This window comes from Enhydra lutris, unplaced genomic scaffold (genome assembly GCF_002288905.1).
Source record: "Enhydra lutris kenyoni isolate GAN:26980312 unplaced genomic scaffold, ASM228890v2 scaffoldscaffold3, whole genome shotgun sequence".
In the NCBI taxonomy this organism is placed as follows: domain Eukaryota; kingdom Metazoa; phylum Chordata; class Mammalia; order Carnivora; family Mustelidae; genus Enhydra; species Enhydra lutris.
Genome location: NW_019154087.1, coordinates 14525386 through 14597474, shown reverse-complemented (window position 1 = coordinate 14597474; position 72089 = coordinate 14525386).

The following is a 72089-nucleotide window of genomic DNA, read 5'->3' as shown; positions in this document are numbered from 1 at the left end:
ATCAAACCCTCAAAGTGATTTTAATACATGATGAAATTTGAGTATCACAGGTCTGCAAGCTACAAACTACTAAATTATTTAATGTAATTAAATATTTAATTTAATGGAATTAAATAATATTTAATTTAATGGAATTAAATTATTTAAAGGAAAGAGTGCTTTAAACCAAACAAACAAACAAAAAAAAAATTATTGACCTGTCTGTCCATCCTTTCAACTTAAAAGACAGCCAGGAAACCCAAAAGTTGCTTATATTTCCGTTGTGCTAAAACCATAACTAAATCTTCAATTGCAGTCAATAAGTCCACTTTGCTGCCTGGGCTGGGAAGAATGCTTAGAAGTGACAGCATTTTAATACCAATTGTGGAACCTTGGTTTGTGTAATAATTCAAGTAGAAATACAGTGTAGAGTAGGGTCTTTGTTTTATGAACCCCTCAAGGTCCTTGGTAATTAGTGTATATGTTGGTATATGATGCTTTCAAAAACCCTTTCAAAGGTTTGTATCACAAAGAGGAGAAACAAAGAAAGAAGACACACACTGTATAGGTCCTATGACTCCCTATGACTCCCACTATAGGACTTGTAAGATGCCTGGGTTTTTTACCATGTTAAGATGTAGAGTGCATTGGAGGTGAAGAGAAAACTCAAGTATGGAGTGATCATATCTCAAAATACTAATCTGCTGTTAAATTTATGTTTTGTGCATTCAGTTCCCATTCAGGCATCCTGATGGCAACTGTAGGTAGTAACAATGCAAAAATAAGTATATCGAAAAACATTTGTATTTCCCATAAGAAAGATATCATCTGAAGCTGCTTAAGAACCACTGTTATCTGCCCAAAGAAGAGCTAATGCTGGATATGGAGGAGGGGCAGGAGGACATGGAAGAGCATCTGAAATGAGAGGGGAGGATGTACAGGGAAGTAGTCTTCAAAGCGGGGGGAAAGGCCGACAATGACAGTAACAAGATGTTCTTAATGGTGAAAGTATCTTTCAGCCTATCACTAGACAGCATACTTCTAGAAGATTGTAAACCGCTACAGAGAGAGGACTTGGAGTCCTTATTAGGGTTTGGAGTCAAAATAAGAAAACCTGAGCTTCTGAACATGATGACACTTAACAGGCATTTTCAGTCCAGGATCTACAATCAGATATCATTGTTAACTATGTAATTGTACCAAATTAACATCGGCTATCTTATGTTTAAGATCTCTGAAAACAGACTTCTGTGTGTTAATGTTTACACCTAAAGGAATGTAAAAAATACATTTAACGTGTAATTAAGTGTAATTGGCAATATGTAAATTTGTAATTTGTTAACCTTTTTGTATATATATGCGTTACAATCTAAAATCTGAAAGTAACATATTAATAAACATTTTATGTATGCACCTATGCAACAGCCAAAGTTATCAAGATATAAAACATTTTTACCATGTCAGAGGCTTTCTTCATGTACCTATGTTTGTCTCCTCTGTTCTGACTTCTATCACCTTATATATTAGGGACTTATTGTCAAAATTTATTTAAACTTGAATAATACAAGATAGACTCATTTTATATAATTCCTTTTGCTCAGCATACTGTTTCTGAGATTCAGCAGGTTATTGTGTATGTAAGTACATTTTTTTTATAAGATAGCATTTTATGCATATATCAGACTTTACTGATGCATTCTTCTTTTCACAGGCATTTAGATTGTTCCAATTTCCATTTTCCTTTTGACAGCAATTATTTGTTTTCAGTTTGGTGATATTAGGAGGACAAAAGCTGCAGTGAACTGTATTTTATGTGTCTTTGATAGCCAAATGCTAGAATTTCTTTTTGGACATACAGATAGAGGAGTGAAATTCCTGCTCATGGAATAGAAAAATGCTTAGTTTTAATAAGTATCATTTAAGAGATTTCCAAAGTTGTTTTTTCTTTTTAAGTCAATTTGCACTTCCAGAAATTAGAAGATTGCAAGTGGCTTTACATCTTTACAACTTAAAACTGTCAACGTTTAAAGTTTTATCCATTCTGACATTTGTAGTACTATCTCACTGTGGTTGTCATTTTCATTTCCCCAATAATTAATGGTATCCATCATGATTTTTTAGGCTTATTGGCTATTTGGATATTGTCTTCAGCTAAGTGTGTTTTCCAGACTTGTGCCCCGTATATAAATTAGATATTTTCTTCCCTGTTTGTGTGGGTTACTTATACATTCTAAATATTAATCTTTTCTTATATATAAATTTGAAATATCTTCTTTCAGTCTGTGACTTGCCTCTTGCTTCTGAGAACTGTATTTTGATGAATTGAAATTCTTAAATTCAATGAAGTCCTGTTTATCAGTTTTTGTCTAGTACTCTTTGTGACTTATATAACATGTTTTGGACTATGCAATATCATAAAGATATCTCCTATGTTTACTTCTATAATCTTTATAATCTTAAACTCCTATATCTATAATCTATATTCTTTATTGTTTTAGCCTTCATGTCTGTGTCTTTGATCCATATAAAATTAATATTTCATTTTATATGATGTAGGAGTCAATATTACTCCTGCCAAATTTACTGAACTGATTCGTTCTCCAAATGAACTGCAATGTCTCTTTTGCCATAAATTAAGTGAACATATTTGAGTATCTCTTTTATTTGTTCCATTTGTCAATTTGTCTTACCTTGCACTAATAATGCACTGTCTTACCAGAGCTTAAAAAGCATAATATAATTTTTCCAATATTGTCTTGCTTTTCTAATTTGCATTACCTGTTCTAAATCTGTTGCTTTCTATATAAGTTCTAAACTTTCACATTCCTTTTTTATTGAAATACCAATGAGATTATTGGGCCTTAAAAATTTTACTTTTGGTGAGGGAGGATAATTACATGATTAATATCTTAATACATAGAGGAATATCCAATTTTCTGTCTTCTCAAATTAGAATGGTAATTTTATGTGTTAATTTCCATTTAAATAATGCTTAAAATATTTGTTGGATTATATTCAATCTATATATTAATTTGAGGATAATATTAGCAACGTAGAATATGGATCTTGATAATATGGAATCAGTCAATTAACAAAGTATATGTTTCCAATTTTAGGATTACTTTTTCTCAGAAATATTTTATAGTTTAAGTTTTAGAGATCTCTGGTGCTTTTCTCGATATATGTTTTTGTATTCAATAGTTTTGGACTATTATATGCACCTATAAATGGAATTTTTATATTTTATTTCATGCTTTTGTTGATGTAATATAATTTTATATATTTAAACTTTTTAAGATTTTCCTATATAATTTTATATTTTTGCTGATGCAGTCTAATTGATTTTGTTGTTGTCATTGAGTCTGAGAATCTTATAAAACTTATACTTAAAATCTGATATATTTTAATATAGAAACAACAAATAATTTGTGTGTAAAAACAGGTCTTACCATTCCTTTCCCTTGTTTATGCCACTTCTCTCTTGTGTTATTTCATTAGCAGTGATTTCCAGTATATTTTTAAAATTTAAATTCAATTTAGGTAACATATATTGAATTATTAGTTTCAGAGGTAGGATTTAGTGATTCATCAATTGAATATAACACCCAGTGCTCATTACATCAAGTGACTTCCTTAATCCCCATGACCAAATTATCCCATTCCCCACCCACCTCTGCTCCTGCAACCCACAGTATTTCCTTCCACCATCTAAAGATACACATTAGAATTTTGCCATTGACTTTAATATTGTCTGTAGTTTTTTTTTTCTTTCTTTTTTTTTTTTTGATTTTTTATTTATTTGACAGAGTGAGAGATCACAAGCAGGCAGAAAGGCAGACAGAGAGAGAGGGGGAAGCAGGTTTTCCACTGAGCAGAGCGCCCGACATGGGGCTCGATCCCAGGACCCCGAGACCATGACCCAAGCAGAAGGCAGAGGCCCAACCCACTGAGCCACCCAGGTACCCCTGTTGTCTGTAGTTTTAAAAAGATTGATAGGTAGCAAGATGTAGGAATAGATGATAAGTAAATATAGATGTAGTTACCTTTTGTCTGATTAGTCTATTACAAGTTAATTGAGAATAGTAATCATATATGGACGCTGAAATATACTTCCAGCATCTATAAGACAATTATGTTTCTCTCCCTTTATCCTACAAATGCAGTGCATTATACTGATTGATCTTCCAGTGGTAAAGCCCACTCACACTCCTAGAAATATCCTGGACATAATTAATCATCCTTCTTATATATTGTTAAATCCTATTTGTTCTATTTAAGGTTTTTACATCTATGTCTATAAGAGTTAGCTTGTGCTTCATATATCATTTCCTATAACATATCTTTGAGTTTCGGTCGGTCTCATGAAATAAATTTGTAAACTAACTTTTTCTGTTCTCAGAAAGAATTTGTATAAGATCAGTAATATTTCTTCCTTGAATGTTTGAAAAGATTTATCAGTGAAGTTGGCCATCTTGACTTTGATGTGTTTGTTTTGTTTGTTTTATTTTGGGGTGAGGGAGTAATTCTCCAGTACAGAGTCAATGTCCTTACGAAATATAAAGATGCTACACATTTTTACTTCTTATAGTAGGTTTAGTAAATTGTGTAGAAAAGTATCCATTGGCTATATATGCATATTTATTGCCATAAACATTTTTGCAATATAATACTATTAACTTTAATATTTTATAATGTTACAGCCCTGCACAATTTTTCTTGTTTTTCAGGAAAGAATGGAGATATAATAGGAGCATGTCCTGAAACATTCATATAATTCATCGTTCAAATCTAAGTAAACAAAATGCCTTTTTAAACTTACAGGACACCCAAATGAGAAGTGGTTCTTCTTAGTTTACAAAAATTGTTTATGTTTATGTGTTTAATGCTGGAAGAACCTCAGATAGCATCTCATATTCTGCCCTGTTTTCAGGAAGAACCAGTTATAGCACGTTTCAGAAAAAATATATATATCTGCTATTACTTATGCAAACAGTTTGCAGTTACTTATATCACAATATACTCATATGTTTTTTAAAAAATATGTTTAAATATCTACGATTTTTGAATTTCTGTTTTTAAACTAATAGTAAACACACACACTGTAGAAAAAATCCAGGGCAGAGTTAAAGTCCAGGAAATTATTGCATCATAATACTTTAACAGCTTAGATTCAAAAGATTTTTATTAAATTCGGGTATAGGGACACCTGGGTGGCTCAGTTGGTTAAGCATCTGCCTTTGGCTCACGGAATGATCTCAGGGTCCAGGGACTGAGTCCTGCATTGGGCTCCTTGCTCAGCAGGGAGCCTACTTTTCCCTATGCCTGTGGCCCCCTCACCCCTGTGAGTGCTTGCTTGCTCATGCACCTGTGCTCTCTGACAAATAAATAAATAAAATCTTAAATTAAAAAAAAAAAAAAACAGGGTGTATCCCGGAGGGTTCTTTGGAGGAGAATCCTTGGAACTTGATATAAAAATAACAAAATATAGCCAATAATAAACCAACAATATTATCTAGCACTTATTAAACACTTTCAATGTGCCAAATATTTGTTAAACATTTTACATAAATCATCACATTTAATAATTTCAGACTAGTTAAGGGTAAATGATATTAATATTTAATTTCTGCACGTGAGGAAACATGTATAGTCAAGTTCCTTAGCTTATTTAAAGTCTCAAAGCTATAAGTGCTGGACTTGTTTAACAAAACAAACATCATTCCCTAGTATCTCCCAACAATGGTGATAAACCCTTATAAACAAAGAACAGTAGAACTGGACAGGCATGCTTTCTAGACTGATATATTGTTTAGTCAATTAATTCTTCATGGTGAAAAAATTTATGCACTTGCTAGAGCAGTTCCTTAGGAAACAGAGAGACTAAGTGAAAAATCATTTAGCTGTAAAAGAATAGTAATATTCTCTAACTGATGAGAGTGGAAAAGGACCATTAATTTAAAAATATCCGCTAAACAGAATTTAACAAAAGCATTATTTTAAGAATAAGAGAGCATTAAGTTTGTTAATTGAATTAGATAGGCATAATTCCCAATAGAAAAGGCACCCAACTGACAGTTTGGAAGAAAGGGAAATTAATTCAGAATCTCAAATATTTTTTTTTTTAATATCCTAGGATGTTCAAGTTGATGCTAGAGCCAAAGATGGCTTGTAATTTGATTTTAGAAATAGCCTTTTTTTTTTTTTTTAAGAAATGAACCTGATGATTAAGGCAAGGATCAGAAACAGTGATACTATTTCCAGTCATAAGCATAGAAGATGGAATTAAAGACAGTAGAATTAAGGCAAATTAACAGTGTCTTAATAGGCAGCTCCACTTTTAAGCTAAATCCGTGGTCTTCCAACTTAACTGTGCTGAAAGATAAAACCCACTCTTCTATATATACCTTTTTATATTACTAATAAAATCAGTTCTATATGATCATAGTAATATCTAAATTTTCATGTATTTCATTTCTATTGTGTGATTATTTTTGGAAATGTCACTTGCCATACACAAATCTCCAAAAGCTCAAAAGAAAATCAATAGTATCAATGGTTGCACTGTATTAGTAACAACAACAACAACAACAAAAAAAAAAAAAAAAAAAAAAAGCCTGTTCTCTTACAGGCCACAATGTGCTGGGCATGTTACTCACCTAACAGACACGATGATACCAACTCATCCTGTTCTTTAAAAGAATGAATCTAGAAAATTTCCAACTCTGCCAAGGGATGTCAGGTAGGTTGGATTGTTAACAAAGGTGAAGGAAAAATATATCTATATGTCATATGTCATTGGCATTTTCATAAAGAAATCTGCCAATTACCTATCTGCCCTTCAGATGGAAATTCTAGGCAAGTACTCAGAAATCTAGGATCAGCCTCTTAGTTTCTTCCATTTCACTCTTCAAGAGAAATAACAGCATAAGCTTATAAAATAGAGGAGAAGAATGTTAGAAACACAACCACTTTTTCAAAATTTGGTTGGTATTCTGCTTTAACCCAATCTGTCAAAAGAGAGATATTGGGCTTAATATGGGATCCAATACAAACTCATGAAAGGAGCATTTGGCTTTGAATTTAAACAGGCTTGAGTTTGAATTCCAACTTAACTTTTGAATTACAAGAATTGGGACCAATTACATGCTTTCAACAATGATTTTTATCCCCTGCAAAACCAATATTAAAAACATTACTATAGATTCACTTTGTAAGATTAAGAAGTAACTATGTTAAGGGGTGCCTGGGTGGCTCAGTTGGTTAAAGGGCTGCCTTCAGCTCAGGTCATGGTCCTGGAGTCCCAGGATGGAGTCTCTCAGCAGGGAGTCTGCCTCTTCCTCTGACCCTCCCCAATCTCATGCTCTCTCTCTCTCTTCCAAATAAGTAAATAAAATCTTAAAAAAAAAAAAAAAGTAACTATGTTAAGTAACTCTTAAACAAAGATGACCTTAAAAATTGTAATTATCATTATTATACTTAAAAGTTATTTCACTGATTCTTAAAAATAATTGATTCTTTGAAAATAATTCTCCTAAATTAAGATAATTGAGATCAGTAAGGTTATTTCCTAGACAGTAAATTCTTCTGGAGATGTTTTCCAAGATGTAAAAAAAGGCAATCTTCATTCTTATTTTAGGTTACTTTTAAAGCAAGCAAATGAGGAAAATAAAATAAATTTGTGTTCCTGACATTCAAAAATCATAAGAAACTCAAAAACTGGCAAAGCCAAAAGCTCCAAATACAAAGTCTTCCTAGGTCTCTCCTTTGAACAATAAAAAAGTTTTGAGAAAGTATGTAATGGACAATAATAAGCACTGCATTTCCACAACCACTTGTTGGCACCCTATAAAGCTTGGATCAAAAATATCTGCTTTGAAATTAGACAAAATCACATCCTGTTCTTGTGAGAAAAACTCTTAGGTAATGAGTTTCAACTTCAAAATTACATTTGAATGAGAAGGTGAACTTTTAATAGAACTTTTATAACTTGCTTGCATATATTGTGTTTATCTGTATCTTGTGTGAAAATTTAATCAGAGATGTCTGAATAAAAGAACAGATGGGAGCTTTATTTAAATTTAGAGAGAATGAATACCACATGCTGAGCTCAATAAAGCAATTTAAATAAGTTTTCCATCTTATATAAATTTTATTTAATGATGTATTCAACTTAGGAATTCTAAAATAGCAAAAACACTAACTATAAAACAACTAAACCTAACTATGTCTCTCACATGTGATAAGCATAAAAATACATTCTGAGAATATGGGAAATGTCATGGTGTTATCCAAAGAATATTAAACTTCCATTATTGATTGATTAGGTCTGCCATTTTTTTTTTTTTTTAAATTCCACCCGGTCCCATGAAAGAAAAAATAAAAAGAAAATTTTCCAGATAGATAAACAAAGTTTATGGTTGAATGCAAAGATGGCAATGCATTTTAAACAGATTCCCAGTGGAGTTGTCATAGGCTCTAGCAGGCTCAGAAGATTAAATGCCAGATTTTCTCCAATAACCATCCTTCTTTGCATTTTTGGTTACTGTTGTTATGTAGCCCCCACTCTGGTTCAATTTCATGATTTAAATAAAAATCATTTTTGCTTTGTCTCTCTTTTCTTTAAAGATAAATGATATAAAAATTACTTTTTCTCTTTTAACTACTTTTCTTTATTATAATGCATACCCCCATGAATCATAACAGAGATGGAAGAATATAAAATATTTACAGAACTAAATAAATATAAAATGGTAGTATTAGTCACCATCATTATTAATGTTAATTGTTTGACAGTTGATAAATAACATAGAAATTAGTCAAGTCAGAAAACAATAGGTAAGGAAAAGGATTTTGATAATACTAGAAGGTTAGTATTAGACCAACCGTTGCAGAGGAAAACATTACTTACTCTGCACAATATTTAAAAGAAATATTAACAGCACTAGAAAGTGACAAAAAAACAGGCAAAAACCTGAGGATATTTGACCCTTGGCAAAGGGAACTACACTGAGTGAGACTTACTAATATATAACATTCCTGAGAGCATGTCCAGTTGCTCTCACAATCCAAGTTGCTCAGTGCACCTTAGAACCTAAGCAGAAAGCCTCAGAATTTGACTTTAGGTATAAAAGAAAGACCTAGGAGGTGACCAGAATGGCAGGGAGTTGAGAGGGCCATTCATAAAGGAATGATTTGTAGCAGAAAGTGCCCCAAATATATATATATATATATATCTCCTGTCCAAGTCCTTAGACTGCACCTAAACTCTGCATGCATAAGGAAACTTCAAGGTGCTCAGTGGGAAGCCACAGCACAAAACTAAAAGAACATAACAATTATAGCTTATATCCATTATGACTCTTTTTGGATTTGAGTTCAATAAGTTATTTGACTACTAGAACAAAGATCAACACAATTAAGGGAAAGAGAAGAAAGCTAAACAATAAACATTTCCAGATGTGCAAAGGAACAGGGAAAAATCACTAATGGTCAAAAGCAAAGCAGCTGAGGGACTATAAACTTGAGGTGATCTATACACACACACACACACACACACACACACACACACACACACAGGGACCAAAGGGAAATATCATAATAATTGACTCAATGGGAATCTATACAAATAGCAAAACAAAACCAAATAAAAATCAAAACTCTAGAACCAAAATGTAAAATAATCAAAATGAAAAATTACCTTATAGGCTTATCAGAAATCAGAGAGAGCAAAAGAAACTGAAATTAGAGAGAGATCTATTGAAATGGTCCAACCTGAGGGATATAAAGAAAATAAAATAGTTTATGAAAAATGCAGAACACTGACTTTTGCATAATACCAAGCCTTCTAACTTAAATATAATTGGATTCTTCATAAATGAAAAGTGAAAGAGAGAGAGAAAGAATAGTGCAGGAAAACTGAGTGAAGAATGGATGGCAAAATTTTTCCCCAATTTTAGTTTTCAAGTATTTTTTATAGCCATATACCAGACAGTCTGACTCTGAGAAGCAAGCATAGACAATTTTGCTGCTTGTCTTTTTTTTTTTTTTTTTTTAAATTCATTTGACAGACAGAGATCACAAGTAGGCAGAGAAGCAGGCAGAGAGAGAGAGAGAGAGGGAAGCAGGCTCCCTGCTGAATAGAGAGCCTGATGCAGGGCTTCATCCCAGGACCTTGAGATCATGACCTGAGCTGAAGGCAGAGGCTTTAACCCACTGAGCCACTCAGGAACCCCAAAGCTTATCCTTTCTTAATTGTTCCCCATGTATCCAGGATTTTCATACTGATTTTTGGCTATCCGAAGCTTCTTAGTATGGTTTATTTCAGTATGTATCAAGCACAGTTAAAATTTGCTTTTAAGGGGCACCTGGGTGGCTCAGTTGTTAAGCCTCTGCCTTTGGCTCAGGTCTTGATCCCAGGGTGCTGGGATCGAGCCCTGCATCGGGCTCCTGCTCAGTGGGAGGCCTGCTTTTCCCTCTCCTACTGCCTCTGCTTGTGTTCCCTCTCCTACCGTCTCCCTCTCTGTCAAATAAATAAATAAAATCTTTAAAAAAATTTTGCTTTTAATATACCGATAAAGTTCATTTCCCTCAACTTATCTACTTCTTAAGAAAATAGCAACCTGTTAATCAGTGCTAAGGTGTGAGTAACTGAAATGTCCCCAAGGTATCAGAATTATAATTGATAAATGATAAATTTATTTGCTCATAAGAATTAGTATGGAACGGGAAGATTTTACATATTTGAAGAAAGATGGTCCTTCCTAGTCAGATGGTCAATTAGTAGCCACAATTCTTCTAGGATCGGTTCTGGATGTGTAAGTGTGAGCATACAAATTATTTTCTTTAATAGATTCTAGTTGCGTGGATGCATTTCTTTTTCCAGAGTAGTTTCAGAAGTGTCTCTATTAACATTCTTGAGGTAATTCATTTGAGAAGCAGCATACTCCATTTATCAATGGAAATAGGGCTGGATAGGGACAAAGTGAGAAAAAAAAATCAGTGGGGGAAGCATGTTAAAATTTATGTGACCTAGTGCTTCTTTAAATTAATGTACCCAGTCCTACCTTATCTGTTTCTTAATCTAGAATCATGATGCTTCAGGGTTGGAAAAGCTTCCCTCTGGAACTAACATGTCTGAATATTATTCAGTCTTCACATCTTTTCTAACACTCCATCTTCATCCAGACAACCTGCACTTATTATCCAAATAAATGCATTCAGATTTTTACAACAATTTTTTTCGCCTATGCATATGTAAATTCTATTTCAGCTTTAAGAATTTCTACACACTTTGATCTAGACTGCACACCCCACAGCAATACACATGCTAAGATACTATTCGAAACAAATAGTTAAAAAAAATCACTGAAAACAGAGCAATGCAATTAGAGATACTCAAGAATGTATAGTTGCATTCCAAGGCATGTGCAATCATCAACCTTTTCAGAAATATATTTGCCTATTTTCTGCTTCTCTGTTAATGAATATATCAACATTTTTAAACCTAAATATAAAGGTAAGGACCTTGAACAACAGAACAGGCCATGTGAGTATTTTTTTTTTTCTTTGCCATGCCAGAGTCGAATCTACAGAGAAGAAAGGAGGCTTGTAATGAGACATAAGTAGTTGTGAGGAAAGACATCACAGGCAGTTTCCTGACTGGAAGACTGAGATTTAATCATGGGAAGCTGCTTTGCAGCCGCTGCCGATGCTCACGGGCTTCACGCGCCTAGAGCAGGACGCCTGCAAAGCCTGGACGAAAGCAAACCAAACTGCTGCTGACGCGTCGCCTCCGGGCAATAGATAATCTTCATCGACCATTTATTTTACTTCTGCACATTTTGATCTTGTGTTTTGTTATCTATAAAAGAAATACTGCACCTTTATATCACTGGAAAAGGACATCTAGGGAGAAAAGACTGCTATTATTAAATCTATGAAAAGGAGGAAGGTGCTTCTTCAGGGTTTAAGCTACTAGTCAGAATCTTGCTATGAGTAAAGCAAAGACCTGTATTGCGCGTATATCCAAAACCTTTAAGCTTTAGAGGGACCCAATTAAAACATATTCATTTGAAAAGAGTGGCAATAATAAGAATTATATAGTCCATGTAATATTTAATACTTCCAAATATAAGCAAGCCCCTTAAACTAGTTAAGTCACACCGGTTGTGTGACCTTGAATGAGTCACTTAACCTCTTAGCTGGTTTCCTGATCTAGGAAGTGGGAATACTACTTACCTCTCACTGCTTAATAGAGAAGTGAGTTAGATAATCTATGTAAAAGTCCTAGCTGTAGAACTAGAGTAAAATCCTAGATATCTCTTCTTATACAAGGCATCGATATCTGTTTATTATCATTTTCATAGATGTTCACTAAATATTTAGAGAATTAACATATGAACAATACATATTCTGATGCTCACTTCTGCTGGGAAAATGTTTACTCCTGAGTCAGGACAAAAGAGGACAGCAGCAGGAGACTGTCCACAGCACTGGAAAGAAGACCAGGTAGATTTGGGGTTTCACTATTATCTCAATTCATCTTTTCTTTTTTCTTTAAAATGTTATTTATTGGGCGCCTGGGTGGCTCAGTGGGTTAAGCCTCTGCCTTCGGCTCAGGTCGTGATCTCAGGGTCCTGGGATCAAGTCCCGCATCGGGCTCTCTGCTTGGCAGGGAGCCTGCTTTCTCTCCTCTCTCTCTCTGCCTGCCTATCTACCTACTTGTGCTCTCTCTCTGTCAAATAAATAAAATCTTAAAAAAAAAAAAATGTTATTTATTTGTCAGAGGGAGAGAGAGAGAGAGAGAGCACCAGCAGGGGGAGCTGCAGGCAGAGGGGGAAGCAGGCTCCCCTCTTAGCAGGGAGCCTGAAGCAGGACTCAATCCCAGCATCCTGGGATCATAACCTGAGTCCAAGGCAGCTGCTTAACTGACTGAGCCACCCAGGCACCGCTATCTCAATTCATCTTAATAGATACGGTATGAGCTGTTAGAAGTGAATTTATGTGGAATTTTGAGTTTCGAGAATCACCAAAAATGTTCTATTTTAAGCTTTATAAACTCATAAAATTAAATAATACTCATATTATCTATCAGGTATAAGAATTAAAATGTGCTCACTATAATGAATACCTTAAAATAATATACTTTAGTATACTATCTCCCTTATTTTTCATAATAGGTACAACTCTCTGAATATGTGTATGTGTGCAAGTGTGTGTGTGTGTGTGTGTGTACACATGTATGCATTCTAGCTCACTTGTGAGCTGTGTTACTGAGCCAAGAATTAAACTCAAGTATGTTTCTCTTAAATGCCCACGCTATTTTTTTTTACACTGTAGTGGAAACAACATTATAAATGTGAATGGGGTTGGTGATTAAAAGCAGCATAAGTGCATTAGGGATGTCTGTGCAGAATTTGATGTAATAAAAATTAATTGAACCCTTATCCTAGTTTAGTGTGAAAATTGTCACTATATAATCATATGTCCTAGCATATTTACAAGCACAAGAAAAAATCTTTTATTTTTTCTAACCACTCTGATCCCTAAAAAAAGATATTCATTTTCATTTAAACATACAAAATAGGGCCATAAAAAACACAAGCTCAAGATAGGTAGATGTGATACCTACAGAAATATTCTGTAACTTTCCCAAGAAAGTGAAAAGATAATTGTAATACAGAAAAAAGAAAACTTTCGTACCCTTAGTTCACTGATTTAGACTTTATGTGGCCTGGGGAAAAAAAGAAAGTAGAAAGAGACAAAGGTTTTCCATAGATTTTAACTGTTTCTCTACTAAACACACCATGAACAGGAACTATAAATACGTATCATTTACCGAATTTTTCCATTTCGCTGAAGGATATTTCCAGATTTACAACTCATTATATTCTAACCTGCTGGCTCAAAACTATCATAGGTAAGAAAGTGCACTCAGAGGCGCAATACTTTGCATATGGTGAAACTTCTGCAGTGCAGTAGCTCTACAATTACCAAAAGCCAGCCTCAAGCAAGTAGCAATGCTTAAGTACTAACTGAAAACATCTGTAACTCCCTTCCTAATGCTCCCTATGACAGAATCCAAGAAAGTCCCAGCTTCAAGTAGAGGGTCTACAGAAATGAAAGCTGGCATTCATAAGTCAAGGATGGGCAAGTTTCAGTTTAATTAAAATGACACAAGTTAGGAGTGCTTCTGTATCTATCAAGAAGAATTAACTGCAGAGAATTCCTTCCCATGGAAAAAAAAAAAAAGAACTAGAAAAACTAGCAAATATATGAAAAGGAGATTTTATATTTTGTCAACAGGCAAGGGAGGACTATAGGATAACTGAGAGAAGAAAAGCAAAGAATCAAGGCTGCCTTTCCCCAAGCTTAGAGCCCCAAGGAAGTTTCTGAGCTTTGGGGTAGGAAGCAGAAGCTAAACCCAGTGCAGTGTTCTCACTCTGTTAAGGAGACAAGGACTGGAGTTTCAGAAGCCCTTTTCTTCCTCATGTTTATGCCCCTATAAAACATAACTGCTCTTCTGGTTCTGAACAAGGTGGGAGTCTACACATTTGACCTTACCCTTTCTACCATTTACAGCAAAACCCCTGCACAGGATTTATGAAGCAACTGACAGAAGACTCCAAAAAGTAGAGAAAAAAAGACAACTGGCTGAAGAACTTGGGGTGTGAGACACAACAGTCATGAGGACCCTGCTTTGTTTTGTTTTGTTTCTCTTTGCCTCCAGTGGAAATAGAATTTCAATAGCCCATAACTTCAGCTTTTAGCTTTATCCATCGACCATATTATTTCTCTGTGATTTTTGCACAAAGAATCATTCCTCCCTAAATAAGGGAGAGAAGGGAGATCTCTTGTGCAGGATGTCAAACTAGAAATTTATTTCAAAGGACCCAAGTCAGTGAACACAGAATGCCCTGTAGGATTCAAAGTTCATCCCTTCCATTTATACGAAACATGTTTTCCAATTCAACAAAATGGAACAGTCTTTTTCCCCCCTACTCCCAGACTTTTACTCTAATACCACCCACCCTTGAAATAGCCATTTCCTATACTTGATACTGTTGCATACCTTATTTAACTCAAAACCAAGATGCATGACCAAGGAAGATATAAAGCTTGTTAAATCCCATGACTCAAATGGGCAGTTAACTTGGCAGTTCACTGCGGATGGGAGACACGGGCCAGGGGACAAAACTCTCTCGCTGAAGAAGTAACAATGATGAAGATGTGGACTTGGACTCTTGGCGATAACACACTGTCTAAAGAAGATGGCTGGCTTTTCTGGCAGCCTAAATAAATCACGAGGGCATTTTGCACATGATATCTCCTGGAGCTTTTATTTTGGGTTTCTGAACTGATTCCACATATGGTCTAATCTCAGTTGTATACTTTAGCCATAACGTGTAGTATTATGAGGGAAATCAAAAAAAAGAAACTAAAGGACCAGGAAGTTATGAAGGCAGAAAACACTTACTAAGACCATGGCACTCAGAGACAAAACTGATCTTAGTAACAAGATAAACACTTACTTACCTGCTGTGGGACACCTGAGTCCTGAGCTAAGTAACTTATTTATTGCACAGCCTAGGGAAATATCCAGCTGTAAACTGGACATCCAGAGAAGGGATTAAAGGAAGGCATAATATCACAAAAATCAACTGAACATAGAAAAATCAATTTGTATTTGTAATGGGGTTGCATATTAGGATTTTGGTGAAAAAAATACTTCTTTTTGTAATATTAAATATAAATGGTAAGAGTATGTGTTTATTTTTTCTTTAGGACTATGATTTAAGACATTTTCAAAGTGGCTATTTTATATTAGAATAGTTAGAAAATAATTTAGTATTTGATTCTACTTCCTTACTTTCACTGGTTTAAATAAGAAATATCTACCTCCAGTGTAAGATCATATCATATCTGAAATCTAACTATCTTTCCAAAAAACAAAGTACGAGACTTCCTGGGAGCTATTAAACACTACTCTGAGCACAGGATGATGTGGAGTTGAGAAAAAGTTTCACTGACTTAGAAGTTTCATTTTTGCTGGAGTCTGTCCATCTTTCTGTTCAGACAGAAGAAAATGATACCCTACTCAGTCCCAAAATGAAAAAAACAAATTGTGTTTGCTGTGAAAAAGTGACAGCAAAATTTTATTTTAATTTTCCCTAAATTTATAATTACTTCCAGTTCCAACAAAACAAAATTTGGATACCAAGGAAATTGAACCAAGTGGAACAGAGTATATGTGTAAGAACATCGATTGAGTCCCACATGACTTAATTGCATATCAGATTGTGACATATCTCACACTTAGACCTACCTTTCTTTCTTTCTTCCTTCCTTCCTTCCTTTCTTAATTTGTTTTTTAATTTTTTTAAAGAAAGGGAGAGAACATGAGGAGAGGCAGAGGGATAGGGAGAGAGAAAATCTCATTCAGGATCCATTCCCAGTGTTGAGCCCAGCCCAGGGCTCTATCATGCAGGTCTTGATCTCACAATGCTGAGGATCATGACCTGAGCCAAAAATCAAGATTCTGATGCTTAACCAACTTAAACACCCATGCACCCAGAGCTCACTTCTGATAAAGCAAACTAAATTGTGAAAGTCAGAAATTGCCAAAGTTAGCTTGTGACATTGCTCAAAATAAGAGGAAGCAATCTTGGTGCACTTCGGATGAGATATTAGAAAACAAAACCTACTCTTCTTGCTTGACATTTATCTTAGAAGATTGAAATAATTGGGGTGGCTGAAGTCATAGTTACTATTGGAAGTATAAACACTCTCATAAAACTAAAGTAATTTTATTGCATTGGAAAGGTATTAGACAAAATATTTTCTAAAATATATATGTTCTAAATGTCAGAGAAGAAATGGGGGAAAGTAGGAACCACTGGACAAAAGTTATACAAAAATAAATTAAATCAATATTAATTGTGTGTTTTCTGGGGGTCCCTCAATTGGTTGAGCTTCTGACTCTTAATTGCAACTTAGGTCATTACTTTGGGATCCTGGGATCAAGTCACTCATTGGACTTGGTGCTCAGCATGGAGTCTACTTGAGATTCTCTCTTTCTCGTCCTCTGCCCCTCCTGCACCAAGGTAAATAAATAAAATCTTTAAAAAGTATATTAATTATGTGCTTTCTAGATGTAAGACATGATATGAATATTGGAAGCAGCTAGGAGATATAAAATATACTCCCTGCTTTAAAAGCAGCTTATATTTTAGCCAAGGCTTAACAAGGTAGAAATTACAAATAATTTGTGTAAAAAAGGAGGTAAGATGGGCAGTTCATGATAAATTATAAATGAAAAAGACAATCAATACAGAAGAAAAGGAAAGATTCAAAATGGGGATTTCAGAAAAACAATTTTACAACAATGTGGAATTTAAAGTCTTAGAAGATGGGTGATTTAGGGATATACCTTAGTTTATACCAAGATATGTAAAAATGTATAAAAATGTATAATTAGTTTGTAAAAGTCAAATATGATCTATTGACTAAAGGTGACTACTTCTTCTATGTCAAGTTTGCATACAAGAATCTTTGCTCTTTAGAGGAACCCTGTACTTCAGGTTTCTCTACTTTGAGGGTCCCAGAAATCAAGTCAGTACCCACTGTTGCATGGCCTCCTGTTCTGGGTCGTCCTAGGGAATAAGCAGTATTTTCTTATGCTCTTGTTACCTGCTAATAGACTTCTCGTCTCACTTAAGGGTTTCCTTTATATATTCTTTTCTCTCCCTATAAACTGTGTCTTCTCTGCACTCTCCTTAAAGATTCCTCAAGATGTTTGGCCTTATGGGAAAAACAAAACAAAATCCCCACAAAGCTAGGGAAACATGTTCTATGACAAGTTTATTCTTGCCCTCTGGAAAAGTAAATTTGCTTTTACTCAAGAATCTGTATGCTGGGAAACCGATTTGGAATAGTGAGGCAAAAGTAAACACATAGCAAAATGTAAGTTAATGTCCTAACAAATTATTCTGCCATATGTGAAAAAGGGTATGTTGGGAAGTCCAGGTTGGAGAACAAATAGCCAAAGGAGTAGGTTAGGCATGTGGTTGAAGAGATAATGAATAAACTAGTATAATATCTGGAGAGAATTCTAATTCTCCAAAAGGGAATCCAAATAGGAAAATAGTATTCTAGATATTCTAAATTAACTTTAAAGTTGCACTTGGGCAATATTTAAGGAACTCTGAATATAACTTACAGATTCACTCTAATGAGGATTATTGACATATTTTTTGGCAGAATAATGACTTAATCAAACAATGACTTAAAAATTCCTGGAAGATTAAAAACTTAATAAATAAAAACCCAACAAAAAGAGACTGAGAAAAGAAAAGGCTAAAAGCAGGAAGAGTGAGTAGATAATCCAGCTGAGGCAAATTAAGGATTTACCTTGTTAGCATACTTTGTTTATGGTAGTTGTGTCATTAATGGAATTTTGACAAATTAAAGTACCATTGAGTTGACTGGGAAAATTAAGGGCAGTAAGTTAATAAGAAAAGGGAGTAAGTAATTTAAAAAAAGGATGACATTGAAAAGGGATTTAGAATGTTAGTGAAGTTTTAGGGTTGGAATAGAGAATGTAACCAATTCTCCATAAGAAAATTTTCACTATAAATGATATTGCAAATCACTTTTTATTCTGGGAATGGCAAGAGACACAGAGGTCAGCATTTTGAAATCCCACTGCTTGGAGGAGACATTTGAAAAATGAGCAATAAATGAGTAGAATAAAAAGCTTTACTTAAATCAATGTTTCAAATGCCAATGCCATTGGGGTGTTGAATGATGGCAAAGTTTCTACATTTGCATGCAAAATGCAAATCAAGTAGGCAAAATTAATTTCCATTTTAATTAATTTTAATTTTAAAAAACAGTCATTGCTTTAATGTTGGCAGAATGCCTCACACTTTTTTTTGTCATTGTTGAATTTTTAAAGGGAACTGGGGTTTAGGAGGTTGCATTAAAAGTTTTAGAAGCCTAGTAGTAGAATTTACAGTTACTCAGAGCAATCTCTATATTCTATATGTCTAAATGCTAATCCATCTTAAAAGATTTACTTTAATTCTAATATAAATATAGAAATTAAAACTTCATTTGCTTTTTAAACTTGGCATGATAAAGAATTTTTAATTAGACAAATATATTGTGTGGAAATGACAATCCTGGATTCTTGGGTACCAAGGCTGCTCTGTGACCAATTAATTAAATCTGTGATCTCAGCTCTTAGGTCTTAGCTTCTTAGATCTTAGCCTCACTTCATAAGTTTTATACATTAATTTCCAAAATAAAAGACTTTGAGCTAGAACCAGAGCTCACAAACTACATAGGATGAAGTCTTAATCCACTCAGGCTTCTGTAACGAAATAACAGACTGGGTACCTTATAAACAACAGATACCTATTTCTTACAGTTCTGAAAGCTGAAGGTCCTAAGGCAGGGTGACGGCATGGTCAGGTGACTAACCTCTCCTGGACTGCAGACATCTTTTGTTCACATGTGGTGGGAGGGATGAGAGATCTCTGTGGGGTCTTTTTTATAAGAACATTAATCCCATTCATAAGGGTTTCATTCTCATGACCTAATCACCTTCCAAATCCTACACTTCCTTATGCCATTACCTTTGGAGGGTTAAGTTTCAACATATGAATTTGGAGGGGGGAACATTTTTATCACACGAGATAGCAAAAGTTATTTGCTTGACCCATGGCATTAATTTTTTTTAAACATTCCAATGTCAAACAAAGAAAATTTTATATCAAAATCTACATGTAGTTATCCAAAAGCACATGTGCACCTGAATGTTTATAGCAGCAATGTCCACAATAGCCAAACTATGGAAAGAACCTAGATGCCCAACAGGTAAATGGATAAAGAAGATGTAGTACACACACACACACACACACACACACACACACACACACACACACACAATGGAATACTATGCAGCCATCAAAAACCCCACAAAATCTTGCCATTTGCAATGACATGGTTGCAACTACATAGCGGGTATAATGCTAAGCGAAATAAGTCAGTCAGAGAATGACAATCATTATATGATCTCTCCGATAAAAAGAATTTGAGAGGCAATTTGAGAGGCAGGGCAGGGGTCGTGGGGGGAAGAAAGGGAAAAATGAAACAAGATGGGACCGGGGAGGGAAACAAAACATAGAAGACTCTTATTCTCAGGAAACAAACTGAGGGTTACTGGAAGGGAGGAAGGTAGGAGGAGTAGGGTGGCTGGGTAATGGACATTGGGGAGGATATATGCTATGGTGAGTGCTGTGAGTTGTATAAGTCTGATGATTCACAGACCTGCACCCCTGGGACAAATAATACATTATATGTTAATAAAAAAATTTAAAAAGTCTACATGTATAACTTCTTTTGTGTGCTGGGTCTATTTTCTCACTCAGTTGCTGTTTTCCTAGTTGGACTGGTCACAATTATCATCAGCTTCCTCTATGTTATTGGCCTCGTCCTTGTATATACTGAAGTTAAAAAAATCCCTTATCTAGATGATGATTAAGTTCCCCTAAGTATCTAAGGCTGTTGGGCTGTGTCAAAGAATAGAATGTGTATAGAGATATATATCTAGGTGTCTGTCTTTAACTTAGTTTTATAAACAATTTATTTTATTATTTTCATTGTCCGCATTATCCTTCCTCAAACAATATACTATTACTCTATGAAGTAATTTTTTAAGATTTTAAGTAACTTTATTATTGTGTATATTATTCCTTGGTAGGAGCACAGATATTTTTGGAAATATGAATGAATTTTATCTCTATCACTACCAAAGACATACCTACATAAATACACCCTAAACACATGTAATATCAATATACATATACATTAAATACATATATGTGGGGGATATATAGAGAGAGATAGAAAGAGTATATATGTACATGCTTTTGTGTGTGTGTGTGTGTGTGTGTGTGTGTGTGTGTGTGTGTGTGTGGATAGCCAGAAAAAGAAAGAGAAAACCAGAGAGAATGTATTTCATCATCTAACTTTGTGATATGACAGATTATACATATCTATAGTGTAGATTCACAAAAACTATCCATCCTGCAAATGCTATATACAGCATTGAATGGTGCTGTAGCATTATAACAGCAAATATGAAGTTAGCGAGAAATAAAAATGTGAGCAGGGGTGCCTGGGTGGCTCAGTGGTTAAAGCCTCTGCCTTCGACTCAGGTCATGATTTCAGGGTCCTGGGATCAAGCCCCGCATCGGGCTCTCTGCTCTGCAGGGAGTCTGCTTCCTCCCTCTCTCTCTGCCTGCCTCTCTGCCTACTTGTGATCTCAGTCTGTCAAATAAATAAATAAAATCTTTAAAAAAAAAAACAAACAGTGAGCAACCTAAAGGAATTACTTTTTTCTAAAATATTTTAATAATCAGTAAACAAAACTAACCATTTAATCACTAAAATGTAATATAAGCATTAAGACACTAACATTTTTTAAAAGAAAACTTTATTTCATTTTTTCTTCTAGGATATATTCATATTGTACTTGGTCTTGTAAATACTTGAGAACATAGTCTACATCAAGCTTCAGTTTCCATGTTTTTACTATCTAACATTACAGGGTACAGCTTTCAATGTTGAAATCATATTTCTAATTATTTTAATGGCAGCATAAGATGATTTCAAATAGAAGTATTTTAGTTTAACTGTTTCAATATATTTATACAATTATATGTATAATTGTTCTTTGTTATACTCATCGCTGCCATATGCCTCTCTGCACTTGGCTTTTTTCTTCTTTTTCTTCTTTTTGTCTTTCTCCTCTTCTTCCTCTTTCCCTTACTTCCTCATCTAATCTTTTTCTTTTTCTTTTGAAGTGTTTCCATAAACTACTTTCTCAAGAGTGAAATTATTGTATCAAAGGTCAAAGATTTTTTTATAGTCTATAATATGCATTGTCAGATTATTTTCTAAATGGAACTATGAATTTGTACTACCACAACAAACGAACCAATTTTGTTCAAAACTTTTTAACACTTGGCTATTATTATTTTAATGTCATGCTCATTAAAATACCTCATATTTATTTAAAATTTTTCATGTTAATAATGAATATTTTAATATGAAACTTGTGATTATGCAAAAAATTGAATATCTAGGGTGCTAAACATTCAAGACATCACCTTGAATAGGCATTTATTTTTTAAGAGATTTTTCTTTCCACTTTTATTCCACTTTTCTTTCCTTTTTTTTTTTTTTAGATTTATTTATTTATTTAAGAGGAGAGGGGTAAAGGGAGAGGAGGAGAGACAATCCCAAGAAGACTCTCTGCTGAGTGTGGAGCCCAATGTGGGGCTTGATCCCAGGACCCTGAGATCATGACCTAAGTCAAAATCAAGAGTTGGACACTTAACTAACCAAGCCACCCAGGGGACCCTCTACTTTTATATTTTCAACAAGATTGAGACAGCATATAGCAGGAACTTAAGTTTCTATTTGAAGTATATGCTGTTAAGAAATGAGACTGCAGATGCTATGGGGTACCTGCGTAGCTCAGTTAAATGACCCACTCTTGGTTTGGGCTCAGGTCATGATCTTGGGGCTCATCGGTTCCTGTTGGTGTAGGGCTTTGTGCTCAGTGGGGAGTTTGCTGAAGATTTTCTCTCCCTCCCCCCTCTGTTTCCTCACACTCTCTCTCAAATAAATAAATGTTAAAAAAAAAAGAAAGAAAGAAAGAAAGAAATAAAGAAAAAGAAATAAGACTACAGATGCTAAATGACATGAATTGGTTAATTTTTTTTCAAGAAAATTTGTGTGTTCTCTCAGAAGTTAAATCTCAAAACCAAAATTCATTTTTATAGTTTTGACAAAATTAGGAATTCTTCCTACTTTTGAAATTGTGACAGTCATGGATGATTTTCAAGTGACGTCATTCTTATAAATATATTTTTATCTAGTAGTTTCATTCAACCAGAGCCCAAGTGTTTATAATGTAAGAAGTCCAGCTGAGTGATGATGATAATCTTTTCATTCATGAGCTAATTATACAAATGAGACAAACTACAGGGTTAATGGTACTTTTTTGTATCTAACTGAGTCACAGGCCATGGTTTAGAAGAATGCCATGTTCCTTCAAAACCCTGATATGTCCCATCTCTTCAATTTCATGCCCTCAAGTCTGTGGGGAATTCAAGCACCTGGATCTGAATGCCAGAAGAGAACTGTAGATCTGAATGCCAGAAGAGAACTGTAACAGCATTTCTGAGTTTTTGGCTTACTAGGAAATGAATTGCTTGGATCATGCCTTTTTATTTTGGTGACTTTGCTCAGTCTCCTGCTTTTCCAGTATTGCCTTCTTCTGGTTGTGGTTGTTACCTAACACCCATGATGACTGTTGGTCTTTTCTCTTCTTAACACAATGGTCTATTCACAATCTCAACTCCCTGTGTGTCAAACCTTCTTGACTGCCCTCTGACCTTGTGGGTCTTTATGATTGTTATGTCTGAGTTTTCATGTCTGAGAGATCGTCAAGGAGCCAACACCGATGTAATCACATGAGGGTTTATTTGACAAGCTTAAGCTTGGGCCCAAGTATACCCGACACAGTGGAGTAGGGACTTGAACCCCGAACCAGATTACAGTCAGAGTTTTTAAAGGCAGACTAGGGGTGGACTCAGCGGTGGGTGAGGACAAAGGGGATATTCGGAAGAGCTATCAGGGTAAAGAAGACTGTCAGGATACTGGAGGCCTAGTTATTATCAAGCCAAGGCCATTTTTCCCTCTAATGAGGCTCTAACATGAAGACAGTTGGGAGTTTCCTGGTGGAATGTCACATTCCTCCTATCAAGCATCCTTGTTAGTGAGATTTAGCACTGGGACATTTGTAAACCGAGGGAGACTCCTGTCTTGCAGGATTGTGCATTTGTTCACATATACTACCGAGGGGGAGGGAAGCAGGTAGAGAGGGGATGCACAGTGCCAGCTTTTACTTTGTCAAGATGGCTGTACTTATGTCAGGGCTAGACTCGAGGTGGGTACAGCCTTGTTTTTCTTGGCCTCCACAGTGATGATGAAAGCTTTCTGTCTTCTGGTGATTGTTACCTTCTGGCTTTATGGCCAAGTCATTATCTTCATGAATGTCAATGAATCCAGCTCTGTGAACATCTCTCCTGCTATTAACTTATGTCCACAGAGGAGAATCTCCACTAAGCATCTTAGCAATGCCAGTTCCCCCTCACCAGTACATTCCTGATGACCTTCTTTGAGCAGTGTTTCCTCTGGCCCTCCAGTGAAATACAATCCACTAGTGGGTATTTTGGCCTCAAATAATATATTATTTCTTCCTTCAGCCTTTAGGCCCTTCCCTGCTGTCTGCCATAGCAACTAACACTTATCTGACATAGGCTTAGCCATCACTTTTTCACAGCCACACTAGAAGTGAGTTCACCTATTCCCTTTGGCTCCTCTCTAGGGTAGTCGATCTCATGTCCCATGAATTAGTCCCAAATAAATGAGTTCTTGCTTATTCAGTGTTAAAGGTTTTGGTCACCTTGATTAAGCACCTGCAAAACGTCATCCCAAGAGTACTCACCTGGCTCCTGACTATAGATCCCAATTCTTCTAACTCCTCTTTTCACTCATGTCAACCTCAGCATATCCCCAGTCAGGTCATGTTGGGATTTATCCCTAGAGAAGAGACAACCAAAACAGTAGGTGGGTAAAACTTTCGAAGGGGTCCATGTCCACTCGTGGAGGAGAAATCTCTGTAGCAGCACAGGAAAAGCACTATCTCTTATTTTGGATGTTGGGTGGGGTGGAGGGGGCACATACACCTTTGCAAGGGGTGAGGATCCAGGTGGTTTTACAAAGCCAATATCCTCAGAAGCATCCATCTACATATCAGCATTTTGGCATCTCATTTTTCTTTCCTTACAGGGGGTCTAACCTTAGCATAACAGACCTGCAGTGGTTGAGCATTTAAAAATCTCTGAAGCTAGGTGACACTAATTTGCAAGATCACAGAGTTCCAGAACTATGTCTTTTTGTCTCTGATTGGCCTGTTTTGGAGCACAGTACATATTTCTGAAGTAATCCCTGTTACCAGGGGAATAAGTAACTTAAACTAAGCAGGTTAGGGTTATGTGCCCTGAATCAGGGCAGCAGTTAGCATCACTGGAAATGAATGGACTGAAAATAAGGAATGAGTCAATATTTATATGCAAAATTCAGGTACTGTTTCCACAAAAGGGAGGGAATGTCAGGCAACAAATCTGCATATCTGTTTAATCTTTTAAAAGATTTTATTTATTTATTTATTTATTTATTTATTTATCAGAGAGAGAGAGAGAGAGAGAGAACACAAGTAGGGGGAGTAGCAGGCAGAGGGAGAAGCAGGCTCCCTGTCCAAAAAGGAGCCTGATGTGGGACTCAATCCCAGGATCCTGGGACTATTACCTGAGCCAAAATCAGAAGCTTAACAGACTGAGCCACCCAGGCAACCCTGCAAATATCTGAGATCTTTTTGTTTGTTTGTTTTGTTTTGTTTTTTAAAAGTACTCTGGGGACCCTGGGTGGCTTCAATAGTTAAGCTTCTGCCTGCCTTAGGCTCTGGTCATGATGTCCAAGTCCTGGAATAGAGCCCAGCCTAGGGCTCCTGGCTCAACACAGAGTCTACTTCTCCCTCTCCCTTTGCCTTTCCCCCCTACTTGTGCTCTCTCTGTCTCTCTCCCTCTCTCAAAAGAATAAATAAAATCTTTTTTAAAACATTCCAAAGATTGATTCCTATTTAATATATACATTATATAAATTATTTATATGTTCCGAGCTACTTTTAACCAAAATGGGAATTCATAATAAATAAATAAATAAATAAATAAATAAATAAATAAATAAAACCTCTAATAAAAGACCAATTTTAGACCGTAAAACCTCACATCTCAGATCCAAAACCATTCACCACACATCTGTTCGTTTATTTTTTCATTCAAGGAAACCATCGGCTTTAAGCCTACGATGTGATAGGGACGTGGAGCTGAATCTGTAGATCAAGATTCAAAATCTCAATTCTAGTGTCAGCAGAGTTCTAGATCTGTCCAGTGGGTGTGGATCAGAAAAATAAAAGAAACTCTGGAAGGACAGTGAAAGTGGGTGGGAAGCAGCAATTATGAATAACTCACGCTGAGGCCAAATGGCAGAGTAGCTATGCTCTGCTAATAATTATTACATTATATGAAGTGTAGTAACAACTGCCTCTTCCCATACACTGTCCTAGGAGTGGAAAGTGAATGTCTTTGAGTAGGACTTCGACTTTGCGGTGCTCCGGACACCCATCTCGCGCCAACTCAGAGACACACACTCTCTTAGGAAGCGCAACTAGTCTCATCCTTGGCGGCCCCCACCCTCTGCCAGCAGAGGCCACGGGATCGCGCCGGCCAGAGCGAGACACCCGAGGTCACCACGTCAAGCCCCCGGCTGGTGGATCCTCAGGGTAGACCCCGACGCTAGGCCCTTCAGTCACCTGCTCCCGCCCCCGTCCCCACTCCTGCCCCGCAAGGGCTGGCGCCCCGGCCGTGAGATAGGAAGCGGACGGGCGGGTCCCGGGGACGCGGTGCGAATCGGAGTGAGCGCACCAGTGTCCGGCGCGCCCGCCGCGCTCGCCCCGCAGCTGCTTCCAGCCCCGCGCCAGCCGCGCTGCGGATCAACCCAAGCCGCTCACCCGCTGCGTCCGAGAGGTCCCCGGGCGGGCGAGGGGAAGGCCGTCCGCCTCGTCCCCGCTCATCTCCTGGCACGGAGTCCCTTCCATACGCCACCCGGACCGCGGGGCTGTCCCCGGGAGTAGCTGAGGCCGAGCACCCCGGGAAGGAGGATCCCACGGACGCCTGCAGCCCGAGGTAATCGCCGTGGAAGATGGACGGGGCCGGTCCTCGCCCAGGAACCCGACCTGTGGGACTCGGAATGAGGACTCCAGAGGTGACTCTCCTGATCAGGACAAGTTTCTCGAGGCTTTGAAATGATGTGGTTGAAACTGACACTCATTTTAATAGCCAGCTTTTCTCTCCTGTTTTAAATAACTTTATTTAGTTAGGAGGTGATACTTCCCCTGGAGTATTTTGGGTCGAAAACATTATTCTAAAAGTTTTTGTATGTGGTTATTTGCATATCTATATTTGTTAACTTTCTAGCTAATTAGAAACTCGAAAATTAAAATATTCTTTAAGCCACATTACAGGATTGTTGTGGCTCTTAAGCATCATCTTTTATCAATTTAGAATTAGCATCTATCTTCTAGGAATGGTACCATAGCCAGTCCCGTGGTGATGGGTTTTGCTTCTTACACGCTGTGGCACTCTGAGTCTTACCAGGTTCATAGACATTGTATGGCTAATTTTAGTTACGTATTACATAACACAAAGTTTTGGGGCCACTACCAATTCGGCTGTTTCTTGTGAAGTCTCTTTCCAAAGAGCCTAAACAGATGGGAGTGGATATTGCAGTTTTCTGCTTTTTCATGCCTGTCTTAAAATTTTCTGAAGTGTTGACTTGAGCACAAATTTAACTTTAGGTAAGTGTGTACCATTATTTGGCCTATCCAATAATAATAACAACCCACTTGTAAATATATTAACTTTTAAAGAAATTAAGCAGCTTTCTGTTAAATTTAATTACTGAGATAATTTCCGACTTAACCAAGAGACTTAATTTTGATCTCTTGAAATCATTTCAATTTAATTACATCGAGAAAAACAGAACTTACACAAAAAGAAATAATTTCTAACTTATTTGTAATTTTCTCTTTTGAAACCTTCCAACATTGAAAAGAATCACCACCCTCCCCCTTGCTAATTGTCTAAGATCTCTGTAAAAAATTTGTGATTGTCTATTTGACAAGTGTGTTAAACAAACTAGGGCCCTCTGTTGGTCCACACTGGAATTGTGTAACAGGTATTAGGGAGTCCTACTTGACACAATGCGTGCTATTTTCTTCAATTAGTTGCTCTGAGAATCATTTGAATTTCCAATTTAGTTAGGACTGAAGTTTTACTTCTCTTTTTATGAACAATTATAATACAGCAACAATGTAAACAATGTAACGAGAAAGGATTGTGAGAACAAAACTTTAAAACAGCAGAAATGCCTTAATTAAATTCTAGTACTTAAGTATTGAGACACAAGTAAAACCAATCTCAAACTATTAGGCATTCACACTTTGTCCTTAAAAAGACATAGACCTGAGGGTTGCTAGAGGGGAGGGGGGTGGGAGAGAGAGGGTGGCTGAGTGGTGGACAATGGGGAGGGTATGTGCTATGGTGAGTGTTGTGAATTAAGATTGATGATTCACAGATCTGTACCCCTGAAAAATATAATACATTATATGTTAATTAAAAAAACTGTAAAAAGTTAAAAAAAAAAAAGGACATAGAACCAAAATGTAGTTTAAGAAAATTTTTCAAAAGTTGACATAGAACGCACATTTTTTTTTTCTTTCCTGGATTTCACTAATAAAATAGACACTAGTAAAAACAGGACAATAAATATCACAAGGCTTCATCTAATAGAGCTTTTCTCTTTTTTTCTCCCCTCCTCCCAGTACCTTACCTATGATATGCTAATTGTTTTTATTTAAATTCATTTAATGGGAAAAATAGAAGATTATCTTCTCAAGTATGTAAAATATTTATTCTAAATGGTTCTCACCATTAAAATTTTTCTTTAACATCTTTAAAATGAATGGATTTCAAAATATCAAAATATCTCAGAAGAACACTTGCATTTTTGTGATATTGGTTACTAATTTGTTGATTTATAATATGGTCAATTTTGGGGGGAGTCTATTTCTGAAAATAATAGCCAAATATTTAAGTAATTTTGGTAAGATTCAAAATTAGTTTTAATGATAGTAGGGATACTATTTTAATTTTTTCCCTAGACCATATGTCATGCAGATAAAGTACATTATGAGCAAAAATTGACATATGCAATTGTTGATGTCAGATTGGAGAAATTATAACTATATATATATGTACATATATATATACACATATATAAAATATACACACACGCACACACACATAGTAAAGGGAATGTTTGGCTATGTAACTTTCTTGCAGTCCAGCTGTGCTTAAGCTGCTGCTGCTCTTTAGTGCTCAAGGCCAACTCATAATAACTCACAGCTACAACTCTTCTGACACCCACTCCATGAGTAAACCTCAGGTTTTTTATCAAGGTAAAGTGCCATATTTACCGTAATATTCATGTATTTTTCAATTATTTAGCATGTGCAGGACTGTGTTGACACATTAATTAGGTTCCTAGTTTTATTTTTTTATGTGTAACTAACAAAGTTTCTGAGTTTTATATACCTAACACTGTTTTGCATAGGCTTATGGTTTATATAGCAAGATTTTGCATAATTTGGTGCTGTTTCTAGTACTGCTTATGTGAGATTATAGCAAAACTGACTATATATATATGTATATTTAGGTACTTTATTCTGTATATATATACTGAATAGTGTGAAATATATACTTTATAGGATAAATAATGTAATTATACTTGCTATAATGTAAAGATAGAATATCTGTTTCAGTTATATGTTGCTATATAACAAATGATCCTGGAACTTAATATCTTAAATTAAAAGTAAAAGTTTAAGGGGTGTGAGTATGGCTCAGTCAGTTAAGTGCCTGCCTTTGGTTCAGGTCATGATCCTGGAATCCTAGGATCAAGCCCCACATCAGGCTCCTTGCTCAACAGGGAGACTGTTTCCTCCCTCTCCCTCTGCCTGCCACTCCTCCTGCTTGTGCTCTCTCCCTCACTCTCTGCATCAAAGAAGTAAATAAAATCTTTTTAAAAAATAAATTGAACAAGATGGGATTGGGAGGGAGACAAACCATAAGTGACTCTTAATCTCACAAAACAAACTGAGGGTTGCTGGGGGGAGGGGGTTTGGGAGAAGGGGGGTGGGGTTATGGACATGGGGGAGGGTATGTGCTATGGTGAGTGCTGTGAAGTGTGTAAACCTGGCGATTCACAGACCTGTACCCCTGAGGATAAAATTATATTACATGTTTATAAAAAAAAAAAAAACTTGTAAAAAAAAATAAATTAAATCAAAAGCTTAAAAGCTATTAGCTTTTGATATCTCTCATTGTTCTGTGGCTTGAATGAGCTCAGTTGGTCAGTTCTCCTGATCTCATTTGGGTTCTTACAGCATTATAATCAGAAGGCAGTGGGGCAGGAAACATCTGAGGATAACTGGCAGGTTATGATGGCCCTGCTTCCCTCTCTCTCTTAGTAACCCAAAGCCTCTTCTCTCCACTCAGTCTCTTTATGTGCCATTCTTTTTTTTTTTTTTAATAATTTTTATTAACATATAATGTATTATTTGGCCCAGGAGTACAGGTCTGTGAATCGTCAGGCTTACACACTTCACAGCACTCACCATAGCACATACCCTCCCCAATGTCAGTAACCCAACCACCCTCTCCATACCCCCCACCGCCCAGCAACCCTCAGTTTATGTTCCATTCTTAACAGGGTAGCCATATTTCATACATGGAAACTTAGAGTAACCACAAGCACAAAAGTAGAAACTGCCAGGAGATTTTAAGCCTTAGACTGGAACTGTCACAGGTTCCCTTACCCAACTCCAATAGGCTAAGCAGTTACAGGGCCAACCCTGACTCAAGGAGAGGGGAAATCAACACTACATCTTTATGGGGGAAGTAAAGTAGTAAAGAATCTGTGGCTGCCTTTAATCCACTGCAGTATTCTTCACTAATAATTTTGTGTGACAAACACAAGATTTTGGACCTAGAATGTTCTTAGAAATCATTTAATTTAAGATCATTAGTTTACTTGAAAAGAATACTGGAACATAATATCACACTAATGGGAAGACCTGGAGCTATGACTCCCTCCCCCTTTTTTAAATTTCTCATAACACATGGAAAAGTGCCTGGGATATGGTAGGCAGTTAATATGTACTATTGACATGGGACTTTATTAATAAGTAAAACCTAAGATTCTAATAGTCCACTCTAAAAAGCACCTACATTTCTAACTTGTTAGAAATATGCCTGAATTTTTCAGAGGGCCTAAAGATTTAAAAGAGATTTTAAATGATAGCAGAACAAGATATTTCAAAAACTTTTAACTATTTTCACATAATTATTATTCTTCCCTTAAACACACATAAACACAGGGAAATTAAATGTTATGAGAGAGTGACCTTAAGATAAATCATAAGGCATATATGACACCATCATGGTCTACTACCAAATTTATTGTGCTTTAGGAAATGTTTGACTCCTCACATTTGTCATAAGAGAAATCTGTATAAATATGCATTTCTCAAATAATAAATCAGGATGGGGAACTATATTTTTATTACCAAAAGTTTACCTCCTAATAAAAAACAATAAAAATGATTTTGATTTGAGCCTAAACTTAAAAATACACACACCTACAAAATTCATTGTATATACAACATAATGGTGAAAAGTTTGTTCTTTCTTTTTTGACGTATAATTGACATACAGTATCGTTTTAGTTTCAAGTATATATCATAGTGATTTGATATTTTTATCAATTATGAAATGACCCCCCGTGCTAAGTCTAGGTACCATCTATCACCATACAAAGTTATTCAAATGTTATTGACTCTATTTCTTGTGCTGTACATTATATTCCCATGATTCATTTTTTAAAAAATACTTTATTTACTTATTTATTTGAGAGAGAGAGAGCACAAGAGGTGAGAGTGTCAGAGGGAGAAGCAGACTCCCTACTGAGCAGGGAGCCCAATGCAGAACGCGATCCTGGGACTCTGAGATCATGACCTGAGCCTAAGGCAGTCGCTCAACCAACTCAACCAACTGAGCCACCCATGTATCCATGATTTGTTTTATTATGGGAAGTTTGTACCTCTTAATGCCTCTCACCTAATTCACTTACCCCTCAACCTCCTCCCTCTTCTGGTAACCCACAGTTTATTTCCTGTATCTATGAGGCTGTCTCTATTTTCCTTTGTTTTATTTATTTTTTTAATTCTATATATTAATAAAATAATACAGTATTGGTCTTTCTGACTTATTTCACTTAGCATAATATGTTCTAGGTCTATCCATGTTGTCAAAATTATAAGATTTCATTCGTTTTATAGCTAAGCAATATTCTATTGTGTATATAGGTGTGGGTGTGTGTATTATATTATATATCATTCTTTATCCATTCATCTGTTGATGGGCACTTATGTTGCTTCCATATCTTGCTATTGTAAGTAATGTTGTGATGACATAATGGTGCATATATGTTTTTGAATTAATGCTTTTGTTTTCTTTGCATCAATCAGTAATCAGAAATGGAATCACTGGATCATAGGAAAGTTCTATTTTTAATTTTTTAAGGAACCTCCATACTGTTTTCCATAGAGGCAGCCCCAATTTATATTCCCACCAACAGTGTATGAGAATTCCTTTTTCTCTACATTCTCTCCAACACTTCTTATTTTTTGTCTTTTGATAATATCTAATTTGGCCAGTACAAGGCAGTATTTAATTAGGTTTTGGTTTGCATTTTGTTGATTTCTGAAGATGAACATCTTTCATGGGTCTGTTGGCTATCTGTCATTTCAGGAAATAAATCCATCCAAATCTTATGCCCTGTTTTTAATTGGGTTATTCAGTTTTTTGGTGTTGACTTTTACGAGTTCAGTACATAGTTTGGCTATTAATCCCTTATTGGATATATCATTTGCAAGTATCATCTCTCATTCTGTAGGTTGCCTTTTCATTTTGTTGATGGTTTCTTTTGCTGTGCAAAAGCTTTTTTGTTTCATGTAATCCCATTTATTTTAACTTTTGTTGCCCTTACTTAAGGAGACTGGTTCAAAGGTTCAGAAAAAAATATTGCTATGACCAGTGTCAGAGAACATACGGCCTATGTTTGTTTCTAGGAATTGTGTGATTTTAGGTATTACATTCATGTATTTAAATCATTTTGAATTTATTTTTGTTTATGTTATAAGATAGGGGTCCAGTTGATTCTTTTGCATGTAGCTGTCCAGGTTCCCCAATACCATTTATTTAAGAAGCTGTTTTTTCCCCATTGTATATTCTTGCCTCCTTTGTAATAGTTTAATTGACCACGTATGCTTTGGTTTAATTCTGGAGTCTCTATTTTGTTTCATTGATCCATGTGTCTGCTTTTGTTCCACTGCCATACTCTTTTGATTACCATAGCTTTGTAGTATAATTTAAAATCAGGACATGTGATACCTCCAGGTTTGTTCTTCTTTCTCAAGATTTCTTTGACTATTTGGGGTCTTATATGGTTCCATATAAATTTTAGAATTCTTTAGAATTCTGGTTCTGTGGAAAATGCCATTGGTATCTTGATAAGGATTACTTTGAATCAATAGATTGCTTTAGGAAGTATGAACATTTTAACTATATTAATCTATACAATTCATGAACATAATATATCTTTCCATTTATTTGTGTCATTTTCAGTTGCTTCTATCAGTGTCTTATCATATTCAGAGTACAGGTCTTTCACCTTCTGGGTTAAATTTATTCTTAGGTAGTTTAGTCTTTTTGATGAAAATGTAAATGTGATTATTGTCTTAATTTCTCTTCCTGATAGTTTGTTATTACTGTACAGAAACACAACTGATTTCTTTATGTAAATTTTGTATCCTGTGACTTTACTATCTCCATTTACTAGTTCTAATAGCTCTTTGGTGGCATTCTTAGGGTTTTCCATATATAATATCTTGTCACCAGCAATTAGTGACAATTTACTTCTTCCTTTTTAATTCAGATGATTATTTAAATTTCTTGTCTGATTGTTGTAAGATTTCCTATACTATGTTAAATAAAAATAGCAACAGTGGACCTCTTTGTCTTGTTCTTGATATTTAGAGGAGACACTTTCAGATTTTCACCATTGAGTATGATGTTTGCTCTGGGTTTGTTGTATATGACCTTTATTATGCTGAGCTTTGTTTTATTAATGTGGCCTGCCCTGTCCATTGATTTGCTGATGTTGCACCATGCTTCCATCCGTGGAATAGTTCCCCCTTGATCACAGTATGATATTTTTAAGGTATTGTTGAATTTGACTTGCTGTTTTGTTGAGGATGTTTGTATCTATGCTCATTAGGGATAATGATTTGTTTTTGTTTTTTTTTCTGGTGTCTTTGTCTGGTTTTTGTATGAAGATAATGCCAGCCTTCTAAAATGAGTTTCAAAACATTCCTTCCTCTTCAATTTTTTGAAATAATTTGAGAAGGATGGATACCAACTCTTTAAATATTCAGTAGAATTTACCAGTGAGGCTATCAGGTCCTGTATTTTGGTATATTGGGAATTTTTAAATTACTGATTCATTTTTTTTTAACTTGTAATTTGTCTATTACATTTTCTATTCTTCATGATTCAATCCTGGATAGTGTGTGTTCCTAAGAATTTATCTATTTCTTCTTGTTTTTCCAATTTGTTGGTGTATTATTGTTTGTAGTAATCTCTTATGATCCTTTGTATTTCTGTGATGTCAGTTGCAACTTCTTTGTCATTGCTGATTTTATTTATTTGGGCCCTCTTTTTTTTTTTTTTTTTTTTTAAATGAGACTGGCTACAGATTTCTATGAACCAGCTCTTAGTACCTTTGATCTTTTCTTTTCTTTCTTTTTATTTTTTTGTTTCAATTTCATTTATTTCTACTCTGATATTATTTTCTTTCTTCTACTAACTTTGTGCTTTGTTTGCTCTTCTTTCATGGGGGTTGGGGGTCCTTCAGGTGAAAAGTTACACTGTTTACTTGAGATTTTTCTTGTTTCTTGAGATAGGCTATATTGATATGAACTCCCCTCTTAGAACTGGTTTTACTGTGTCCCATTGATTTTGGAAAATTTTGTTTTCATTTTCCTGTGTCTCAAGGTATTTAGGCATTTTTAAAATTTCCTCCCATTGATGGTTTAGTAGCATGTTGTTTAATCTCCACATATTTGTGTTTTTCTCATTTTTCTTCTTATAATTAATTTCTAGTCAAAACAACATTGAGATACTACCTTACACCAGTTAGAATGGCAAAAATTGACAAGGCAAGAAACAACAAATGTTGGAGGGGCTGTGGAGAAAAGGGAACCCTCTTACACTGTTGGTGGGAATATAAGTTTGTACAGCCACTTTGGAAAACAGTGTGAATGTTCCTCAAAAAATTAAAAATGGAGCTCCCCTATGACCCAGCAATTACACTACTGAGTATTTACCCCAAAGATACTGATGTAGTGAAAAGGAGGGCCATATGCATCCCAAAGTTCATAGCAGCAATGTTGACAAGAACCAAACTGTGGGAAGAGCCGAGAAGCACTTCAACAGATGAATGGATAGAAAAAGATGTGGTCCATATATGTGATGGAATATTACTTAGCCATCAAAAAGGATGAATAGCCAGCTTTTGCATCAGCAGGGATGGGACTGGAGATTATGCTAAATGGAATAAGTCAAGCAGAGAAAGTAAATTATTATATGGTTTCACTTATTTGTGAATCATAAGAAATAACATTGAAGACATTAGGAGACGGAAAGGAAAAATGAAGGGGGGGAATCAGAGGTGGGGATGAACCCTGAGAAACTATGGACTCCAGAAACCAACTGAGGGTTTTAGAGGGGAGGGGGCTGAGGGGATGGGTGAGCCTGGTGATGGGTATTAAGGAGGGCACATATTGCATGGATCTCTGGGTGGTATACACAAACAATGAATCATGGAACACTACATCAAAAACAAATGATGTACTGTATGGTGACTAACATAATTAAAAAAAAAACAGTTTGCAGAGAGAGAAAGCAGTGAGTGTTCATTCTTCACAGTGATTGGTTATATATTAGAATTTCTTAAATGATAGGGTTGGTCAATGGTTATGTCATATCAACCTTAGGAAATGATTCAAGTTTTGACTGTGATTTGCAGAGGCATAAACAAGAAATGACCCAGGTTAAATTTAGACTTGCCAAATATGGTAAATAAGTTTTCTTCAGAGAATTTTTAAGATTGGTCCCTGTTTCTTTTTGATTTAACACTTTTACATGTTTCTGACGTTTTAGGATGTCTGTCCATTTCAGTTTAGCTCTCTCTTGTCCTATCTTTTTAAATTTTTTTTTCTTTTTAGTGGGTGTTTTCATCTTGTAATCTCTACTGTCAGTTATTCCAATTTGAAAACACCTGTGAAATTCTACTCCTCATTAGCAATCTTCTTTCACTCCTAAGTGTTTTAATTCTAACAGTTGTTCTTTCCTCTCTACTTAAGCTGATCTTCCTTATTTATAAATCTGTTTGTGTCCCATTTCTATCTGAAGTTAACTTTATATTGTCTTATTTTAGTTTTAGAATTGCTAATTTCTATTTTTCTGTTGGGCTTTTTCTTATTTACTTAATAACATTGCTTCACAAAGAAAAAAGTACGTATAAATTGGGAACAATAGTGTTTGCTAGTTTTTCCTAGAATTTTTTTTTCATTCTTATAAATAAAGGAAGGAATTAATTTTCTTATAAATTCATGTCTCTGTTGCCAGTATTTCTTTTATTTGTATACCATAAATAGAATGGTATGTTTCCTAGTTAGTAAATGAAGCTCTAATATCTATGCTTCCAGAGAAATATATAAAGCTTCTTACACATTAGATTTAAGAAAATCTCACTGACACTACAAAGACTTACATAAGCTCTTTAAGAAATAGCTAGCCTCAGCATTTCATGTTTCTCCTCTGTTTTTCTTCCTGTACTGCATGAGTCCTGTTGATAGTTGATAGCAGGTTAGCGTTCATGTGACTTTTCCTCTTCCAGTCACCATCCTAGGCCTAAATCTCTGTAAAAATGGGAATGAAAATAGTTATGCCTCTTATTTCAAATGACTATTAATATAATGTAATAAGCACATGGACATGAACACCCTTTACACATTATAAATTTTTATTTATCTGTTGGAAGATAGAAGATTTGAAAATTAGATTAGGTCATTTCTGAAATCTCCACTTGTTCTAACTATGTGAGATTCTCTAAAATTTCAAATCTAGCACCTACTGATTTGAACATAGTAATTATGTGGCAAGATTGAGTAAGCAAAATGCCCTTTCTTGAGAGTTAAACTCCCTGTCATATATCCACATGGTAAGCTTTGTCCAGCAGCTCTGCCAAAGGGCTTATATGTGAAGGTGTGGTTGGCCTCCCTGACTTAGTCTCTTCACGTAAGGGATATAATTTTAAGACATCCTAGTTTCCTTAAATAATTTATTATCTATCTATAATATAACTTATTTAAAATATTTGAAGATATTTATATAATTATGCTCTACCATCTGTTACTCTGAGATTTCCAAGAGCTTACTTTTTTATGAAATTAATTTACCAGCCCCTCACTTTAACCAAATAACTCATTATTCTGCTCCTACAATTATAGAACTGAACCATTTCGCTCTTGTTTTTTTACATTTGTATTTTAGAATTTTTTACCAGTTTTTTTAAACTTATCATTTATTTACCCTTATTAGATACTTAACTGGATACATTTGAAAGAGCTTGACATTTAGAGTGAGGTAAACCTTTATTTAAATCCCAGCCTTGTCAATTTATGTGGTTCTGGGCAAGTTCTTTAACTTTTTTTTTTGTTGTTGTTGTTAACCTCAGTTTCCTTTCTGTGAAATGAAAACATGGACCTCATAGGTTATATGCATTATCCATGAGAATTGAAAGACATATAAACTGTTTAGCACAGTAAATCCTTAATAAGTGTATACTATTTATTGTAATAATTAGACAATGAGTAAGGATAGTATAATTGAAAAACATGTAGGTGAAATTTTAAAATGAGTAAAATGGTTTCCTTAAAAATAGTAGAGGTGGGGCGCCTGGGTGGCTCAGTGGGTTAAGCCTCTGCCTTTGGCTCAGGTCAAGATCCCAGGGTCCTGGGATCGAGCCCCACATCGGGCTCTCTGCTCTGCAGGGAGCCTGCTTCCTCCTCTCTCTCTCTGCCTGCCTCTCTGCCTACTTGTGATCTCTGTCTGTCAAATAAATAAATAAAATCTTTAAAAAAAAAAGTAGAGGTATAAACTCAGAGAATAGGATCATTTTTGGCATTCATTTATTCAAAAAGTATCTGAATGCTTAGTGTGTCCCAAGCACACTTCCAGGAGTTGACTGTGAAATGATGGACAAAGCAGGCAAGTCTGGCCCTCAAGTAGCCATCCTTCTAGTTAGGAAAGACTGAAAATTAATTCACAAATAAATGTATGTGGTGATTTCAAGTGTGATAGGAACTATGCAAAAACAAAACAGGTTATGAGATAAAGCATGCCAAGTGTGCCCAAGAGTGAGTTGGTGATGGTGACCAAGGCAAGACCTTGCTGTAACAGGGGCTAGGACCTGTAAGACTGACAGAGCCTACAATCTAGATATCCAGGCTAAGAGGCGCTCAAATGAAGTGAGCCTTGTGTCATCCAGGGAGAGAAGGAAAATCAGTGTGACTAGAACATAGCAGATGCAAGGGAGCCTGGAGTGAGATTCTGTGGGAGATGGTTGGCCCTGGAGAGGAGTTTGGATTTTATTCGATTCCAGGAGCTCTGTAGTGACATGGCCTTATTTGGTTTTAAAATGACCACACTGGCTGATATAAAGAGGGTGGACTTTAGGAAATATGGAATGTGCTATTGATGTACTTCAGGAACTTGAAAATGCTGGAATGTAGGAGGATAATCAAAGTGAAGATGGACAGAAATAGTCAGGTGATTATACATATACATATACATATTATACATATTATACAATATACATATGTGTATTATACATATACATATACACAGTGAAGGTAGTGATGAAAGGATGTGCTTAATAATTGCATGTTGGGAATAATTGAAGTAATAAAAGTGTAGAAGTCAGGGATAAGACCCAGGAATTTGGCCTGCCTGTCACATGGTTAGAAGTGCATTCCTGTAGCAGGGCAGACTAGGAAAAGGGGAAGTGTGTAGTGCAGTGATTGTGAAAATGTGGATGCTGTAGATAAATGCTTCCATCTTCATCACTTATCAGCCATTGGCAAGTTTTTAAAATTCTCTGTGCCTTATTTTGCCCATTTATAAAGTCAAAATTTTAATACCTGTCTCATTACTTGCTCTAGAAGGAGATTTGAAGAAGATCATGCATTAAAATTATTTATAACAGTGTTTGACATATGGTAAGTTTTAACATTGAAAGAAGATCAAGAGAGAAAATTAGTATGTAGGGTTTGAATATCTTTTGGACATCTGAGTTAGCAGTACCCAGCATTGGGCAATAGCTTGAAGATGCAGAAAAATGATCCTTTTTTTTTTAATATTTTATTTCTTGATTTGACAGAGAGAGACACAGCCTGAGAGGGAACATAAGCAGAGGGAGTGGGAGAGGGAGAAGCAGGCTTCCTGCCGAGCAGGGAGCCCAATGCAGGACTTGATCCCAGGATCATGGGATCATGACCTGAGTTGAAGGCAACTGGTCAATGACTGAGCCACCCAGGTGCCCCAAAAGTGATCTAGTTTGAGATTGTTGCTGAGGTAGATCTGAAGAGATTTGGTGATAGTGTCATGGTTGATTGGATGGACTCTGGAACAAGTTGAGTTTGCAAACCATCTTCACCACTTTCTAGTTATGGGTGTTTTATAGCCTGAGTGCCTCAGCTTCCTCAGCTTGAAATGAGAAGCCTAATAGAAACTATCTCATAGTTTTTTCGAAGGATTAATCATCTAATTTATGGTGTGTGCCAGTTAGTAAGGGAGGATGATCACAAGTCCTATTTGGACAAGGTAAAATCTCATGGGTTTATTCTAAGGATTATAAAGCTAATACAGGGGCGCCTGGGTGGCTCAGTGGGTTAGAGCCTCTGCCTTCGGCTTGGGTCGTGGTCCCAGGGTCCTGGGATGGAGCACCACATCGGGCTCTCTGCTCCATGGAGAGCCTGCTTCCTCCTCTCTCTCTGCCTGCCTCTCTGCCTACTTGTGATCTCTCTCTGTCAAATAAATAAATAAAATGTACAAAAAAAAAAAAGCTAATACATATTTTTTCCTGTTTTGTCAAAGATTATTTGACCATAGAGTTGAGGGTCCATATCTGGGCTCTCTACTCTATTCCACTGGTCTATGTGTCTGTTTTTATACCAGTACCATGCTGTCTTGGTGATCACAGCTTTGTAGTAAAGCTTGAAATCAGGTAACGTGATGTCACCAGTTTCATTTTTGTTTTTCAACATTTCCTTAGCAATTCAGGGTCTGTTCTGATTCCATACAAATTTTAGAATTATTTGCTCCAGCTCTTTGAAAAATACTGGTGGAATTTTGATCAGAATGGCATTAAAAGTATAGATTGCTCTAGGCAGTAAAAAGACAGTCTCTTCAATAAATGGTGCTGGGAAAACTGGACAGCTATATGTAGAAGAATGAAACTTGACCATTCTCTTACACCGTACACAAAGATAAACTCAGAATGGATAAAAGACCTCAACGTGAGACAGGAATCCATGAGAATCCTAGAGGAGAACATAGGCAGTAACCTCTTCGATATCAGCAACAGCAACTTCTTTCAAGATATGTCTCCAAAGGCAAAGGAAACAAAAGTGAAAATGAACTTTTGGGGCTTCATCAAGATCAAAAGCTTCTGCACAGCAAAGGAAACAGTCAATAAAACAAAGAGGCAACCCACGGAATGGGAGAAGATATTTGCAAATGACAGTACAGACAACAGGTTGATATCCAGGATCTATAAAGAACTCATCAAACTCAACACACACAAAATATATAATCATATCAAAAAATGGGCAGAAGATATGAATAGACACTTCTCCAATGAAGACATACAAATGGCTATCAGACACATGAAAAAATGTTCATCATCACCAACCATTAGGGAGATTCAAATTAAAACCACATTGAGATACCACCTTACACCAGTTAGAATGGCCAAAATTAGCAAGACAGGAAACAACATGTGTTGGAGAGGATGTGGAGAAAGGGGAACCCTCTCACACTATTGGTGGGAATGCAAGTTGGTGCAGCCACTTTGGAGAATAGCACGGAGATTCCTCAAGAAATTAAAAATAGAGCTTCCCTATGACCCTGCAATTGCACTATTGCGTATTTATCCCAAAGATACAGATGTAGTGAAAAGAAGGGCCATCTGTACCCCAATGTTTATAGCAGCAATGGCCACGGCCTTGGAAAGACCAAGATGCCCTTCAACGGACGAATGGATAAGGAAGATGTGGTCCATATACACTATGGAGTATTATGCCTCCATCAGAAAGGATGAATACCCAACTTTTGTAGCAACATGGATGGGACTGGAAGAGATTATGCTGAGTGAAATAAGTCAAGCAAAGAGAGTCAATTATCATATGGTTTCACTTATTTTTGGAGCATAACAAATACCATGGAGGACATGGGGAGATGGAGAGGAGAAGGAAGTTGAGGGAAATTGGAAGGGGAGGTGAACCATGAGATACTATGGACTCTGAAAAACAACCTGAGGGTTTTGAAGGTGCGGGGGGTGGGAGGTTGGGGGAACCAGGTGGTGGGTATTAGGGAGGGCACGTATTGCATGGAGCACTGGGTGTGGTGCAAAAACAATGAATACTGTTATGCTGAAAAGAAATTAAAAAAAAAAAAAGCTAATACATGTTACCTCCTAGATATTGTCAGGGGGGAAATGAACAAATGAAGTAGAAAGGAGGACAAGGTGGGGGCACCTGGGTGGCTCAATGGGTTAAGCCTCTGCCTTCAGCTCAGTTCATGGTCTCAGAGTCCTGGGATCAAGCCCCCGCATCGGGCTCTCTGCTAAGTAGGGAGCCTGCTTCCTGCTCTCCCTCTGCTTGCCTCTTTGCTTACTTGTGATGTCTGTCTCCGTCAAATAAATAAATAAAATCTTAAAAAAAAAAAAGAAAGAAAGAAAGAAAGAAAAGAGGACAATGTTGGGAGCATTTCACAATTAAAATCATAGCTCAGGTATACTCAGGATAGAAGTAGCAGGGAGTCAGAAATAATCCGATGCCTCACTAACTTTTAGGGAAAGTCTTATTCCTAAATTAACTCATGAAATAGTCTCATTTGAAGTTCTAGATCATAAACTCTCCTCCATTTAACATTTCACTTAATGCCTTCAAATTGGAATGTAGGCTTCTGGCGGATCACATTATGTGGTGTATTTCTTTTGGTTTGTTCCTGCCCCATCATGGTGTAATGCAAATAATGCTCATTTTAAATAATTTAGTGTGGTGACTGAATATTTTTTTCCTTAGAACCACGTGGTAGACTAGCTGCAGGGGCCCTGAATCATTTTATTCTAAGGAAGACATTTAAGTGAATAGTTCATTTTATTGCTACACCCCACCTCTCCACCCCCAATGACTTATGTTGGAAAACTAAATGAAACGAATGGTTACGGCTCAAAACACATCTTAATTTATACAAGTTGAATCCGGGAATTGTCTTTCTCCTACTATAAAAGCCTATATGGAAAGCAAAAAGTTAATGTGTTTTGGACCTGAGCAAGACAATGTAGAAATTTCAGGTACACACTAGGGCGAGACCTTGCCAATTTATTAATCTTCTGAACCATAGCCATCTCATATATAAAATGAAAATAATACCTGTCTCATAAAGTTTGAAGTGACTGAACAAGAGTGTGTCCTCCAATAATTATCTATCTATACTACAAAGCATGCATAATCTCAGGAAATGTTTTGAGTGCTCAGAAAGTACCATTTTACTGTGCACATCAACTACAAATACACTATCAATTCATTGTATGCTTAAAAAACTCAACCTATTTTGGAAAGGTTGTATATAGCCTAAGTAGTAAGTATTTGTGTATATAAATTTGTGGTTTTAAAATTACAGAGTTGTGGAGATCTAATAGGAGAGCTTTCTTACAGTTGTAGTAGTTTTGTTTATTTTTGTTTGCTTGTTTTTAAACAGATTTAGCAGCCTTCACAGTCAAGAACTCTCATGGTCTCATTAGTTCCTGGCCCCTAGAGGAGAGCTGTGCTAATTAAGTACATTTAGTGAGGAAAATTAATGCTTCTTTGCCTGTACTCTCCTTGAGCAACTATTTCTTACTTACTTGTGCTTGTTACAATTTACTAACCATGAAGTATACATCCAAGTAAATGAAGCCTGCCTTCTTCTCTGCTCCCTGCCTCCCCATACTGAATTTACCAGGTAGAAAATTTGCATAAAGTTACAAACCAGTCAGCTTCTTGAGAAAAGTTGTTACTGAACAATTTCTTGTAGTGTTAAACCTGAGAAAAATTCAACAGCTTTTGTAGCTCCACCGATGGTTTTCATTTTCAAGCCTGGAGCTAAATATATAAATCATGTTTAACACAGTGTACCTGTCTTTAGAAAGCTGTTTATAGTCATGTTTTATATATTTAGTTTTCTCAGTTGAGAGCTGCATGTTTTCTTTGCCATCCTGTTCTTTTTCTCAAGTGAACACCACACACACACACACACACACACACACATACACACATACACACACACTTCCCTATGACAAGTATGGTGCATTTATGACATTTTATTGCATGATTCGTTTCTCTACCTGCATCTTCATACCACTGTACCATTGGTACTTTAAATAAACTGGACTGTTTGTGATTTGTGGCTCCTTTACAAGTTTTCATTTTGTCACTAAAGTTTTTTTTTCTTTTAATATATTGTCTAACAAATTAATACTGTTATCAATACATGTGTTTTGAAATCTGCTTTGATTTATTCTATGTATATATAATCTTTACATCACATATTTCTATTCTAAAGAGATACCGCTTAATTCCTTGGATTTTTTGGTTTGTTTTTTTGGTGAGTTAGTTTCTTAAGGCTTGCCCAATCTACTTAACCTCTGTGTACCTTGAATTTCTCATCAATTAAATGCATTGTATGAGTGAATTGAAGGAGATAATCTGTGTGTAGTACTTGGTCCAGGACTTCGTTTACCACTTATAACTGGCTGTGTCAGTTATCTCATGAAAAGATGAGATTGTTGTCCTGTCTCTTTCAATCTTGAGAGGCTTTGAAATGGTTTTTGCTAATAGAAATGACTCTGTAGCATTTTCCCAGCCCAGGCAATTTTCACCTGTTATCTCTTGACACATTACATTTGAGAGTTCTGAGTTGTCATGCAGATTTTCTGATTGCTCTTGAGATTGCCATGTTGGAGAAGCTATATGTAGGATATCTAGTCCATAGTTTTAGCCGAGCCTAGGATTATAGCCATTTCCATCAAGACTTCAGACGTGTGAATAAATTGGTCTTGAATGTTCCAGATTAGCCCATCTACTAGCAGAACACCACAGAGACCTTTGTTGATGCTCTATACAATAGGATAATTTTCCAGCCAACCTGAATAACTGACCCACAGACTCTTGAGATTGAAGAAAAGAGTTATTTGCCATATAAGCCAGTAAGTTTTGGGTGGCAATAAACAACTGGAACACTGATATATGGAAATAAAATGTCTTTTGTATCTTATGATATTAGTAATAGCACTTATTAGTTTCTAATATTTATCTGTATATATTTCTTATATATATCCCATATCTATATTTGTACATTCATAATAAACATATTTTTAAAATATATAATCATTTGGTTGAGAATCATTACTTTCATTCCTAAGTTCCAGTGTTAATTCGTATATTGTTTTAACTTCTTCCAATTACTAGGGTCTTTGGTACATTGTGGAATAAAAGTGATGAGAGCACAGGAGCAGTACTCTGCTTTACTTCAGGGGTAAATCTATTAAGGATACTTCATTCAGTATGATGTTTGCTTTAGGTTTTCTGTAGATCCTTCTATCGGATTTAGAAAGCTCCTGGTCATTTCTCTTTTCTTGAGAGTTGTTATTTTTTTAAGCAAGAAAGTTTCTTGAAACTATTTTCTTAAAGTATTTGTCCTTTTTTTCCTCCTCTCTTTAATATGAAAGCTCCAAGAGGTTATTCATGTTATGTGTGTTTCTTACTACAACTTCAGCAACTAGAATAGTCACCGTTGAATAAATCTTACTGAGTACACAAATAAATAACAGAAAAGATATTTGATCATGTGAAAGTTGAACCTACAGAAAAACTACTCAATTAAATTTGAAGATGTGATAAACTATAGAGGGAAAGCTATTGTAAAATCTCTTTTATTTTAAAGAGTTAATATTATCAAACATTAGAAGTCTGAGGATGACACAATTTCATAATTGAGTTGATTAACATATATTATTTCCCCTCCAGTTTTGTTGAGATATAATTGACATACAATACTGTATAAATTTAAGGTCTACAAGCCTAATGACTTGACATATGTATTGCAGATATATTCATATATGTGTGTATATGATAACTTATCATGCAAGCATACAATGGGCTAATGGATAATTGTCAAAAATACAGAGACACTAATACATACTTGATAAGAAATAAGCTCCAACAGCTTGAAAAAGAAAAACAAAACAAGGTACAGTACATAGAATTAGAACATAATGTAATTTATATAGAAAAAGAATGTTTACCTAATTCAAGATTCTTCCACCTATTTTGTAGCTTAGGAAAATGAGTTAGGGGCTGATTATATAACTTGTCCATGGTCACATAGCTAGGTAAGTCTGTTTCTTTGAAAATATTCATAATAAATTAGTGAGACTAAATACCTCTGGAGAAGGAATATGGGAAGTGGAAGGTGAAGGACAGTAATGAAAGAGACTTCTTATTCTATTGTTTCTTATACTTTCAAATTTATATTGTATACATGTATTATCTATATATGTATGTTACATTATCTTTTCTATTAAATAAACACAAAAGCAATTTTTAAAACTGCTGCTGTATCTACATAGGTATTGTGATAGTTTTCTACAATTGTACATACTTTTAAATTTTTTTATTTCTAATATTATCAAGTTATTCTGTTTGTATTTTTTGAGACTCCTCAAGAGTTTAATAAGCATAAAAATTAACTGCTGTTTATATACTAATAAGTTGTTAAAACTTCCATGTGCTAATGAAAAATGCAAATATGTTTTTAGAAGAAGTGAGGTCACATTTATTCTCACGAAATTCAGTGAAACATAGGCCTTGATTCTAATACAGTTGACATTACATTTTAATGAGAGTTTGTGTTCTCAATTTGAGATTTTTGAAGGTTGTAATTGTAATTTTAAGAGGTCCTAAAGCTCATCTGTCTTCAGCTTAGGTCATGATCCCAGGGTCCTGGGATAGAGCCCCTGCATTAGACTCCCTGCTCAAGGGAAGCCTGCTTCTCTCTCTCCCACTCCTCATCCTTCTGTTCCTGCTCTTACTATCTCTCTCTCTCTGTCAAATAAATAAATAAAATCTTTAAAACAAAAGAGATCCTAAAGGCCTTATTCATGTAAGTAACTTAAAGTGAATAAAATAATATCCAGAAGCATCACACAAAATTATGTCATGATTCAGTGTGTCCTTTACCTCCTAATAATGAAAATAACAATGAATATACAATTCACAGAATGATGAGTGATTTTTTTTAAAGAATACCTCATGCGACATTTTGATAGGAGTCAAATGTCCTATCAAACATTTGACTCTTATCAAATGTTTGGAGGAGTCAACTCCTCCAAAATTTTAAAAATTTGATTGCTATACTTGAATATGCTTTCCCAACAAGAATGTTCCTTTGCTTATAAAAATATTTTCCTCAAAAGTAGTTAAATTTGGAAACATATTTACCCCCTCCTGCCTACACATATGGTTACCTGCTCAGAAGAGATAAATACCTGCTGTACTCCAAAATTACAAACATATTTTGAAAAGTACTGAAAAGTTCTTGCATGCATTAATAAGGAGAGGAATTACTTGTAGGTAAATTATAATCAACTACGTAAGATTTTATATTACTTTGGATATAATTGGTATTCAAGAAAAATATTGTTCTGACACTAGTTAAAATGATAAGACTTTATTCAGGACTATTATAATAGGTGTCAAGACTATCATAACAGAGGAGAGAGAGATCAGGCCCAACTCTGAATATAGTAAACACAGTTGGGGATTTATAGCCTAAGAGTAGAGTGGGTGGTAGTTGGAAGTTGGTGGATGGAAATATCAAGGTTGGTGGAGAAGATTTCAAGGGTGAGGGCATTCTTGCTAAACCAACACAACAAGATTTGTGCTGAAGGAGATCTGGGTGATCAGATATTGAGAGAGAAGAATAAGGAATTTGATCAGATATTAAGGGTGGTGAGATATCAAGGGTGAGGGGACTCATTTAACTGACTTAGTAGGATTCTTGCTACAACTAACTGAGGCCAAAGAATGAGGCCTAGACAGAAGAAGCTTCAGAGGAACCTTTTTGGAGTTTGGCCATTGAAAGAGTATTTGTCACCAGTCAGAATATGGCAGATGCAGCTACAAGTCAAGAGAGTCTGAGGCATATGCACAGCACCATTACCACAGAGAACTGTCTGGCTTGCCAGACACGAGGAGCATTAACATTGACTTCCTGCATCTTTCTTGAGCATGTTGAGCTGCTTTTGGTATGCCACATGCTGACCATGAAGGGACACCTGACCTTCCAGAAAACAGAAGAGAGATCTGTCAGAAGAGATCACAAGGCATGCTGGCCAAGAGTAAGCAGTGTCCAGGGCAATGAGAGAGACTGGTCATTTCCTATATGGGAAGCACACATCATCTACTCCATCGCTTCCTCCTTGCTCACAGTTGCTATTTAGATCATTGAAGCAAATAAATAAGTGGAAGATCTTTAAGCCAGATCATGTTGTTGTGCAATTCTCTCGATATTATCTGCTCATCTTCTCCACCTTGGTCCTTGTTTTGACTTTGAAGCATAGCTATTCAGAATAAAAGAAACATGATCCCTTAATTGTCTTTCTTAAAATTCCTTGGTTTAGGATTGTTTTGCCATCTTTGCAGATATTCATGGGGTAAGAGCTTTCCATTTGTGCATAATAGTTTTTTAATGGCCCTAACAAATTATAAACATTGTACTACTGAAGTCATAGTATAAGGAACACCATGCCATTAAAGGCTAGAGGATTGTCGACAACACTTTAGCCCTGGCCTAATTATAGGATATTTCTATTGGATGCCTTGGCATTCTTTGTACGTGTGGAGTGGGGAAGAGGTAATGGATGATTTACTAAACATGTAAGGGTCCTGGAGTGCTTGAGGAATGACCCAAACATGTGTTCTGGACACTTGGATCTTGTTGGAAATGTGTGGCAGTGACAAAGAAGGAAAATTATAAGAAGAACCATATAAACAAACCCTTGACTATCTAAGTGCATTCAGGAAACATTATATAGTAACTGAAGTTTTCTGTTCAATTCTAAGTCTTAAAAAATAAAGCCCTCTTCATTTCTTGTTTTCTCATCACAAACTTTAGTCTCTCTTTTTCCTTCTTGTCTTCCAAGATATCCTTTTCTGTCTTTCCCTGGGAGACTCCCAGAGCTCACACAGTAATATTCTTGAACTGTACAGGGGAACAAGGAGCACTGGGGCATGCTGCAACCAAGGCTAGGAGTGTCTTGCCTTAACAGTTATCTATATAAGACATGTGGCTGCCTCAGTACCACAGGCAGCATAGTCTAGGAAGAGAAAAAGAATAGTGCTGTGAGAATTGTTAATAAATTGTAATAGTGACTCTGAAATCTTTAAAACTGGGAAATTGCCAACTTTGGAAGTAAAAGAAAGACTTTCCTTTTCCTTTTGAAAATGTCATCCATTTAACCAGCTTAGAGTGGAGGGAGAAAGATAGCTTTGTCAAGCAGTGCATTTGACTTTATTTTTTGAGTTTGGAGTGTGCTACATTTTTACTTTTTTTCTATTGAATTATGAAAGGTTTGTGTATTTTGTGAGAAAAATAAAGATGAAATGAAAAATAATGCTTGCCCTTTGTTAGGTACTCACCATGTTCCTGGCATGGTCCTAAGTGATTTCCTTGCAGGGTTTCATTGAATTCTAGGAGGCAGAGGCAATGTCTAGAGACCCTGTGTTTAGATAACTAGCTTAAAGATGCTCAAGGTTATACTGTTGAAGAACAGTTTTTACTCCTATTTCATTTTGAGCCTGACTGGTGAGTTAGGAAATTGATTTTTTTTTTTTTTTAATTTTTGTTACAGTTTGAAAGGCAGTCTATGGCTAAAGAAGCTGAAATACAAGAGGTTGATACCCCCTTTGTTTATGTGTTTGTCTGTCTAAGGGTAGCATTGGCTGGGGCATTCACTTGGGTCCCTCTGACTTGAGGTGAGCTCCCCTGGGTATTTATCCCTTTCAGAGCCATTATTGTGACCAGACTGGCCCTTGTGGTTCTTATGATTGCAAGATGCACCTCAGCAACAACCAGCAAGGCACATTGAGAAAGCAAGGTTTGTTACTCACAAGTCCTAGAGGGCATACCTGACACATCAGGGGCCCCATAGAGAGGTTGCTTGTAGAGAAAGAGGGAAGAGAGAGATGGAAGGAGGGAACCTGGAATTCTGCTTTTATTGGGGCTAAGAGGGGGCTACCTAGAGTGTCATGAGTTTACTCTTTACTGGGGAAAACATAACAGCAAGAATTAGGGTCCAGGAATGGAATAGATCACCCAGGGCTTTCTACAAGTGTAAGTGGAATGGATGGAATGACCTGGTTTCTTATCTAGTTTAGTTGTTTTACTACTTACTTAGCTCTGTCATGTGGTTGGCAATGTTTACTCCAGACGGATGTCTTTGAAGTGGATGTGTGGCACCCTTACCTATTGTTTCTTTTATTTGTATGAACTTCCGAGTCACTAAGTTCAATAACATTTGCAAATTCCAAATTGAGTCAGAGAATTAATTGCAAATTTTAGTAAAATTATAATTAATTATAAAAAGCAAACATATTTCCAAACTGTATGTCATATAAAGCACACAAGTTTAGAGTTGTTCAAATTAGATTTTAATTCAGATACTTCCCCATAAACTCTGTTGACCTGCAGCAAATTACCTCTGTTTTCTGAGTTTCATTAGTCTCATTTGTAAAATAGGGCTAAAAGTGATTTCGGCCTGGGGTTATTTATGAGAATCGAATGAGATAATCTTATAAAGCCTTTAGCAAGATATTTTGACATTCATAAATTCACAATCAGGGGTAGTTTTATATATGTATAGGAAATTCTGTGGGGTGAATACTGGAGAGTTTTAAACCATAAAAATAGTTATATACAATTAATAAGTGATAATTTACAATAACACAAAGAACATAACAATATAATCTTGTAATAACTCTAGGTGAGAGCACTTAAATTGAGGAATTTAAGTTCTAGCCCTTCTTTCTGTACTTCTGACAAACATGGGAAAATTGGGAAATTGAAGGGACCAGAAAAGACCAAGGTATTTCATTCATGAACAACTAAACTCCAGCTTCTTTTTTTTTCTTTATTTATGGATGAAGTAATAAGCAACAAACACTTATAGATAATAGAATCAATTCTAATGTAAACAAAAATTCTAATGTAAAAGTATTCTAACGTTAAAAAAAAAAAAAATCCCTAACTTGAGATTTAAGGAAATCAAATAAGGCAGATCCATGGAGAATAAAGGAGGGCAGACATCATTTGTTTAACTCCTACATGATTCAAATGAATGAATATTTTACCTCAGATTTAACTGTGATATTTAGGACCGGGCAACACGTGCTTGGGTCATTTTTTTTTTTTTTTTCTAAAAACAAACACACACAATCTGTTTCTCTGCCTTAATAAATGAAGTTTGGGCCGAAGACAACTAGAAAAATGAGTGAAGGAGAGATGGAGGAAAGATGTAGGAAAAGATGGGAGTTGTGTACACAGAACCTAGAACATTAGGGTGGGTGACTGTTCACCAATCTCAGCTCTCATTAATCACACTGTTATTGGAGGGAGGGGCAGAATCACAAAGAAGTGATTAGACTGTCTGTTTACTGCTTAAACTCCAGCCCAAGACTTCTTCCAGTTCTTAGTTTGGGAAGGAAAAAGAGCAGGAAGTAACTCAAGTAGATAATCAATTATGAGAAGAATAAGCACCACTCTCATGTGGCCCTGTCTCTAAACCATTAACCACATCTACAAAACACATATTTACAAGGCCCTCTTCCTTTTACCCTGCAAAGGTTACAAAGTCCAAAGCATGCCTGGATTGAGTTTTCTAAATATATTGCAATCCTACTTTTGCATCTTCCTTTTCCTTGGCATTCCTTACTGTGTGGCTTTCCTGAGCTGTAAAATAAACACTCCAAAGTCCCAGGAATGTGAGAATGGGTTACTCATTCATCAAGGTATTGGAGTCACCATGATGGTTTGGTCAGTCAGTGACCCCATTGTCTCCTCTGCCACACAACACTCAGATGATAGCCTCTCACCCCAGTGGTGTAGGGTGTAGTGACAAAAACCTAGGAAGGAGCCACTGGGTGGCTGAGTCCGATAAGCTTGGGTCATGATCTCACGGTTGTGAGATTGAGCCCACATCCTGCTTAGAGTTCTGCATTGAATGTGGAGTCTGCTTAAGATTCTCTCTCCCTCTCCCTCTTCATTCTCCCCCCACCCACCTCCCCACAACTCACATATGTGCTTTCTCTCTCTTTAAGGAAAAAGCAAACCTAAACAGGGAGATTTGGAACATGAGGAAAACAAAGAGTGGTGGAACCCACATGGCATTAGGAACACTTTAGTTCCTTTTTGAATAAGTGTAAGTTCTAAAAAATAAGTGATGGGGTCCGTGATCAAAGGAGCGAGACTGATACAAAGTGAAGGTCAAGGAAAGCTTTATTTCGTGCCAGCAGAGACAATCAAACCGACTGGCTGGGGCTGTCTCTTACAGAGAGAGCGACCCCCACCCCCAGTATCACAGGCTAGCCTTTTATAGATCAAAGGCCATGTGGTTGAGCCTGGCCAATGAAATTGTAACACACAGAGAAAGTTGCATGTCATGCTAGGTCACACACGGGTGGCCAATTGAATTACAATTTATCCTATAGTAGCTGTTTGAACTAGCCTATCACTTTGGCCAGAATTGGCACCCAAATTTGGTGCCCAAAATGTGGGGTTTACATTCTTTGGTGGTTAGGGAGATAGCTTTACTGATTGGATGTCTCCACCTGGCCTGACTCATCCTTGCATTCTGGGTTCTGTTATCTCCACTTGACCTGACCCATCCTTGTATTTGGGCTCTGTTATCAGGGACTGGTCGGCCATATTTTACTGGTTTCCCAGATTTGCTTCTAAGTAAGTTCCTCTGGGAGGGCAAGGTCAATTTGAGTTTACTGCACAAACAACAAAATGGCTGTTTTACAGAGATGGAGTTGCTCTGGCTAAGTAAGCCCTTACAATAAGTATTACTCTTTGTTAAAGAAAAAGTGGCAGAACTACATTTGAGCTACAATTTTCCAATTCCAATAGCTGTACATTTCTGCTACATTGTACATTATGGTATATAATGTACATTATGGTATATCATATGGTAGATGATGAAGTGGAAAAACATCAGATTTGAAGATGCCCCTTATTATGTTTCTTATTTTTTTTAAGTCTTTTTTTTTTAAAGATTTTATTTATTTGACAAAGAGAGAGCACAAGTAGGCAGAGAGGCAGGCAGAGAGAGAGAGGAGGAAGCAGGCTCCCTGCCTAGCAGAAAGCCTGATGTGAGACCCGATCCTAGGACCCTGAGATCATGACCTGAGCTGAAGGCAGAGGCTTAACCCACTGAGCCACCCAGACGACCAATGTTTCTTACTTTGTAGTTTTTTCATTTATTGAGACATAAGTAACATACACATTAAATTAATTTCAGGTGTACCTCATTTAGCCCATGGCTACCTGGCTGCCTCACCAATGTTTTGGGTTTTGTTCGTTGTTTTTGGCTAATTGGAGTTTTAAAGGGTAGTGATGCTCACTTAAGTGTAATCGCATTCTGCCTGAAACTGCCGGATCTGGCCTGTTTGGGCAGTTGACCCGCATGGTCCCTTACTCAAAATTATAATAAACATAGTTTGAATTTATAAAGGCTATTTTTTTCTTGTAGAAACAGAAAACTGTTACTTTATGGGTAGCATCAAGAGACGCAGCTTCACTTTATATTCAAGTATAGAGATAAAGTTTCATGTGCACCTTTGCCAAACATTGGCAAATCCTCTGAGACCAAGGATAACTTTTTTTTAAAATAATAAGTTTAATCTATAAATATCAGTTATCTAGATTGTAAATTTGGACAGCATTGACAGAGATTGCAATATGGAGCATTAAAAGACCTTCCTACATCCAGAAAGTTTTCATACTCCTCCTTTTGAAGTTTCAGATTGGTGCTGTGGGCTCTGGCAACTATCTAGGGTGCAGAGAAAATGATTTTGTGTTTTATTCTCAAATCTGTGAAAGAAAGAAAGAATTTCTGAGAGAGGAAACTATGTAAATAAATGTAGTAGAAGTCAAAATGAGAAGGGAGGAATTAATGCTACTGATTTGGGTTTTTTATCCACTAACAGTATATTGTATAAAGGCTGATAGGATGAAATAAATGATTTTTATTGCTCTGCTCCCACAGAGTAGAAGGGGGTTTGCAAAAGAGTAGGCTTTCTGTGTGCTACTTACTTGTCAAATAAATTAATAATGAATGAGAAAAAAAGGAATAAAGAGCCCTTTTTATATTTAGAAAAATGATTATTTCAAAACACATACTGAAAAGAACTTAATGTTCAGCTATAACAATTTGGAAAAAATATATAACCTGTTTTATGACTTTAAATGAGGGAGAATATCACTAGGAAAACAAAATAACATTAGAGTTAAACATCAATCAGTATCATCTGTAAAATACTCAATTGAAAAAATGTGCTTACATTTTGGCAAAAGAAATTTGAGTTTTTTTAAATTATGAAATAACTTTTCAAATATCAACTGATAAACTTTAGCAACAACACTATTACATTATTAGTAGAAATAAAACTATGTTTCTCAAAATATTAAATCTTACTAAAGGCCACTCTCTTTGCTTTGTCATCATTCTTTTAAATATCGTAATGCACTTTTTTGTTCTTTTCCATGTTTGGCAGAACATGGTAATATACATTAGCTGGAATGTCCATTCTCAGTTTCCAATTTTTTAGATACAGAACATAGTTAATTTTTAATATTAAAAAAGATTTTAGTATTGAAATGTGACTTGAATACATTGTGGACATAAGGAATGTCTGATAATGTTTTAATTAGTTTAGTTGCCTGCTATATTTTTAGCTAAATGAATCCTATCATTCTCAATTAAGTAAAGCTCTTTTCATAAAAGCATGCTAGATTTACTTGCAATTAATAACCAAGCTATTCAGGACACAATGAAAATTGGGCATGCTCTTCCCTAAACAAATTTTCCTTGGAGGTTATAAGTTAAAATAACAGCTAAAAGATAGTATCTGAGAGTCTTTAATAGTTTGTAGATGTTCTGTAATATTTCCAAATAAGAATTAAAGGAGTGTTCCATGAAATATATTACTGTATATATATTATTGTAGTTAAATACATAGCCAAATAAGTACATAAATATATAAAAATATAATTAACCTAGTGACTTTAAAATTTTATGACTTTTAAAAAGATAGTATTACATGCCTTAGATTCAACCATTAAGCAAAGAGAAGAATATATTTTTCAATTTGTGGCCATACCGAGACCTCAGTCACTCAGTTCTTTCTACCCTACCCAGTCTTCTGGTTTTGCATTTCATGACCCAGTCTAAACTTCACACTCAACCACTCAGTGCTTTTTTCATTGTTGTTGTTTTTTGTTTTTGTTTTGTTTTGTTTTGTTTTGTTTTTTATCAGCCTAGATTTCCATCCCTTTTCCACCCCCATGTGTCCCTACTGTTCTTCATCTCTACACCAGTCCCAAGAGGAAGACATGCAGTAATAACTGGAGAAGCAAACAGAGGTCTCATCTCTTTTTAAGGCACTTGGTCCAGACAACTGAGGCCACTTGGCTGCATATTAAGTCTCTGCCATCTCGGGCTTTTGGGGCAGGCTGTGCTAAAGGAAACTTAATTCCCTATGTGTAAAGCCCAGAATCAGGTCAGTCTTGCTTTGTGACCCATTTGGACTTTATACTCTACATCTAGTATTTAAGTTCCAGTATGGTTCTCTTTTTCCTGAACTGTTTAGGCACCCATTAGAGGTTCAGTCCCCAAGTTTCTGCAGTGTTCTTTATGTCTTACCTGGCTTTGTCCTATGCCATACTGCAGTCCTGCCTGGTGTCTTGCTACATGCTGAAACAATTATATACTATTTCCTCTCTCAATCTTAGAGTACTCCCATATTTCTTAGCACCACCCATACAAAAAAATCACAGAGAGAAATTTAGTTTAAGATCAATCTATATAGGGGCGCCTGGGTGGCTCAGTGGGTTAAAGCCTCTGGCTTCAGCTCAGGTCATGATCTCAGGGTCCTGGGATTGAGCCCCGCATCAGGCTCTCTGCTCAGCGGGGAGCCTGCTTCCCTCCTCTCTCTCTCTGCCTGCCTCTCTGCCTACTTGTGATCTCTGTCTGTCAAATAAAAAAAAAAAAATCAATCTATATAAAATTTATATTTAAACATATTAAATGAGACAGATTTTATCCATTTTATATGCAGATAAAATCTATTTCACTTACAATCTTTCAGAGACTTTTTAAAATTTAATACGTAATTTAATTTGGTTTTTGATACATATAATGCCTTCATCTTATATGTAAATTATTTAAATGTCATACCATATTAAAATAATTTTTAAATAAAATTTTAATCTGCCACCATTCAATCTGCCACCCCTAACATCTATTTTAGTACCAGTGGCATTTTTTTAACTAATATTTAACTAATCTTAAAGTTATTGGATTCCTAAAGAATTTGTGCTATAGGATTTTTTACATTTTATTTAAATAATTCAGTTAATATATCTTGCCTTCTGAAGTAACAGTTTTATTGCATTTATGTAATAAAAAAGAACAATTTTGTTAATCAAATTTCTGTTACCTTTATAATTTATGAACTCATTTTTCTGTTTTGTTCTAGATAAAGATCAGTTTCTTTTATATAATGATGTATATCTGGCCACCTTGCTGGGCGTTGCCACCATTTCCTGCCTTCTCCCAATAACAGCAGCTGTTCTAGGACTTTTCAGTTCCCATACTCTCTTACAAAATGAAATATGTGTGTAATCAACCCGAATTTCACCTTAGGAAACACCCTTAGGAAACATATTGCCCTAAAATAAATATGCTTTCATGAATTGATTTTTCCCCTGTATACAGCATGCATTTAGACACACACATACACACACACACAAACACAGAGTCATCCTCTGGAGAGATGTATTTTCTTACATATGTGGTTGTTAAATATGAAATAATGATTCAAATGTCATCACTTTTGGAGAAATCCAGTTGAAAATCAAAGGAAAACTACTTTTATCTAGGTATAACTCCAAAATGTATCATAATATGCAAACATTTAGAAAATTTGTTTTACATTCATGTAATTGTAAAGGTAAATTCTCCATATTGTAAGATTGTTAACCAAGGTGTGGATTTCAGTTTCTCCTATTTTTAGAAACCAGGGCATTCTAGCAAAAGTGATTTGTTTCCCTTTTGTAGTTCAGTGAATCTGTTTAACTTCTTATCATTACTGTGATTTTTAAATTACATTTGTTCGCAAAATTTCTTGTAAACAAAATATTGAAATATTGAATAGGGTTTTTTTATCAATAGAAATTTAAGAGGTTTTTTTCTGTCTCAAAAATATGAAATGAAAAAAAATGTGTTAAAGTAAAATAGTGTTTTTAATTCTAGGGTAAATTTAAATCAAACCTCCCCCTCCAAATTAATAGGGATAGTGACAAAATGATTTACTTAGTAATGATGCTTAACATGTCACTCTAAACAGATGAACATTATTTTTTTCTTTCATAGAATATTAATAAAATATTTTTTAAGGAAAAAGCACCATTTTTGAGATTATATTGGTCATATACTCTCTCTTTAGAAAATATTTGATGTATAGGTAGAAAAACAATGCAGGGTTTAATTTTGTAAAGTAACTTAAATATACAAATGCCTAAAAATTAATTATCATTTTATGTGGTAAAATGAAATGAAAAAAATTCAGCTGTAGCGTCAAAGGCATTGTCTACATATCCATTATATAAGTATTAAAGTTTCTCTAAGTTATCCAGTATCTATCTATTCTGCATATAAATTGGCTGGTTAATTTTACCAACATAATTGAATAAATGAAGAACAAAACAGAAGATAGAGGCTATGAAATCAGTTTTTGTTCAGACATATTTAATGGTTGCAATTGACCAAGAACTGAGGTTATAACAATAAATAAAACAAATGCACTGTAAACTTTCATGTATCCTACTATTTAAGGAGAAAATCAAATAATTATGCAAAGAAATCCAGTTATAGACTATCCATTTATAGACTATAATGTATACTTGAAAGACAGGAATGACATGAGAAGTTGAATGACAGCAGAGAGCCAATTTAGAATGGAGTTGGATTTTATGCAGAGATGCAGTAAGATTAGAAACTCTACCAGCACTACTACTTTCATGAAAGTCTTTTAGGATTAACTCTTTAGTAATGCATATTTTCTATTTTGTATTTCTCCTATTACAAAATAAGATTTATTGTCAAATTCAAAAACTCAGAAATAAACTAAAAATATACGAATACACACACACACACACACACACACACACACACACACACACCTTATAAAACGTCGTAATCAGTCTTATAGAATAGTCAACCTTCAGTTTAGTTTAACTTTTTCTAATTAGTTGATATTTCCGATAATTCTCTTTGTTACTGGATGCAAATCTTAGACTAATTTCTGCAGTCATTAACCAAAACTCATGTTGAGTGTGGCTTCCTATTAACATTCTATTTTGATAGCCTGAGCCCTGATGTTACCAGTGGAGGGGATTGGGGCCAGAGGGAGGTGTAGCAAACCAAGGAAATGGCCCAGGAAACAGGGAAAGACACATCTTGTCAAGAGTGAACCAATAATAATGTTAAATCTTCCTCATAGTGGAGGAACACATTTGCACACATTTGCAAGATATTAGTGAAAAAATCAATGGAACAAACAATAATGACGATAATGGGCAGTATTTCTTGATATTTATCATGTGTCATGAATTATATTTATTGCTTTATATTCTTTATTTTATTAGTCATCACTGTAAGGTAAATACTTTTATTTTTGGCACTCTGTAAATCTTAGTGTAACTTCTCAAAGGTGACAGGTGGTTAGTGGATGTAGTAGGCCAAAAAATGCTCCCCACCCCAAAGATCTCTACCTCCCAATCCCTGGTCTCTGTGAATGCTACTTTAAATCGCAAAAAGAAAGGTCTTTGGAGATGTAGTGAAGTAAAGGGTGTTGACATGGAGATTATCCTTGATTATCCAGGTGCAATCACATGTATCCTTATACGAGGAAGGCAGAGGGATGGTTTACACCCCAACACAAAGAAGCAGAGATTGGAGTAATGTGGCTACAGGTCAAGGAATGCTGGCAGCCCCTGGCAGCTGGAAATGCAAGGATCAAATTCTCCCCTAGAATCTCCCCAGGGAGCACAGCCCATCGACACATTGATTTCAGTCCAGCGATACCAATATTGGACTTCTGGTCTTTAGAACTGTGAAAGAAAAAAAAAAAATCTGCTGTTTTAAGGTCCAAATGTTGTGGTAATTTGTTATAGTTGTAAGAACCTGGTAAGATATAGTTGTGAAATAAACCAGATAATGCCTCCAGAAATACAGCTTTCAATCACTTGCATATATGTCCCATATAAGCATAGACATGATCAGATTTTCCTTAGTGCTGAAAGCCAGATGGAACATAATAAAGTAAAAGAGGTGTGTGTGTATATGTGTGCCCCATATATGTGTGCATATGTGTGTATAATATGATGATATTATATTATATACATGATGATTTATGAAGTTTCAGGGTCTTAAAAGTAACATCTTAGTTTTATAATTTATATATACACATCTGTTCACAGATATAATTTGAATAAATTCAAAGTAATGGAAATTTGTATACAATGCTGTACCATACATTTATTGTACTCTATTCCTGAAGATACAGTTAACTTTTATAGATAATTAAAACTAGTTTGAATGTTAATCATTCTCTGAAGAGAAATACTTTCCTCCAAATTTGGATTGGTACTTGCAAGAATTTTAAAATTTATCTTTACTTAGTCTTATCACTTAAAATCTTTAATAGACCTTTAAAAGATTAGTTAACCTGATAACTTGATTTTTTTCATTCATTTTTCCATGGCTTAAGTCTACTTCCTTTCATCTACTTCATTATCATTGCACCCCATACTGTACCCTTTGTAGACAAATCCTGCACCAATCTTCCCCTGAAACATATTTTGTATTTGTGTAATTCTAAGTTTGGTTCTTGGATAATACAGTTAACCTTACACTTTCTTTTCTCACCCATCAGAAAACTTGGGGGGTTCCCCTCCCTTCTAATACTAGCCAACCCCTTTTTTTTCGCAGCACCATTTTGGTTGGTTTTTCCAGGATTATCAGCTATGACTGACTAAATGAATAGAGTTAAATAAATAAGAGGGAAAGAGCATTTCAAATAAAGGGAATAATAGATGCAGAGACAGCAAGACAATAGTTAGAAGCTGAGGGTGTGGTGTATGTTGATGAGACATGGCATGTAGGTAGGTTGAGATCATATTTTTTATGTGAAAATGTCTGGATTGTAAGGACCATCCATTTTTCCTGTATGTCTGAGTTTTTCATACACTATCCCCCCTTCCTGCTATCAGTTAGTTTCTAAAATAAACTCAGCCATATTTTTCCAATATTCTACATCAGTTTGTGCAGTTTTTATGATTCAGTGATTTCAACAGCAAGACACCTCAGTGGTCTGTATATGAGATTGCTCTCTCAATGCAACAAAAACCAATATGAGTTGGACTTTGATGACAATAAAACAGTACAAAAGTAAAGGCTGAAAAATAAAAGTGATCATTCTGAAGAAAAAAAATTATTCCTACAACACTGATAACCATGGGAATACTTCTTATGGAAAACAGGGTCCTTCTCTTTTGCCTGTGTATTTTTTTGTTGCACCAAAGAGGATATATGATGGCGCATTTTTAGGGAAGAAAATCAATCCAAAATTATATGAAACTTATTCACCATCACTATCACAACAACAACAACAATAGGAACAATAAATCATTTTTAATACTTTTAGATATCATCCAGATTTGTTATTTGGAATGACAGGACCTGATGGGAGTCACATGAATAGACGTGTCACGACATCTGATAATTAATGAGCTTAGTGTGTGTGTCGTTTTGAATTCTTATCATCTGTAATAATTTTATGCTCATTTTTTTCAAATTAACCAAATTCGCAAGTTATTTGGCACTTTCAGAGGCTCCTGCTTTCATTAAGAGAAGTGCTTTTCATTCAAAGAAAATTATTCTGTGGAATCTGACCACACTATCCAATTTAAAATTTGTGCTTCTCCTGAGTGAGACAACATTGTTTATTAATGGTCCATATGCTTTGTGATTAACAGAAATGTGACAAACTTTTTTTTTTTTAAAGAGAGAATCTTTTTTTTTTTCTTAAAGATTTTATTTATTTGATAGAGAGAGATCACAAGTAGAGAGAGAGAGAGAGAGAGGGGAGGAAGCAGGCTCCCCACCTAGCAGAGAGCCCGATGCTGGACTTGATCCCAGGACCCTGAGATCATGACCTGAGCTGAAGGCAGAGGCTTAACCCACTGAGCCACCCAGGCAGCCCCGAAATGTGACAAACTTGATGGCAAATGGGAGATGGGCCAAATAAAATCCCATCAAAAGCATAGCAGTGTACTTGGAGTGTGTTCTGCTTCTCTGGTAGATACTTGTTTAATTTTGTGAGGAATCCATAGGTTGCTTGAAGCAGGTGTTTGTGATTTATTCTACTGAAATTATGATCAGTGGAAGGAATGTGGGTGTTAAAACTAGGATGTGCTGAATGGGAGATATATCATTCTCTGAAATTACTGGTCTTGTCTCCAAATCTCAAACACAAAGTTTCCAACATCAACTGTGTTGGAATATCTAATAATTCATAAGGTCTATAGTCTTAAAGGTAACACCTTAAATGCACCATGTAACTAAGTAAGAATGAATTTCATCAGATGTATTTACAGTACATTTGAAAATATTGGGGTAAAAATAGAATTACGCTTTGGCTAATGCTCCTGGGTGTTCTGGGGGCCTCCCTTGTCTGGGACAAGGGAGGGGAGGGGATTTTGCTAGTGTCATAAAGTGGGGAAGATGTGCCTGATGGGAAAGTGACCAGATACCTGGTGCAACCTGTTGCAAACATTTGCAATGTTTAAAAAATAGGCTGAGGCACATTAAAATTTCGATTGTATATTTGAACATACATCAGTTGGAATGGAGTAGTGGTTAGGAGTGTTGTGTGGACAGGAATTAGACTGAAGGTTTTATAAAGAAGAAGCAGAAGCAAAACAAGGACATTATTTCATTGGGTATTATTTCATTGGGTTTTACACAGAAGAAGCAGAAGCAAAGCAAGGACATTATTTCTTTGCCTTATTCAGGAAAGCCTAGTGGGTTGTTGGTGGGGGGTTGTTCCTAAGTTTCACTTTCTTAAATTCAAGTGCCTTGACTCTGAATTAGGTTTTGGTTTGCTTGCAAATGATACCAAGGCGTTACACCTACTTGGTCTAATGGCCTCCCTGTTTAATTACTTCAGCAGTAATTTCCTATCTTGGATGGAAGCCCACACGTAATCATATTTGCATTTGAGTACATTTGCTGCTGAGGGTTCAGTCTTAGGTCTCAGCAGAATTACAATCCTTCCTGATCACATGATCATTGTCTTTGGGGGTGGTAAAGAGACAGATAAATGGATAATTAGGGTTTCCAGTTTCCAGAGCTGGCTACATCTTTCCTTTCAAACCAGTGAACTCTGTTTTAGGGAGGGCTTACTGGTAATTTCCAGTGTGTCAGGAGCTCACAGCCGGATATAGGACCAGTGAGCCATGTACATACATTCTGGGAGGGCAGAGGAAGGACATGCTCTCTTCTTTCTCTTGTATGCTTCTCCTCCTGGACGTTGTCTATAAAATATGGAGGATAATGATAATGCAGGACACTCTTATTAGGAATTAGATAGTTAACAGAATTCAAGCTTTCACAAAGTATTATCAGTATGATATTGTAGCAAATTTTTGCAAGATGTTACCCCTTGGGAATATTAGTTTAAAAGTATAGGAAATCTTTCTGTTTTATTTTCTTTCAACTGCATGTCAATTGACAATAATCTCAGTAATATTTTCAGTTAAAAAAGTATTCTTAGACCATCTGAATGCTCCTTACAAGTTGGTATCAATAAAGTGAGCAGACTCCAGCAGACTCTTCCGTGGTGAATCTGAAGAGCCGTCAGCTCAATCATGGTTCTGAGCTTGTGTCTTTCCAATTTGGTGGAGCCTAAACAAGGCTTATATCCTATAATGTCATGATTCAGTTAAATAATTTACCCTAAAGAGAAAATAAACAGAATATAGGGGCACAGGGAACCTGTATAACATAAATACTAAATGTTAATTATAACAGTACATTATAATTAAAATTAAGAAAGAAAATGGAACATCCACCTGTAGATAACTGTTTGACTATGTTGTGTTTGTGAAAGGTGGACTAAAATGGACCTGGGAGGCCATTAAGGATATGGGCATTACGCACATTTTCAGCAGATGGAACCATGAACTTCTGAACTAGGCCAAATCACAAAAATTCCAAGGATTCTGCAAGAAAACCTGCCACTTGCTATAGTAAGAGACTTTTGCTTAATGTGAGCTTTAACAACCAATTATGTTCAGTTAAATTTGGCTTCGAGACACCATCACCAATCAAAATTCTTTATAAACAATGGATACAAATGTTCACTTTTTGCTTGAAAAACCTCTGTCTGACTTTTGCTTCCTAGTGGCACATTGTTTGGGTTGTTGCCTAAATCTTCCCGAAAGTGCAGTTCTTTGAGCTCAACCACTTTTGCTTAATTATTGCCCCTTCACAATTTTGGGTTGACATCTAGAGATGAGGAATGGAAATTATTCAGATTTTCTTTTTTATGTCAATAACATACATCTACTTAGGAAAACTTGCACTGCTATTTGCAAATCCTTTCTACTATATTTACAAGGATAATTTGGCTTGATTCATTATATATCGTAATACAGTATTTTTGTTAATTCTGGCTTAATGAGGTTTATGTTCCTGATTCTATATCTGCCTGGTTTCTGGTCTTTCTTTGTAAACCTGAATTTTCTTTGTAAAGTAATCTCAAAAGCCTGAATTTTTATAGAATAATGTTTTCAAAATCAAGAATGTATTTTATTGTCTGATAAGTTAGGTCTTTTTTAAGTAAATCTTGATAAACCTTTTACAAATTTTCTCATATAGGACATTGCAGAACCTTTGCTAGATTTATTCACATTACCTCACATTTTTAATTTAATGTATATGGTAGCTTAAGTTGTTTCATTTTTAAAATTGTATGTTCCTGGTAAAAATAATATAGTTATTTGATACATATCAATTTTGTATCCAGCTACCTTGCTAAACTATTATTAAATGTAATGATTTCTTTACAAATTCCTTTGATCCCAGATGATTTTACTGTTATGTTTTTGTACAGGTTATATCACTTATATTTATACAACAATTCCTTGGTTGGCTTTAAAGTGTTTTTATCAACATTTCTGAATAAAAAATCATTTTCCTTCTATAAAAGAATGCTCTTTTTCTATAAGATGAATCTGATGGTGACAAATTCTGTAAGTCTATATATTTGTGGGAATGCCTTTATTTCTTCTTCATTTTAGGAACTTTTTTCTGTGTAAAGAATTCTAGGTTGGTTTATATTTTCTTCAGTATTCTTTATATATAATTCCATTTTCTTTAGAATTTCCTTATTTAGATTCATTATAATTTATAATAATTTTTAAAGCCTTTATTTAAATTCCAGTTAGTTAACATACAGTGTAATATTAGTTTCAGGTGTACAATATAGTGATTCAACACTTCCATACAACACCCAATGCTCAGGTAAGGCTCTGTGTGTGTGTGTGTGTGTGTGTGTGTGAAAGAGAAAGAGAGAGAAGGAGATTGATTCTGTGCTCAAGATCATGGCTCTTCTTGTTAACTGTGGTTTTCATCAGATTTTGAAATTTCTCATCTATTTTCTTTCCAAATTTACACTTTAAAGTACTCTTTTTTGAGAGTCAATGAGAAGTAAGTAAGTATAGTAAAATTCAAGCCAAAATATATAAACACATATTTTCTCAGTAAGAAATGCTGAGGTGCATTTCAACATACACAAAACATGTTCAGGTTAGTGGAATGCTATCAAAATCATCTGTCTCATTTTAATTGAAAATATAAATACTTTATGAACAGGCTGACAGCACTTTTGAGATTACAAAGTAAAGTCAAATTGGGGGCACCTGGGTGGCTCAGTGTGTTAAAGCCTCTGCCTTCGGCTCAGGTCATGATCCCAGAGTCCTGGGATCGGTCCTGGGATAGGTCCTTTATGGGTCCTGGGATGGAGCCCCACATGGGGCTCTCTGCTCAGCAGGGAGCCTGCTTCCCTTCCTCTCTCTCTGCCTGCCTCTCTGCCTGCCTCTTTGCCTACCTGTGATCTCTGTCTGTCAAATAAATAAATAAAATCTTTAAAAAGAAAAAAAGCCTACCAAAATAGTAAAATTAAAAAATTTATCATTGTTAAGAGTTGTTGAGGAATATAATGTTTTTAAAAATCTCCTTCCAACCCAGAATACTTCTTCACAAATGTAAAGGAGAAAGAACATAATTTTAGAATTGCATAGGCAGTGGCCAGAATGTCAGGCACATCACTGGTAATCTCCAAAGTATTGCAGAGACAGAGAAATCTCACTCTTGAATATAACCAAGCAGATTCAACCATCACATATATATTCTCAAGATAAACAGTAATGAGTTATCAACTGAGAGGATTTGACAGCACCATTTGTCACACATAGTTCATCCTAAATTAACTTGGTAATTGGGGTGAACATCTATTAGCTGACTGGCTTTATCTAAAAGAACAATAGACTTCTCATTTTTGTATGACAGGAGGTAGTTTCGCAGTTTAGAGTGAGGTGCCCACTGCTGTTAGGTCCCCACCTTCCCACAGAAGCTGGGAGAGAGGGACATTATTTTCTTTGATGTTTGCACTATGAAGAAATGATTCCCAGTCCTAGAGAAAGTTATTCTGGGGTCTGAAAGATGGTAACAGGCTTATTTAACTTTTAAAAAGACATAAGTATCTGAAAATTTTCAATTATAAGTCTTCTAAAGTAAATAAGAAAAAGGAGGAAAGGAAAGTCTCTTATTTTCAACAGAGATAATTAAGCTTATTTTCAATTCATATTTGCTGTTACAGAGACTACATTGAATGGACAGAAAATCCAGAGTTTTTTTGAAAATTACATTATACATTTAAACTTCATATAGATGAAATCTTACTATGACTTTCTATATATATAAATATTTTCTAATGAAAATGTGGTATAATCAAGTGATATTATAGAAAACCATGAAGAATAAATTATTTAAAAATTTAGTCAAATTCATTTATAGCAGCCTTGTATTTATATAAGGCTACATAAATTTATTATGCACATTACTTGTAAGTATATACAAATATATATTTATGATAAAATACTAAAGGTCATATTTTCTTTTTCAGAAAGAATACCATCATAATTCAAATTTTCTTGGAAATTCATATGCTTCAGGAAATCATTGTGCTTCAAAAATCAAAACTAGTGTTTCTAATTCAGAAAATTTAATTAAGACTAACATGAACTTATTATAATAGAATTAGGACTAAAATACACTTATAATCTTCTTTCCTTTCTGCTCAGAGAAAAATTTCAAGTTAAAATTGAACACTTACTAGGTATTTACTACTTGTTGCTTAAAATTTTCAACTCATTTTTCACTCTAGCACTGTGCCAGTTTTAGCACCATTAAAAAATAGTCTTGTATTTTGATGTCTATAGAATGATGAGTACCAGAGCACAGACTATGAAACTTCTCCTATTGCTGATTTTGTTAATAGAGGGGGATAGTTATTGTTCATCAAGTCTGAAGATTTTTTAACTTGTACAATTGAAAATACTCTGACTTTTCATTAAGACAGTTTTGTAAATGGCCTTTTCTCTGGGATCATGAATAATGATACCCAAATTGTGACATAGACTTATGAATATGTTTTTCTTTTGGTTTTCTCAATAATGAAACAAACTTTCATTCAGTTATTTATGTACAATAAGACTGACCCATTTTAGGTCCAGAGTTTGATGGATTTGGGAAACTGTCTAGAAACATGTACCCAGCAACATCATAATTAAGATGTAGACAGATTCCATTTCCCCAAAAAGCTTTTTCCTTCTTTGCAGTGGATACTTCCTTGCACCCTTAGTGCCAGGGAAGATGGCTCTGCTCTCTATCACTACAGTTTCCCTTTTATAGAATTTTATATAAATCGACTTAAATTGTCTTTTACAGTTTACTACTTTCAGTTAGGGTAACGTCTAAGATTTATCCAGGTTGTTGTGTGTATTATTTTTTTCTCTCCTTTTCATCACCTTGTAATAACCTACAGCATGTTGAGCCACAATTTGTTTTTCCATTCACTGGTAGATGGACATATAGGTTGCTTGCAGCTTTGAGTTATTCTGAATAAAGCAGCTATGAATATTCATGTATATATCTGTGTAAACATATATTTTCATCTCTATTTGATAAGTACCAAAACATAGAATTCCTGGTTTGCCCAGTATGTGTTTGTTTTACTCTATATGATATAGCAATAGTGTTTTCAAAAGTGGTTAAGAGTCTGGACACCCATCAACATTGTGTGAAAGTTTCTCTTACTCCCTGTCCTCACCATACCTGAGGATTTTAACTATAGCCATTTTAGTTGATGCATGTTTAGTTGTGGTATCCTAATTTCTGTTTTTCTCTGATGGCTAGTAATGTTTAGCATCTTTTCACATAAAAAAATTGCCATTGTTTATCTTCCCTTGTGAAGTGTCTGTATGTATCTTATTGATTTTTTTTTTTAAGATTTTATTTATTTATTTGTCAGAGAGAGAGGAGCGAGAGTGAGCACAGGCAGACAAAGCAGCAGGCAGAGGCAGAAGGAGAAACAGGCTCCTGCCAAGCAAGGAGCCCGATGTGGGACTCGATCCCTGGACGCTGGGATCATGACCTGAGCCTAAGGTAGCTGCATAACCAACTGAGCCACCCAGTCATCCCTCTTATTGATTTTTTTAATTAGGCCATACATTATTTGTGAGTTGTAAGCGTTCTTTAATTATCTTGTATAGGAACCCATTGTGGGATCTGCCAAAAATTTCCCTAAGTCTGTACTTTGCTTTCTCTTTCCTTAGCTATGCCTTTCAAAAAAGAGACATTTTTAATGTTGAGGAAGTTTATTTTATCACTTTTTGTGCATTTTATTTCTTCTGTTTTTTAAAAAAATCTTAGCCTAATCTAATTCTCAAGAATTTTCTCTGATTTTTTTCTTACCTTCCACATTGATGTCTGTATATGATAATAAAGATACACATTCCTTTTTATGTTTTTTAAAAGATTTTATTTATTTATTTGAGAGAGAATGAGTGAGGGAGAGAGAGAGCGCATGCACAAGCAAGCACGAATGAGGGGAGGGGAAAAGGGAGAAGGAAAAGTAGACTTCCCACTTAGCGGGGAGCCTGATGCAGGGCTTGAGCTCAGGACCCTGAGGTCATGACGTGAGCCAAAGGCAGAAGCTTAACCGACTGAGCCACCTCGGCACTCCAAGATATGTTTTATTTTAAAAATTTTTAGGTGAAATGAAAGGAATTTAAGCAGTATTATTTTAGGAAAAAGCAGTGTATTGAATTAAATATATTGCCAATAAGTCTAATCAAGAGTGCTGTTTTGCCTGTTATCTTTCTTAAAGTAAGTTTTGACTATTTATGTTCTCATAATTGTAAAAAATATCTATATTCCAGTATAGTTCCCTTTAGGGACTGTGCTAACCAAAGTAAGCTGATGAGAACCATAATAAGGTAGAGAGATTGATAATAACATAAAATCACTTAGAATTAATTTACTTAGAAAAATGGCCTTAATAAAACTGTAGGAATTGATAAGTACTACCTATAGATTACCTCTTCCAAATTCTTTTTCCAAAATTTTCTATAGAGTTATCATATTTTAAATAAACTCTGATTTAAAGAAATCTCCATGATACTGTGCCTCAACTATGATATTATGTAAGGTTGTTATTATTGAGAATTTATTTGGCAGTTTCTTTTTTTCTACATTAATTGGAATTTAGATCTTTCAAGAAATGGTGCCTTCATTTTCTTCCAAATGCATTTATGATCCCTAAGTAGGTATAACAATACATCTCACAACAAGGTAAGTTACAGAAATGTTAAATAGTATGATTTGCACATCAAAACAAACTGAATTTTTTTGAAATTAAGTATTTATTCATAAAATATGGAGATTTTATTATTATTGAATTTTATAATATCTACATATTTCTTATAGTTAAGGAAGTGACTTAGTATATAGGGAATTTATTAATTAATTGTGAATATCTAATAATAAATATTTAATATTTAATAATATTTAATAATAAAGGATGAAGAAAAGAGAAGTCTTCCTTTTCTCTGGTGAATGGTAAATTCATAACCATATTTGTAGTGTATTGTATTTTCCAGAGATGGCTACATATCCCTTCTCACTTGCTGTTTTTACAATATGACTTGTACTCTTGAACTTAAGAGGTGGGATCTATGTTCCCTCCTTTTGAATCTGGTTTAGAATAATAATGTTTGTCTCCATAGAAAATGGTGGGAGCAAATTCTATGTAATTTCAGTGCTAGATCTTAAAAATGTTAACGGTTTCTATCTGGCTTTCTCTCTGTCAGGACACATGGAGATGGAGCCCAGTCACTTTGCTTCAGGAAGCCTGAGCCAGCCTATCAGGAGAGACCACATAGATAGGAAGTGAAGTTCTTAGGTGACTGCCACTATCAACCATTAGATTTGTGAGTAAATTATCCTTCAAAAGATTTTAGGTCTCAGTATTTGGGTTTCATGCATGAAGCTACAAACATTCTAGAACAAAGATAAGTTATCTCTGCTATGCCTGTGTGAAGTTCTGACCACAGAATCAGAGATTGCTTTATGTAATTAAGTTTTATAAGTTATAAAAGTTATAAAGTTAATTTATATCTATGCATTAGTATGTTTCACCTCACTAATAATCCATTTAGGTCAATTTTATTAGGTTTAAAACTTTTTGAAAATGGTCTTAGTAATGGAGTTAACAATATGAGATAAGCTCCTATACCTTATAGAAGGGAATTGGGCATTAGAAACACCAAGGGTTTATACATCTCTGACTTCATGATTTGACAGATGGGATCACAATTAAAGATCCTAGCCTTTGCCATAGATTACAGCTGTCCTGGTTGGCCCATGTTTCCTATTTCTATGTTTTGCTACTATCACCAACCTCTCTGGATTCTGATTAATAGGAATCAAATGGCAAATTTATAACTGCATCTCAGAATTACCAGACAAAAATAAGAGTGTGTTGGAAACAAAGATGATTTATCCTTGCTAAGTAGGTAAAAGAGTGAAGAGAAAGAGAAACTTGTACAAAAAATATGATAGAAGAATTCATTGTCCTTTCCTAAATAAATCAGGCCTAGGAAAGACAAAATCCTGGAGATGAAAGAGTATTTTAAGTTATGGAACAGGAATTTCAAAGGGCATGCTCAATGGGGTTTGTTGAAAAAGAGAAGTGTGTTATTAGGGAGGAAGAGAAACCAAAGTACTATGAATATGAGAATGCAAGAGGGAAATTCTTGGCAAAGGAAAACGATGCTGAAGTAAAATAGGGCTGTGGAGCTTGGTGGATTTTGTACTGTTCATCACCTGGAGACTGATGAGTATTCCTGGTTCACAGTGCTCAGCTAAGGCCAGTGGGCATTGGATGATTCTCTAGTTTGACCTTGGTGTTACCTTCCACTTTGCTCACAGTGATGGGTACTCACAGCGGCAGGCGGAAGCCAGAGAGTATGGCCATAAGAATTTTGTGATTTGGCACAGAGTTTAGGTGCCAGCATGAAGAAGCTGGGTTGTGTATCACATGCCTACAAGTGGCAGAGCAGAGTGGTCTGACTTGAGGAGAATACATAGGTTATGACAATTTAGTACAGTATTTTTCTTGAATGTATAGTTGGTTTTGCAGAAAGAATAAACACAGTTGTTCTCTATGGCTTGATTTCTGGGTAAAACAGGTGTGATTGCTGGCAACAGTGGAAGATAGCAGAATTTGACAGCACAGTCATTAACATAAGTGAGCTCAGCATACTATTCTAGAGGGTTAATGGAGAAGAGGGAACAAATGACAGCTGTGGTTTGAAAACTGAGTAGATTATATAGTTGGTCATACCTAATAACAGTTGGTGATGAGGGAAGGAAAAGAGGTATACAGGAGACACTGAAGTTGAGTTTTAGATCTTTCGTGAGAGAATGAAGCAAGACCTTTAAAAATTACCATCATTCTTTTTTTTTCTTTTAATCTTAGGCTTATGTGGAGTCAGAAATATGGGTAATATCAATAACTACTTGAGTATCCAGTTTATTCTTAACAATACTTACAATCCATTGTATAGTTTCTGTATGTTTTTTTTCATTCTTGTTTCTTCCCTTTGTGCAGTTGTTCTTTTCCTAATAATCTTTGTCTATAATAGAAGATAAAACACTTTTCTTTTGCGGTGAATGTTAGTTTTTTTTATTCAAAGCTTTCTTGAACTTCTCCCATTTTAACATGTACCCAATTTGTATTTTAATTTACTTCCTTTTATTTTTTTCACAGCTAATATTTTGGGTTGTTTTAAACCATTTTCAAAATAATCCCTACATTGGATTTTGTTTGTTTGTTTTTTCTATAGAGCATTAATTTCTCAACTCTGACTGTATGCTGCAATTCCTGGGAGAGAATATGAGTGGCCCACAACTAAATGGTTTTAATGTACAGATAAGGATGAGAATCATTGCTTTTCATATTTTCATATCTCAGAGTTTTTCACAGGCTTCCTGAGTGATATTAATATGGATTTATCTATTTATTTATTTATTTATTTTTAAAGATTTTATTTATTTATTTGACAGAGAGAGATCACAAGTAGACAGAGAGGCAGGCAGAGAGAGAGAGAGAGAGAGGGAAGCAGGCTCCCTGCTGAGCAGAGAGCCCGATGCGGGACTCGATGCCAGGACCCTGAGATCATGACCTGAGCCGAAGGCAGCGGCTTAACCCACTGAGCCACCCAGGCGCCCTTAATATGGATTTAATCAATAGATAAGAATAAGATTTTAGAATATTTTAATGGGAATACTCAATTAGAAATTAATTAGGAATCAATTAGAAATTAAAAATTACCATGATTTATTATTTACTTTCACTATACTTTTTATATAAATGAAAAATCCTACGGTGGAATTTGGTCAGCACTATTGCAGGTTTCACTGAAGGAGGAATCATGAGGAGGCCATCATAAATAGTAATACTTGTCTGCAACACAGAATTTCATACCTGAAATCAAGAGTCCATTGATTAACTGAGTGAGCCACACAGGTGTCCTATGCTCTCTAATATCTTGAAAATTATTTTCTACATTAGTCAATTCATAGGAATATTTTTAGTGATGAGTCACCAGTAGCTTCTTCATGATCTTTTCATCACCAAATGCAGGTTCTTTTCTTAATAAAAAGTAAAATGAATCTCGTAGACTCAGCCACCAGTAAACCTGATGAAAATCTTGTTATTTTTGTTTATATTTAGTTATTGAAATAGTCTGTATATAAACAGTCATAGTGGCCACATTTATTCTGTTTTTAAACACTTGGAAAGGTTGCTAGGAAAA